Source organism: Amaranthus tricolor, chromosome 2 (genome assembly GCF_026212465.1).
Source record: "Amaranthus tricolor cultivar Red isolate AtriRed21 chromosome 2, ASM2621246v1, whole genome shotgun sequence".
Lineage (NCBI taxonomy): Eukaryota > Viridiplantae > Streptophyta > Magnoliopsida > Caryophyllales > Amaranthaceae > Amaranthus > Amaranthus tricolor.
Window position 1 is genome coordinate 31,530,668 of NC_080048.1, and position 72,089 is coordinate 31,602,756.

The 72,089-nt window shown below is 33.0% G+C and overlaps 5 protein-coding genes and 1 long non-coding RNA gene across 7 annotated transcripts; 3 read left to right on the forward strand and 3 right to left on the reverse strand.

Annotated features, from left to right (window-relative positions):
- Positions 1-2,143: 2,143 nt before the first annotated feature.
- On the reverse strand, positions 2,144-5,948 carry LOC130805181 (uncharacterized). The gene is made up of 3 exons (XR_009040148.1): positions 5,587-5,948; positions 4,448-4,537; positions 2,144-2,875 (listed from the first exon to the last, which is right to left on the reverse strand). It is a non-coding gene; the product is annotated as an uncharacterized LOC130805181 (long non-coding RNA).
- A 4,535-nt stretch (positions 5,949-10,483) lies between these two features.
- Positions 10,484-15,301, forward strand: LOC130805170 (uncharacterized). Its single transcript, XM_057669841.1, has 6 exons — positions 10,484-10,823; positions 11,856-11,935; positions 12,363-12,466; positions 12,568-12,713; positions 12,881-12,962; positions 14,573-15,301. The coding sequence occupies exons 2-6, from the start codon at positions 11,899-11,901 to the stop codon at positions 14,684-14,686; spliced, it is 483 nt and encodes a 160-aa protein (XP_057525824.1). The 5' UTR covers positions 10,484-10,823; positions 11,856-11,898; the 3' UTR covers positions 14,687-15,301.
- Positions 15,302-19,596: 4,295 nt separating this feature from the next.
- On the forward strand, positions 19,597-24,478 carry LOC130805165 (protein CHAPERONE-LIKE PROTEIN OF POR1, chloroplastic-like). Its single transcript, XM_057669834.1, has 3 exons — positions 19,597-20,001; positions 22,565-22,925; positions 24,200-24,478. Exons 1-3 carry the CDS (start codon positions 19,702-19,704, stop codon positions 24,373-24,375), a joined length of 837 nt encoding a protein of 278 aa, XP_057525817.1. The 5' UTR covers positions 19,597-19,701; the 3' UTR covers positions 24,376-24,478.
- Positions 24,479-24,615: 137 nt separating this feature from the next.
- LOC130805167 (uncharacterized) lies at positions 24,616-26,440 on the forward strand. 2 transcript variants are annotated; one of them, XM_057669837.1, is made up of 3 exons: positions 25,160-25,778; positions 25,884-25,941; positions 26,085-26,440. In XM_057669837.1, the coding sequence occupies exons 1-2, from the start codon at positions 25,160-25,162 to the stop codon at positions 25,910-25,912; spliced, it is 648 nt and encodes a 215-aa protein (XP_057525820.1). In that variant the 3' UTR covers positions 25,913-25,941; positions 26,085-26,440. The 2 variants fall into 2 exon arrangements, with proteins under 2 accessions (XP_057525819.1, XP_057525820.1); XM_057669836.1 differs by having other exon boundaries at positions 24,616-25,941.
- Positions 26,441-31,712: 5,272 nt separating this feature from the next.
- Positions 31,713-36,410, reverse strand: LOC130805151 (protein ALTERED PHOSPHATE STARVATION RESPONSE 1-like). Its single transcript, XM_057669816.1, has 4 exons — positions 34,541-36,410; positions 34,000-34,223; positions 33,314-33,537; positions 31,713-33,232 (listed from the first exon to the last, which is right to left on the reverse strand). The coding sequence occupies exons 1-4, from the start codon at positions 35,526-35,528 to the stop codon at positions 32,392-32,394; spliced, it is 2,277 nt and encodes a 758-aa protein (XP_057525799.1). The 5' UTR covers positions 35,529-36,410; the 3' UTR covers positions 31,713-32,391.
- Positions 36,411-61,316: 24,906 nt separating this feature from the next.
- On the reverse strand, positions 61,317-64,174 carry LOC130805169 (uncharacterized). Its single transcript, XM_057669840.1, has 3 exons — positions 63,778-64,174; positions 63,376-63,503; positions 61,317-61,728 (listed from the first exon to the last, which is right to left on the reverse strand). Exons 1-3 carry the CDS (start codon positions 63,982-63,984, stop codon positions 61,566-61,568), a joined length of 498 nt encoding a protein of 165 aa, XP_057525823.1. The 5' UTR covers positions 63,985-64,174; the 3' UTR covers positions 61,317-61,565.
- Positions 64,175-72,089: the final 7,915 nt, after the last annotated feature.

Here is a 72,089-nt window from a genome sequence, read left to right on the forward strand (position 1 = left end):
GTTGATTTTTGAAGTTTTTCCATAGACGGTGGCATCCAATTAGCCACCTCCATCCGTAGGTCCTTTGACGCTTATCAAGATCCTAATGGATGGGCATGGAGGCACCTAGACAGACAAACAATCGAGTTTTATTGCCAACAGTTTCAAGTAAGGATAACTACTTTATCATTTATCTATTTGATTTCATTGTAACTTCTTATAAATATACTAATTGATCTTGTCGTTTCAAAAACAATGGTCTTGGGATCCTTTTATTACTCTCTTTGTGTATAGGGAGTGGGAGAAGAAGGCCAAGATTCGGTACAAGGACATTATTTTTAATCATAGAAAACCTATGAGAAAAATAATGACTACAAGCCAAGCTGGGTGGCAAAGGAGATTTGGGAAAGGTGCGTGAGTTTCTGGAAGTACAAAATTTTTCAATCTCATCAGTCCCGAGGTAGGAGGAACCGCCGCCGGGGGGAAGATTAGGATGCGGCTGAAGTCACCCATACTGACAGTTCGATTTCTGCGAGCAGGACGTTACGCATTTTGGTATAAGTTCTAATTTCTTTAAGTTTGTTTATTTACTTTATATATATATATATATATATATATATATATATATATATATATATATATATATATATATATATATATATATGTATATATATATATATATATATATATATATATATATATATATATATATATATATATATATATATATATATATATATATGTATATATATATATATATGTATATATATATATATATGTATATATATATATATATGTATATATATATATATATATATATATATATATACATAGAGTCAATAACCATTTATAAAATTTATTTCAGGAGCAAGAGCAACAAAGGACGCCTTCTTCTTATGAGTTGTTTCTTCACACTCATAAAGTGCGAACCAAAGATGGTTTGCTATGGGTCAACGAGAAGGCCGAGGCTATAAGTTTATGTTTAATTTCTTATCTACCCTATTTTTTGTTAGCATTTTTAGTTAACATAAAAAAATAGATTAGCTTTTGTAAGTTTGCTATAGTAGATTAATTTATGTATACATATATTTTAGAACATTCTTTAGAATAGCTGATGTTGGATGTTGAGGAAATGCTGGATTTTTAGCTGTTTTCGAATTAGATACATAGTATATCTATATTGGTTTATATTTCAGGGCTACATTGGTTTATATTTCAGGGGTTACTTAAGTTTTGGTTTTTGTTAATTTATAGAGGAAACTTTGCCAAAAATTTTACAAATCCATTGTTTAAATGTTTATAATTTCGATTTGTAGGATGAATACAAGCGCCTTATTGCACCTTTCCCCGTAGATGCGCCTGTCGAGTACGGCCGAAAATTTTACAAATCCAATCAAACAGGTACGGCGGAAGAATATATGGAATGTGATTTGGCCACGGAAAAAGTGAAAATCACGACCTGCTAAACCATCTGAAAAAATAACAGTATATTAATATCATTCAATTCATCTAAAACATATATGATTATAGGAAAGGAAATACGAGTACCAGATAAGTTTAAACTGAAGTCAATTACAACTGATGATTGGCTTGATCGATTGCTAGATCTACCACTAGATCTCCCGCGTGATGAAGATCTGGATCCGCGACCCTTTGAGGATGATGTACTGTACTCGAGCGCACTTTTGTTTCTCCTGAGGGTTCTGTTTGTCGTTGGTCTTTCCTTCCTCGGTGGATTTGCTTGTATCATCAGGGTGTTGTTCATGTTATAAGTACCTAAGATATGTGTCGTACAACTGCAGGGTCGGCTTTTAAAACTTCATCCACCAACGATTGAAAGTACTCTTTATCATCAGCGTTTGTGTGCCGTACTTCTGCATTGGCGTCTTCTTCTGCCTCTAAGTACTTTTTTCCAAAATGGATGTATATCGTCCAAGTACAACGAACCATGAAACCGGATTGACAAGTAACAGTAACACGCGTAGGGTAATCAGTGGGTTCTTTGAAGTACACAACCGCATTTGTCAAAAACATAAATTTCCAAGTTTAACATCCAGTTGTGCTCCATCATCAATTGTTTCAAGACAAATATGAAAACATGACGATACAACGGTCTCAAAAAATTAAGTCGCGACGTCCTTGAAATCGAATTCATAGAATCCTGCAGAACTTGTCTTATCCTCGATTGCTGATTCGTTATCAAATGCGTGTGCCCATTAAAAACGCTGGGTAGCGGTAATAGCTCATTTAATACCCTCTTTAAAAGCGTTTTATAAAAATTTTAAAATTTTTAAGTCTAAGGGCGGTTTTGTTATTTTATTAAATTAATTTAAAATATAAGTAGCAATAAAATGAAAAGGGTGACGAAAAATAAAAATTGAAATTTAAAATTACGGCGATTAAGAAACGAAATGATTTGATACTAGTCCCAATACCTGAAACAACATACATCATTATAACAAACAAAAATAATTGCAACTATGTTGCTATTTGGAGGTCTACTTTTTTAAAGAATAGCAAAATTACAAATTCTTTTAATAATCAAAAGGAAACCAAAATTAAACTTGACTTGCAATGATTTAATAAAAAAAATAGCAAAAAGAAAAATCTAGTCGTGTTTTGTTCCCTTACAAATAACTCAATTGATAGTTGCACCAATTCAAGATATTCATTCAAATAGTATTAAGGACTCAAGAGGAAGTAGTATTGGATACAATGCTTCAATGAAATTATAATTATCATATTGCCAAACATAGCCAGTAGGTTAGTTTGTAACTACTAAAGATTGGCAATGAAATTCACAATTCAACATCCAAGCTAGGCCGATGGAATTCCCAATTCAAGGATGGGCTTTTACGCTCTGGAATTCCCAATTAAAATCATGTCGTATCAAATCCTGAAATACAAACAGGAATACGGGATTAAGGTAATACAACCTAACTATGCATCAATATCAAAATTTGATGCCAAATTATTGAAATTTTATGTAAATTTAGTAACTTTTTCAATCAAGTTAGACAATAAAATCAACAACCCAACTCAATATTCACCGCAAATTCCTTCAGATTCAGTCATTAATCAATGCTAAAAGTTAAAAATCAAAGATGAAAATATAAACTCAAGAAATCATCCATGTAAAACCTTCATAAGTAAATTCCACAAAAGCAAAGTGAAGGGTTAATTTAGATAACCAAACATGATAATCAACAAACTAAACTCAAAAATAAAAATACCCAGATTTAGATCTAAACAATCAAACACAAAATCAAAACAAGAGCTAATGAAGCTCATTTACCGGTCAACAATTGATGAAAAGTTTTGTAAGTTGCTCTTTAGTAACTTGTAACAAACATGAAATGTATGATCCCTCAAATGCTCTTCAGTTGACTAATTTCAGCAAAAATTGAATATGAAAATTGAAAATACACAATTTTCAATGCCTATTTATAATAATGACAAGAAAAATTGAGATTTGCAGAGTTCATGACAACCTCTTGCTTGATCAAATAAAGATTGCGACGAAAATCAACCCTAATTCATCCATACTGTTGTGATTGGTGTGACTTGAGTGCACATTTGATGAGGTGTATTCATGTGTGACCTTTGGGATGGAATCCCATGAATGTGTTAATGTGGGTGTATTAAGTTAAGTTTTGATGATTGATTTATGATGGTGTTAAGTATGGATTAATAAGGTAATGAAGTGTGAGAGTTATGAGACTTAACGAAGAAGTGGAAAGGTTGATTCAAGATGCTCTACTATTCAAGTCGAGCAAATACTGTCAGAAGCCTCTGAAGAGCCGCTCGACCAGCTCGCTCGACCGAGCGAGCTCCAGGTTGGATCGAGCGAGCAGAAAGAATGCAACCAGAAGCTTATTGAAGTCCGCTCGACCAAGACGCTCGACCGAGCAAACCCCTGTTTTGGTCGAGCGAAGTCTCTGATACTCTAGAATGTTGTTTTATGACTCTTCATGTACTTAGGGATGTTTCATTATCATTTAATCATAGCTTTAATGTACTTAATGTAACTCAGTGTGATCTCTCCTATAAATAGAGAGCTCTCAATCACATTGTAATCATCCACAAATACACCCCAAGCCAAACACTAGCCTATATCTCTTCTCTATTGTAATTCTCCATATTTGAGAGTTCTTTGAACTCCTTTTGATAATATAAGAGATACTACTCACCGGAGGACGTAGCCTTAGTTGGGTGAACCTCGTTAAATCTTTGTGTCGTTTTAATGCTTTATTTTCTCCTACAAACATCGATATTATTGATAGCGTAATTTGTTTGTCACAAAACCTCATACACTCGATCTTGGTAATATTGGAATTTGAAACACATTGTTCAAACTCTAATACATTGTCGTTTTCACATACAACCCACTTTAATCACCAAGTAAGCAAAACGTTAAGCATAAAAATCATGTAATACTCACAAAAAATCCTTTAGTTAAAGTAGTTACCAGGCTTGATGTTGGAAAGAGTAATGCCTCATGGGAGGCGGCTAGGGCACATTAGTGTCTTCTCTTCTTCCACTTGGGTACCTAAATACCCTAAATTAAACAATTAAAGGGCAAAAAAATGAGTTTGAAGAAGCTTGAAAATCTGAGTAGCAATTCAAAGCTAACTAAACATAATCATCATACTTTACCTCTTAACAAAACCAACTAATTCCACATCAATACTATTATACTATACTTGAAAATCTGCCACTTTTGAGACAATGTATGATAGTGCCATTAAAAACGTAGTGGCCAACATAGCTTCATCGCAAAAACATTAAAAAGAGCAATATTGTTTCTTTGTTAGAAGTAATGAAAGTCATTAGTGCATAAGTTATGAATTGTTATCATAGGCAAAGGCAACATCAATTCGTAATTTTCAATTGAACTCAAATCCACCTTATTCCTGCTCAAAATTCCAAACAATGTAGCTGTTACTGGCCAGGCTATTAGATGCAGAACCATCACCTTAGGTCCTGGTGTTGTCCCGAACCTCTTATCTACTTCATTGTTGTTTGGAACCCGCAACTCTGATGTTGCTGTTGCGAACCCATAGTATAAGCACCAATAGGCAACCCACGAGGCCACGATCCTCGTATCACATTTTTTGCGCATAACATTCTTTAATATAAATTTAAAGGATTGTTTCTCGTTAATTGTAGTATACCTAAGAGAAATTTCGAATAAATTTAAAATGCTTGAAGGAAAATTGGGGAAATGAAGATAAACATAGGAACTCTAATATTAAGGAAAAGTAGGAAAATTAAGGCTAACAGTAACACAGAAACCCCAAGAAACTCTAATATTTAAAAAAAAAAAAAAAGGAGAATTAAGGCTAACACAGAACCCTAACTATTCAACATTTCATCTTCTACTTCAATTGAAGCTCCAAGGGTTTGTCTCAGGTTTTTTCCATATCACCATTTTTCCAAAGTTTCTAAAATTGATACTAATCAAAGACCCAAATCTTACATTTCAGTCAATGGCAAAAATTATACAAGCCAAAATGAGGTTGTTCACCATCAATCCATTCCCAATTTTAAATTAATACCTCACACTCAATTTCAAAATCAACAAACAATTGAAAAACAAAAAATTACCTCACTTTCAATGGCAAAAACCAAATTCAACCCAAAAAGTAATGAAATCAGGAGGAGGACGCCGGTACACTCCATTGTCAAAAGCTTCAAGAGGAGGACACCAGTATACTCCATTGTCGAAAACCTTTTGTCTTTAATCAGTAAAAATATCAGGAGACGGATGTAGCGAGAAAATCAGGTGCAGATGATGGTAAAGGAAAATGGAGAGAAAGGATTGAGAAGATCAGTAAAAGGATGAGGATTTGGCATGTTAGATGGAAACAAGATTAGCAAAAGGAAAAACAGTGTTGAGGGCAGGATAGGGATTTCAAAGGGACCGTTGATTAGTGTTGAATTTGCTTGTTTTTGGCTTTTAAACAATGAGAAATAGTATTGGCGAGTTTAAAAGTTTTTAAGAATAGGATTCACGTGCTTCTTTTTATGCTACAAGTTATTATCCCTCTAAGAAAGCTTTGATTGCCTGGCACAAGTGTTTACTGGTGTTGTGCGACAGCGAAAGTAATTGTTAAACATGTAACTTTATTTATCTAATGCACAATTTAATAAAGATATAACTTTGTAAAAGAAAAACAAATTACATATGACATTTAAGAGCCATGCTTATGTACACCATCGAGATCTCCGAAAAATCGATCTTTAAACCCGAACAAAGTAACATGAAGATTTTGTTTGAACTTGATATTAATTCTAGGCGAGATGCTCTTTCCTAAAACATCATTTCCTCCCATTACGATGCTTGGAAATAAACCAGAAATATGTTTTGAGATACAGAGAATCACACTAAACTCCTAGCACACGGAATCTAAAACGATGTGAGGAAAAAAAACTTAGAAGGATGAAAAATACGAAAATTATAAACGAGGATTGCAAGTTCTCGATGTAAATTGCTCGAGAAGAAAAGAAAACAGAAATTGCATCATATATAAAAACCACACAAGCATTCTATATTTATAGAATAGCTCACACCACTTCACGAAACAACATGTTACTTTACGAAACACGAGATTGGTTCACGAACTAATGTCGCCTTTGAACCAAACCATCCCAATACATATGGTTAATATAACCATAATTAACCGTTGGAAGTTATATTATAACCAACCCAAACGAGAAACTAACTTTCGCAAAGGAAACAGCAAAAACCAGAAAACTTCGCACAGATAGCTCGCGAGCCGCGAGCTGGGTCACGGGCCGCGACCTGTGTGTTCTCCAAAACAGAAACTTTTCCTCCTTCCTCGCGAGCCGCGAGTTGTTTCACGATCCGTGACCACTATATTTTGCTCAAAACACACACTTTGCAACCTTGGGATTTAATCAAATTAATTTATTTTAATTAATTTATTTAATTTAACTTTCGATGACCATTATACGCTCTAAATGACAATAGTAATAATCAACACAATAAAATTACAAAAGAAATTCAAAGCAAACAATAAAGAAAATCACATCAAGAAATTTACGTGATTCACTATTAATGAAATAGCTACATCCACGAGGCACCGAGAATCAAACTTTCACTATAAACTGGAAGATTACAAGATGAATATTAGAAACCCTAAAAACGGCTCACTTTTGCTTTTTCTGTCTATTCAGTTTTCACTTAGTAACCCTAATTCTAAGAAACAAGACTTTAATATAGTGTACCTCATAAACTAAGAAAATTAGGGCAAAAATGAACTAAAACCCATCAACGAACCCACAAAACACTCGTGGCCTATTGCATACTCCTGTCACGGAGTCGACTTCTGAACCTGACTCCTAGAACGTCAACTCAAGTTCATCTTATGGAAAACCAAACGCGAAGTACAGCCTTTACCACCAGCTCGGCGTTGCCTCCATCTCCATCGTGCCGACTCGACGATAGGTTCTAAAAAGCCCCCATTTGTCAGCATAGCAAGATGGCTCGTTTGTCACAAAACCCTTGCCAAGCTAACTCCGCTTTGGCTCTTGGAACACGCCCCTTGATTCATCTTCTTTCATGTTCAAGACTCATTGTTCGAGTTACTAAACATCAACAATTGGAATAAGGTAACTCTTCTCGAGTTCCTTTGGGCCTTTTCTGCTAAATATAATAGATTGTGGATGAATTAAATGGGTCCTCATTTACAATTTAAAGGTGCTTGAATGCAGTTCACTATTCTATCCCCATCACCCTTCAAGTTAAATCTCCTATGAGATGACCACATACTTGCGCTCAGATCCAGCCAAAAACCCAATAAATTTTTCATTTTTCTAAAATAAGGTTTTTTTATATTAAAAAATGGAGTTGTCATTTTAAGGTTTGAAATTGGCAATTTAGACCTTAGAATATGCACTTTAAATCTTTAAATTGACAGATTTAAACTATTAGTGTGAACATTTTAACCATTGGTGAAGAAAAATTAAGACTTAAAGTAAGGGCTTTAAACCTTAAAATAGATACTTTAAGCCTTATAATTGATATTTTAATGATTAGAGTAGGTACGTAAAAGATGTAATTACATCTTTAGATAAGAAAGATTAAGTCTTGAATGGGGGTTTTTAAGAGTTTGAATTGACATTTTAAGTCTTTGAATGAGTGTTTTAAGAGTTAGAGTAAGAGTTAAAAATTAAAATTAAGCCTTTGCAGAAGATATGTATATTAAGACTTGGAGTAAAGGTTTTAAGTGTTGAAGTTGGCATTTTAATTTTTGAAGTGAGCGTTTTAAGCCTTAGATTAAGAGTGTATTTATGATGATTTGAACAATTTTCGGTGCCATTTTAACATTAGTGTAAATTATGTTTATTTGTTTATTATTTGCATTTGAATTATAATATTTATTTACTATTTAATGTTAAAATAATTTTTAATAAAAGAATATTTTTTATTTGTATAAAAAATTAAAATAAAATGGAAATCAGTTGTCTTCCGACTAAAATGGGTAGGCGGAGGGTCGATATCTACAATCTGATCTCTCCCACCTTCCGATATTGTTTTACTGTCGAAAAATATCTATTTTTAAGTGAATTTGAATAAAATAGTTAGAAATTATTTGTTTAATTTTTCTAGAGGTGATCAAACACCGGGCCGGGCCGAGAGGCAAAAATCTGTCCATTGATGCGGGCCGGGCCGGGCCAGGCCAAAGTGCGGACCAAAAAGTTCTTGCCTAAACCCGTACTGTGCGGGCTTGCGGGCTTTTGCTGGCCTATGTTATATATTATTTATATATCTTATGTAAAATTTAAATAACTTTATAATTTTTAAATTTTTATGTAAAATTTATTTATCCAATCTAAAAGGTAATATTATGAAGTATTGAAAATCTAAAGAGATTGAAGCAGCCAATATAAATGACAAACTCATGGTCCCTGCCTCCCTCCTGCTGCTTGCAGTGTTGTACCAAACAATTTCTTCTATTTTTTATTTTAAATTAATTTTAAGATAACCATGATTATTTCACTATAACTTAAAGCACTCATCAATAATGCTTTAAATTAAAAACTCTCATTTTTTTATTTAATAATTTCTAATCAATCACCGTGATTTGTAAATAACCAAAAAAATAAAAATATAAAACTAAAATAAATAAAACCAAAAAAGACAAAGAAATTTACAAAACTACAAATACAATTGTTGCATATTATACATAATTTAAAACACAAATTAAAAATAATTGAAATAATCAAATACAATTGTTACATATTATACATAATATAAAACAAATTTAAAATGCAAATCATGAACACACACTTTTTCGGGCCGGGCCGGGCCAAACACCAAATCCCAAACTCGTCCCAAAAAAATCGGGCCACTTATTTTCTACCCAAACCCGCACATCGGGCCATATTTTGGTACCCAAACCCTCACTTTTTTCGGGTCGGGTCGGGCCGGGCCGGCCATGATCACCTCTAAATTTTTCCAACAGTTTTTCTACAAAAACTTTGTCTGAAATTTTTGACATATATTTTAGTAGGAAATGAATTAGAATTCTGACTAATTTCCTACCACTATTATAGTTAGAAATCCAGTTGAAAGTCCAACTAAAACCCAACTTTTCAGAATTCTGACTAAAAATTCGACTAATTTTTTACCGACTACATTTATTTCGACTAATAAGAATAGTTGAAAATCAGTCGGTATAGAACTAGCCTCCTTTGTCCGTCGAGACCGACAAGGGGTAGTACATGAATATTACATGTTATCCATCGACTACACATTTCAGCTTGATCTTAGGCTCTTACCAATGTTTACGTTACTCAAGTCAACGTTCTCACTTCTGCTTGGTCTGTCATGGCTTGCTCTGGTGCTTCCCCCTAATATAGCAATACTGACTGAATTCACATACCTAAATGCTATCCTAAGGTATTTTTTGCTCGGGGAATTTAGGTTCCTTAGTTCTCATTGCTCATTCTTGCAAATTCTCATTTCCTTTCAATCTCAATAAATCTCGTACCACTATCAAGGTTTCTATAGACAAAAAACCCTTTAAGTACCCAACAACAATATTCAAACATTCTACGTAAATCGGAGAAAGCATGAAGTTATGAAACCTAATCCCTAATTTCATAAGGATAATTGAATAAGAGATAGATAGAAAGAGGAAGAAGTGAATTATGAGCTTGTTAAGTTTCATTAACTGAACTTCATCCCCACTGATTTTGTATTTGTTAATCCCAATTCCATTTTTCTTATATAAATCCAGGAGCATATCTAAATGGGCTCAAACTGACATATAAAATTAAAAAAAAAGGAAATTTTATATAATAATATTTAGTCTTCACTTTTAATTTTTCCACTTAACAGACAAAAAGTTAAAATTTTTATTAATTTTACGGTGTTATTATTAAGACGACTTTTCCCATTTATATAATAATCATCTTCATGCAATGAATACTTAATCTAACAAACAACTTAATTTTTTGTCCAACTATATAGACAAGTTGTAAACTAGGTTACCAAGAACAATTTGTCAGAATCGCCATTACCTAGTATACCCTAACCCACCCACGACCATATCCCTAAAACCCAGATACCCACCCACGACCATATCCCTAAAACCCAGATACCCACCCACGACCGCCAACCGGACGACCCACACCAGTCACCCCTCGCCGGCATCTCTGTTCAGTCGCCACTCGCTAGAGTTCACTCACTGCCTCACTCGCTGTTCGCATTTCGCCACTGCTGCAGTGCTGCCGAGAAGTAAAGCCACTAACGGCCACCGCCCACCGTGAACTTTGAACACCACCATACTAAACCACCTTCAATTCAATTTCAGGTATTATTTTAAATTTTGGAATCCCCAAAAGTTAACTTTTTTTGTTTCAAATTTCAATTCAGTTTCTTCAATTATTAATATATGTTTTTACTTAATATAATAGTATTAATCTTTGGAATTTGAATATGTTATCAAGATCAAATTCATCAGTTGGAACAATTCATCCCTAATTTGCGAATGTTTTCTTCTGAACTGTATTCTGGGAATGCTTTCTTCGTTTGATGTTTAGCAACAAATGCTTTTGGTCCTTGATGAAGCCTTCATTTTGCAAATTGCCAACGATCTGTATCGACCTTACTGAAGCCCTGTTTCATTTAAGGGCAACATCCTAATTGTTATTCACATTTGAAAACTATCCTGAGCAGACAATTTTTAGTTATTTTGCACACATTAAGTCCATAGAAACTCAGCAATCACCACTGATAATATAATCGCCATTCATGATGGAAATTAAGAGGGGAGAGAGGAATGGTGAGTATGATTTTACAATTGCCACGACAAAAGCGTAGGCCTTTAAGCTAAGAAGTAAAGACACATCAGTCACCATGGAGTAACAGCATAAAAGCTTGACTTGAGCAGGCATGGCACAAGCTCATACATAACATGAAACTCACAAACCAAGCACAGAATTAGCAAACAATGATTGAAAAGATCGGCAAGACACACTTATCAAGATTGAGAAAGCACATAATATGGGAGGCTTTTTTCTATTTTAGACGCCTCACTCCATCAGCAGAATAAGTTATTAGTCTTCTTAAAGAACCGAAGCCCACACTCAAATCACATTGACCAAAGCTTTACACAATTAATAATTTCCGCAAAATTTATTCATATGTTGGTGCCTCAGGGTGTTTGAACCCTGGATTTGCCCCTGTATGAACCCTATTACCAATTTCCACAATTCTAGGATATTGTTAAATGAATCAAATTTTTATTGGTAATTTAGACTAATGAAAACACTAGGAAATAAATTGTCTTAAACTTTCAATTGGAAACAGCTAAAAAATTACTCATGCCTTTTCCACTTTCCAGGATATCCAGAAACTTCAATTAATTTGGTTTTTTGCTGATATAAATGGCTACTATGTCCGGGCTGCTGTCAAATTGTTCAGGTTTCCCACCTCAAATTTGTTATTTTTTGGGAAATTCCATGTAGTAATCCTAAATTTTCGGCTTTTCCATGTGGTAGACAAAAGGAAAGCTTTTTTGTTAACTTTACGCTATTTTACTCAACATAATGACATTTTTTTTAAAAAGCAAACATTGTGACCACCCTAATTGACCACATATTTCAAAATTCAGTCGAAATAAATACTTAATTTAACCAAAAATTGAAAATTTTGTCTACCATATAGAAAAGTTGGAAGCTCAAGGTTACCACGCGGATTTTAAAAAAACATTTGTGAAAAAGTCAAAAACTCAGGATCACTATGTAGAATTTCCCTTATTTTTTTAATTTCAGAATGCTTGAGTGTTTCATTGAGTTGATGACTTCAATAGATCAAAACAATTTTCTTATATTTTTTTTTATTTATGTAGTTTTGAGTCATATTAATGGCAAGGCAATGGTTTCTTTTGGATATTCAATGTCTACGGAAGCCAAAAATAGGGACTTGATTACTTGTAATTTTGTAACTAAAAAGGTATAATTTTCTCTTATTGTTCTACTTGTTTTTTTAAAGTTTTCTTCTCTAAACCTTAAATTATGTTGTACAAGTAAATTTTCCATCTGTTATTGTGGTAGATTTCATGGGTAAAAGTTGATTCTTTTGATTTGGAGCGGATTCGGCCTCGATTTTCAATGTCTATAGGAGGAAATTATGGGATAAAGATTGATGATGAGTATGATGAGGATCCATTTTGGCTATGTTTGTTAAAAGATACTATCAGGTATTAAGATAAGAAGCATGTGTATATATTTATTGAGATTGGAGAAGTAGTACTTTATTCGTGTTTTATTAATTGCCCCAATTGAACAAAAAATTCGTGTTTTTTTGGTGACAGTGGATTGGCATGTAATTTTGATGTAGTAATTTGTTACTCTATGTTCTTTTCAGGGGTTTGAAGTCATTGCTTGCTTTCCTTGTTGAACAACCTGGGCAATTGAAATACATTGAATGGCCGAGTTTCCAAGACACGGTATTATTTTTCGCTGTTTTTGGATGGATCATTGTTATGTAGTTACATAATGCAAGTTTCAATCTGCAGTGCAATGATTATAGCCTGGCTAACTTATAGTAGTATTGTAGTAGTATTTGCTGAAACAAAATCGAATGTTTGTTTGGGTTATTGAGTACTTGGTAGAAGATTTTTGGGTTTTGATTGTCTAATTGACTCGTCACCCCAACCAGAGGAGCATTGATGGAGTTCTGGAGATCAATAGAATGAGGGATGTTCTTCCTCCCTAATTAAATATCATATAATACACTTGAAGTTCAATTAAAAAGCATGATGTTGGTGCTACGTTTATCAGCTAGAATAATATAGTTTATGCTTAATTTTTCTTCCATGCAAAACATATATCAATATATATTTATTTCTTTTTGAGCAATGGGAGCAACATCTATGTTAGTGCGAGTGCTTATATTTCTTAATATTAGTGTATGTAAGCTCAATATTAAAGTTTACATATGACACACATAATGCTTTTGAGCAGAACTTCTATTAGTATGTGGAAGTGCATGTGTGACGTGGTCTCTAGACCACTGTTTGTTTCTGCACCTTCAGCTAATTCGACTAGTTTTTGTTAGTTATGCTGCATTCTTCCTGATTCAGAAGAATGTGTTAGGATTTGTTTGGATGAACATAAGTTTTTGCAAACCTTGTGTTTGTAACTGTTTCTGTTGTATGCTGTAGAATAGATGAGAACAAAAATTTCCCCCAACCTAGTCAAGTATTTTCATGAATTTTTACCCTTTGGTAAATGTTTTGGATACCAAGTTAGGGAGGCAGGGCGGGTAAGGGTGTTGGACAGATTTTTCTTTATTTAAATTAGATAGAAGATGAAGGAAAGGTTGGAAGTGTACCTCCTGTTTCTAACTATATGCTGATGTGGACCAATTTTAATTCGAAAGGTTTGTGTTTATTTGCTCAACAACAAAATCCAACAACCTCGCAAACTTTGAAGCACAAGATCTCTGATTTTATTTCCTGCAGAATCTTGTATCTTGGTTATTTTTTCAACCGGTCAATGAAATTTTTTCCCTCGTTTGCCAACTTTATTTCACCCACATCCATGATTTACTTCCAAGTACGAGGAAATACATTCCTTCCTTTGTCTTTTTTTCCTTTCAAGTCCCTTTCTGCAAACGAGCAACTGTTTTTGATGTACTTTCCCCGGTTGTTCGGTATTCACCAAGCACCTCATTTCATAGTGCCAATACAAAATGCACTTGAATAAAACACATTGGAATGTTTTGAGAATGTCAATCAAGTACAACTATTTTTTTGATTTGGTTACTGATGCAAGGTGACAGTCTTGGGTATTTCTCTACTTACCTCTTCCCCCTGATTAAAGATGTTCGTTTGTGGCTCGGGCGAAAGAATAAAGGAGCCTTCAGCAAATGATAGTAGAAATATTCTGTATTCCTGTGACTCAATCTTGATATACCACTAATACATAATGCATGATATAAAATGCTATTTGTGATTGGCATACAAGTATGTTCATTTTTTTCTAATCTAACCATTTTTTACAATGTATGGGCGTAATCTAACCAATTTCCATGCCATTTGTTTTTCTTTTTCAGTTGCGAACAGCCACTCTCACCCTTATACTAGTTGCAGCTCTTATTGTTGCTTTGTCTTCAATTGATTCTGCTCTTTCCTATGTATTGGTGTTGATTCTGAGAAAACCTGCATGATGCAAGCTGTTATGATCGACTCGACTCCGGCCTCATATTTACTGCACATTTGTAACAGCGAAGGAGATTCCCTGCATGGTCACAGAGTTTAGTCTTCCTTAACGTTACAAGGCACAAGAAGATATGTATCAAGATCAGCGTACAGTGTAGATAGGTCAAGGGGCCCTTGTTTAATACTCTCGAAAGTTGCTAAGAGAAGTTTCCTTTCATCACATTAATTAGTCTCTTTAACGATACAATTTTATTAGATCACTGTTTTTTTCGGCTATATAGCGCCGTAAGGACACTAATGTATGTGTGTAATTGATCATGGAGACGACTGTTGGCAATTTTGGCCCTCAATTTGTATAATGAATATGGTGATTGTCATGGAGATAAGTGGCACCCTAATTCAAGGTCGCAACTCGCAAGTAGAAGTGTCTTATTATCATTGATATTGATAGGAGTACTAAACAAAGAAGTTACTATAACAAATTTCAATTATGGGATTGTGATTTGTATGCTGCAAAGTTACACATTTTGCAATATTAGAGGAACACTAAATTGTAAAATCGTGCTATATTGATTTTGATTTCTCGTAATCGAGGAAATTTAGATTTGGATCTACTTAAACAATGACTATGGCTATTCAAATTGTAGAACACATAACATAGAAAAAACTAACAAGCAAATTACATTTGCATACATGTAAAGTTGAGTGTTCGATCTTCCTTATTTTAGTATTTTAACTTGTTCGGTTCAAAAATTAATATAATTAACGTAACATCCAAACTAGCACTAGTCTTATCTAATGGATTACACTATTATAACTTCAATAGCCTCAATGTTGAGCATGCTCTAAAGGAAATTTGGTTTGAAGATTTTTGAAAGAACTTTACACTCTCTTGTGGGTAATTTTTTCTAAATTATATCATAATATTCGAGTCCAATTTGCTTTTATATTTTTTATCATATACTCCCTTCAATTCTTTTTAATTGTCTCACTTGGGTTGGACACGAATATTAAGAAAGTTGAGGGATTACCTTGAATAGCATACCCATGTGATGTAGTGGGCATTGGGGGGTTTAAATAGTGTAGTTTAGTAAAAAAATAAGGGTGTTCTGGTAATTACATAAATGTATAAGGACAATTTGATCCAAAAATTATGTTCTAAAATAGAAATGAGACAATTAAAGTAGATTGCCCAAATAAGAAAATGGGATAATTGAAAAAATTGATGGGAGTAACATTTAATAAATCGATTGATTAAATATGAGATAATTAGATAAAAAAAGTTAATGAATGAGTAATACAATTGCTAATGATATAGAGAAGCCTTCACTTCAAAGCAACTCTTGTTTCATTTTAGAAACTTGGTTTTTATTTTTTTTCGTTTTCCATCCTTGATTTTAAAGAGATATGAATATGAGAAAATTTGAAAAAAATAAGATCTTTTATTAACTTTAGTCAACTTGATTTTAAAGAGATATGAATATGAGAAAATTTGAAAAAAATAAGATCTTTTATTAACTTTAGTCAAAAAATAAAATTCGTTTAAACTTTATTCCCAAAATAAGCGTCTTTGGCCCTAAAGCTAGGCTTGGTACATAATCGCTGTTACTAACAGCGAGTTTAAAGTTGCTGAAATTTTTAAGTCAATATGTAGTCGTTGTTATTAACAGCGAAATAAGGAAAGGGGAAGTCGCTGTTAGTAACAGTGAGTTATTGCGGCCCTAAATACGACAGTCTTCTTCCTCCTTCATATTACCCACAATTCAAATCGGTGCCCTAAAGACACGAAACTCTCCCTCTTCTTTCCACCATTAAAATCAACTTCAATCCTTTAATTAATCTCATCAAATTCCAAGTTCCTACTAGTAATTAGTTCAGTCATTTTATCACATTCACTTCAGGTAATAATTTTTTTTTCTTTTTTCAAAAATATAGTGTTTATATTTCTTCATCAACTTTCACATAAATGCAGGTTCATATACTTGCAAATTACTACTTCTTGGTGATCTATAGCTTATTAAGGTACCTTTTTATTATAAATTTTTTAGTTGTTTTTGTTTTTAAAAAGTGTGTCATTTGTAGTGGTCATTTATACTTAAAATCTATGAATATGTCAAATGTAGTTGTTATTTGCCATAATCTTCATAATGAAGTTGTTTGTTCATGAATTTAATGTAGAGAATGTTTGAATGCAAACCCTAATTTTGTAAATTATACATATATTTACGCAGTCAATAATTAATGTGCCTTGTTTTTAAATGTTGTTATGAATGTTGTGAACTCTAGTTATGAGGGTTGTTGAACAATGTACTTGCTTTCTTATGAACTTGATGGTGATGTTGATTTTGTACGTATTATTGTAGAAATGGATTTATTTCGTGTGACTGTTGTATGTTTTTGGAATGGTTCAATTCGATCAAGTAGTAGCAATGTTAAGTATGTTAGGGGAAGACGTAAAACGTTTGCATGCAACTCAAACATGGATTTGAATGAATTTAAACATCTTAAATGTTCTAAGATTGGGATTGACACTACAAGAAGTACTGTTAATGTAAGTTTTAAATACAATATGAGTGGACAATTGTTAGCTTTTCCGGTTGAGGATGAGGAGGTTATAGATGCAATGTGGGAGTATTCAAGGTCTTCCTCTATTCCTTTGTTAGAGTTATACGTAGAAGAGGTACCCTTAGAGAATTAAAATGTCAATGTTGTAGCAACAAATGCAGTCTTGAATGTAACTTCTTCTACTCCTTCTCCTATGCCTTTCTCTAGCCAAGAAACCCAAAATCCCATTTTGCCATCCTCTTCTTCTCCTTCAAATGAATCCAATCAACTTGAACTTCAATGGGAAACCGATGAGGACTGTGGGACATGGTGGATTTGCGCCACCAATTCTTCCACCACCAGATGTGCCGTATGGATCGCGGTGGTCTTTTGATTGACGTACAAGGACTCACACAGGATCTACTTCGAGCGGACCAGGTAAAAGCTTCACTTACTAGTCTTGTAACTATCATATTGCGTAATTTATTAATTACATTTTCACGTGTAGTTTCGATGGGACCCTTACCCCGCTGAGGCATACGCTGCATTGCCTCAGCACTCAGGGATATTGTCGGGGGCATGGAGAGCATCTGTACCTTTGATATGCTTCGAAATAGTCGAAATGCATCTCCCTGAGCACGTACTGCGCCAATTTGGGATGGTACAAGGCATCCCGCCACCTTGTGACATAGAGGCGGAGCTCCATCACAGCTCATGCAAGGGTCGGGAACCCAAGAATTGGTTGGAGATCAACTGGCGCCATATCGCTCGTTGGGATCACAGGCTAAAGCTGCTGGCCCAAGGTGCGCCGATCAATGCTGTAGGCGCACCTACTTCGGCGGATTACATGTTGTGGTTCCTCTCTATCACTCGTCGATGGATGACACCACGAGGTATCATCGCAGTCGCCCTGTATGCTTCCGTAGCACCGACGATGACACAGTTTGTAAGTATTCTTCCATGTTGATTATTATCCATAGAACTTACATATTATAGATTTCATTAACTCCAAATTGAATGCAGGCACAAGGCATTGCAGCTGTCATCAGCTCCAACCAGGAAGAGCCTGTACGGGAGATTGCCCAAGGCATACTCCTACGGACACAGTTTCAGCACTTCATTCCAGAAGTCGCTGTGCCTGACACCACTATGGACGCTCAGGGGTCATCTCATCATCTTGCTGACGTTCATCTTGAGGAGGTAGACTTAACGTGCCCCGACTATGGTGCCGGGTCCTCACAAGGTGCTGGATCATCCCAGTATCAATCACCTCCCCTACCCAAGCGTCATGCGACCATCACTTACTATCGTAGGAGGCGTCATAGACCGTCACAGTTAGAGAAGGTACAGGAGGAGGATTAGCATTAGTATACTGTTTTTATATATTAAACATTAGTAACGTTTTGTATATATTGAATATTTGTAACATATGGTTGTGTATATTTTGTAATATATATGTAGATGTGTATATGTTTATCGTATTATCACATGTTTATTATGAATGAAATGATGTTAATTACTCGGAGTTTTCGGCGATGAATCATTCCGCCAAAAATTAAGTATGAATTAAATCAAAATCAAACAGACAATCATATTCAAATAGGAAAAATGCTCTCAAAAATTCAACACAATTTCATTCATGTTCGACGAATCCATATCAAATTACATAGTTCATTCGTTAAGTTAAACCATATTACAACGGCTAGATTAAATCATACACAAAAGTCAAACCATTTGATCGCTGTTACTAACAGCGACTTCCCCTTTGACCAGTCAAACCTTATTTCGCTGTTAGTAACAACGACTACATGTTGACTTAAAAATTCCAGCAACTTTAAACTCGCTGTTAGTAACAGCGATTATGTACTAAGTCTAGCTTTGAGGCCAAAAACGCTTATTTTGAAAATAAAGTTTAAACGAAATTTTTTTTTTTTGACTAAAGTTAATAAAATGTCTTATTTTTTAAAAATTTTAACTAAAACATGCAAACCCAAATATCCATCTTTTTTCATTTATTGGTCCACAATCTCAAATCATACCCATTAGTCACTCACTCACTATAGACTGCCACAATTTCATCACAACACTTAACCAATTACCGATAATTCAAATACCCTCTCAGCGGCATGTTAAATACTCCCTTTGTTCTAATAGATTTAAAATTTAAGAAATTAATAATAAATAAAAAGAAAAAATAAATTATATAAATGAAATTAAAAGAAAATGAAAATATATATATAAGATTTAAAGAAAATAGTTAGCTATATTAAAAATAAAACTGATTAGAAAATAAATGGATAGGATGAAAATATAAATTAGATATATAAATGAAAATAAAGAATAAGGTACGTGTCATGGCAAAAATTGAAAATGACAAATTTGATGAGGGAGGGATGGATCAATCAAAATTTACTACCCTTTTGATATTTTTCACCAAGATTTTCAATCATTAATAAATAAATTTGTTCTTGACCAAAAAATGTCATCCTCTCTATCTCTCAGGCCCACAAGCCCGAGTTTTCATCGGGTATCAGCTCAACCCATTTGGCCTAAACGTTGTTGGACCGTCACTATACCTTCCCGGCGTACTTTAACATCAACCATAGTGGTTGGGGCCGGGTCACGGCCACGGGCCGATGATTCAGCGCCGATTGGTATGTCCGTGGAAGATGCTTTGAAGCTTTTGGGTGTTTCAGAAGAAGCCTCTTTCGATGATATTTTGAGGGCAAAAAACAAAGTTTTAGCCACTTGTAAAGATGACCCTCAAGCTGTCGCTCAGGTTTAATTGTAAAATTATTTAGCTCCTTTACTATTCTTTTCGTTTTTGTCAATAATTATTCAGATTTTTTGGATTGTTTCTATCATGGTTGATTGTCTTTAAGTGGTGAATTGATGATGGGATTATGAGAAAAAGGTTTTTGCTTTTGGATTTTGCGTGAATTACTTTGCATGTTCATGTATACATGACAAAAGTTTGATTCTTTTGATGAAAATTTATGTGTGATTGTGAATTTGAATTAGAATTTTCTGCGGCTGGTTGCCTAATATAGACTTAATTTTTGTGAATTTAGTATTTATTGTGTAAGTAACTTTTTTGGTCATTGATTGTGTTGTTGAATTTGAGGTATGTCTAGATTGATGTGGAAAATACTAAGTGTGTCTTTGGAGGGAAAGAAATGGACGGAAGCAAAGGAGAGGGATTTCGAGGGATAAAGGATTCCTTGTTGTATAAGGGAAGGGATTTCGAGGGGAGTGATTTGGAGAGATTAGATGAATAATTTTTGTTAAGGTGCCGGTATCTCTAAAGTTGGACTTCCTTCCCCTTCCATTCCCTACTAATTAAACAAAGCTACTTTTCTTCCCTTCCTTTCCTTTCCCTCCCCCTTTCCTTTCTTTTCATTTCAAAATTGTAGTCTAAACATGGTGTAAATGGGATTGGATAGATTTTGATCCCTTCTCTTTAGAATTTGAAGGCAGTGTAGTGATTATTGTTGTCATTTTGTGATGAGTTTCTATGGAGCTTTCAATAATCAAACTTGAAGTCATGGCTGAAGTGATTATGATGTCGAATGGATAGTAGCATGGTCATTGGTGGAAATGTATTAATCTTAAAACTTGATTTTTGTTTTCCATATTTAATGGAAGATTCAATTAGATAATAGAGTACTTACATGACCTCAATTAGTAATGGAAGTTAATGTTTCAGGGTAGTCGAGTAATTAGGATTAACACAATGTTGATTTGCCATGAAGCATTTCTTTGGGGGAGGGTGTCGATGCGAAATAGTTGAACTCGAGGGTACCAATTTCTCGCATGTGCAATGATGAGACGCCAGATATGGATATTTTTTCTTGGAAAATTTGCTCAAAATAATCCCAACTATCACCCGTTAGCTGGAAATAATCCCAACTATCGACTATTTTTAAATAATCCCAACTTTGATCTGAATTTGTTCATGGCATACGCTACAACTTTGTAACCTGGGATAGCAGGTTACCTCCATTAAAAAAAAGAAAAATAAAAAAAACCAAATAAGGAAAAAAAAAAAAAGAAAAAACACTTCACACCCCACCACCAGCCAACCAACAACACCGGCCACCTTGCTCAAACCTCAATCGATCACCATCATTGACCCTCCTCTCCCACCAATCGAACACCATCATTGCTCACCACCTGTACAATGCGTCCCACCCCATCACCACCACAATCGCACATCAACGAAACAACCACCACCGCAATCGCCACCATCGCAACCACACACCACGATAACCACTACAATCGAACATGGGTGTGGGTTTGATTTATCAATTTCAATCGATTTTGGGGTTGAGGTGGTGCTTGAGGTGGCTAATCAATTGGGACTATGTTGGTGCAGTCGGAGGTGGGTGCCAGAAATTGGTGGTGATGCAATTCGAAGGATGTTCGACGAAGATGGTGGTCGAATGGGGTACTGTTGTGGTTGCAGGCCGATGAAGATGGTGGTCGCCTGGGTGGCGAGTGTTTTTTCTTTTTTTTTTTTCCTTTGTTGGTGTTCGATTGGTGGGAGAGGAGGGTCAATGATGGTGGCCGTGTTGTTGGCAGCTGTTTCTGGCGTGGCTGGTGGTGGGGTGGCCGGTTGGTGGTGGGAGGGTTGGGGTGTGAAGTGTTTTTTCTTTTTTTTTTTCCTTTATTTATTTATTTTTTCTTTTTTTTAAATGGAGGTAACCTGCTATCCCAGGTTACTAAGTTATAGTGTATGCTATGAACAAATTCAGGTCAAAGTTGGGATTATTTAAAAATAATCGATAGTTGGGATTATTTCCAGCTAACAGGTGATAGATGGGATTATTTTGAGCAAATTTTCCTTTTTTCTTTTAAGGAAATATATGAATTGTTGATGTTTTCGCTGTTAGAGTATATAACATATCTTGGGGCTTCAACCAAAAGCTTAATTTAATAGAGAGCCCATTGGGCTAGAGGTGTGGATGCGCACAGGCGCTGAATATTCCACTTTTAAATGAAAGGTAGTTGAGAATCGAACCCGTGACCTCTTGTCACGTTGGCTTCTGATACCATGGCTTCAACTAATGGTTGAGGCCCCAAAATAAGCTATATACTCTAACATTCCCCTCATTGCGTAGGTTTGATTATCATTAATTCATAATGTCGAATTGAAGCATCCGTTTTTCATTTTAAGTCCTCGTGGATGAGTGATGCGTAGTGAATATAATGATGTAATCTCCTCTATTGCTGTAAAATGAATTTGATCGCCCCACAGTATAATGATGATCTAGCTTCTACTCTCTATCGCAACTCTAATGACTATCATCTTTCATTGAGATTATTCATTGGTGTATTTTCAGATAGAAGCTGCATACGATATTTTGCTCATGCAAAGTTTAACACGACGTCAAGCTGGGAAAGTTGTGAACAAGAGCATTCGCTTTGCTGATGTCAAACCTGGCAAATATCCGGGTACAGGAACTATGCCTCAGTGGATGCAATCTGCAATGAAGAGTTCTCCTGTTGTGGTTGAAAAGCCACCTGTGTCAGACCTCGGAGTACAAGCTGGTGTTTACGGTGTAATGATGGTTTTGACTTATATTAACGGAGCGTCGTCATCCTCTGCAGGAGCCGTGACTAGTGCAGATGTTCCTGGTGTTATTCTAGCTACCAGTTTTGGAGCATCCTTATACTTTATGACTAAAAAGAAAGTGAAGTTAGGTATGCCACTATGACTTTGAAACCTATGCTTCTTTTAGTGCATTTACCATCTGCATCGCATGTAGCTAAGTTTCAGATTTTTATGGATTTAAAGTTTGAGTGAAGATGATTATGGGTCGCCATGTTCGCCGATCTGGTACACGTTCCATGGTGTTCCGGTACGCCAACGTCCCATGTTTGGGGTCGACCGTCCCAGATCGGAAAACGGCCTGTCGTCCCGTAGGTTTAGATATAATAGTTTCATACATTCATCTGCACTTGGACTTGATAACGTAGAGTAATCTCTTTCTGGACTATTGAAAGGGTTCTTTATTATTCCTTTCGTTTCTTAAAGTTGTTTACAGAAGGAATGTTCACAATAATCAAGTAAAATGGAATCTTTTAGATGGTGGATATACTATTTTATTAAATAGTAAATTTGATGGAAGAAAAGTAGAGATCATAAATATGGGAACCACAACTATTATAAAAATGTTTTAATAGAGTAAGTGGGAAACATGTGAGGACTATAAATAATATAAAAATGTTAAAATAAATTTAGTGAAAATATATAGAAACCATAAGCATTATTACATTATTAAAATGAGGATTAACAAGGTTAATTATGCCTAAAATTTGAGATATAAATCGAAAGAATTTTAATAAGAATAATAAATGGAACATCCTAAAATGACAAATAAGAACAACTTGGAACGGAGGAAGTATTAATGTTTCTCATGGAGATGGTCCTATGTAGAATGTGACATGTAACTTAATCCAGAAACTGTATAAAGCGAAATATTGTGTTGATCTCGCTTTACCTCCACTCCATCCCTCTAAAAAGACTAAAATTAGGAATTTGAAATTGCAAATGATGTTTGCTATCTAGGGTCAATTAGAAATAACCTCTTTGTTTTTTTACAAGGGTAAGGTTGCATACATCAGACCCTTCAAAACCCCACCTAGGTTGGAGCCACTAGATGGAAATAAGATGATAAATTTATCTTACCCTGCATTTCTTCGAGAGACAACTTCTAGGACTCAAACACGTTAGCCCTCAGTCACACAGCAACACACAGCAACTCTGATGACAAGGCTCATTATACCCATGTCCTAACGACTGGAAATGCATCGACCACCTTGCTACATACTAATTTTATTATCTCGTCTTCTCACATCGACCACATTGCTACATACTATTATTATTATTATGTAATCGCGTCCTCTCATCACTCTCGTCTCTCGTTATATGTTTATCGCATAGCTGAGTGTGATTCGGTGATTGCACTTTGTAGGGAAAGCAATTTCGATCACGGCTGGAGGACTTCTTGCTGGGGCTGTAGTCGGCTCAGTTGTCGAAAGCTGGCTTCAAGTAGACATTGTTCCATTCCTTGGTCTGCATTCTCCTGCAGCTGTTATTAGTGAATTTATCATCCTGTCTCAGTTATTGGTCTCTCTTTATCTTAGGTAGCCTCTAACATTTACAAAGTTGTATATATTGCCATCACAATTAAAGAGTATGTACAAATGATATATACAGCAGAAATTATTTAATGTAAATACTGTTTGTTTTCTTTCTCTTTTAATTAGTTAGGGTAGTAGCTGTGCTTCTTCCTCTGTATATATACTTCTCTTTGAATAAAGTAGCAAGACAGTTTTCCAAATCAGTAGATTGCTTCTTTCATAAAGCTGTCATGGTATTAGAGCCATTTCTGATCCTTTACCATTCTTTCTGATTTCTAGCTTCTTTTTTTCTTTTCTTGCATCCATGGCTGAAATATCTTCTGGAAACTCATCTCAATCTCAACCAATATCTACATCTGATCCTACACAAAATCCAGGAGTGTATATTACCTCCATCCTTCAGATCATGCAAGCACCAAACTAGTTTCGAACCTCTTTGACGGTTCTGGTTATGGAGATTGGAAACGTTCAGTCATCATTGGCTTAACAGCTAAAAACAAAATGATTTTCGTTGATAATACTCTTCCTAAACCTACAAATAATGCAGTTCGACAAAAGGCATGGGAACGTTGCAACAATATGGTCATAGGTTGGTTAATTGCATCTCTTGACCAAAATCTTGCTAAAAGCATTATGTAATACTGCACAGCAAGTGAAATCTGGAAAGATTTGGAAGATCGTTTTGGTCAATCTTATTCTCAACTGTCTGCTTTACAGGAAGAATTAGCTACTCTAAATCAAGCAAATGGAATGATCATTGCTGAATATTTCACTAAGGCCAAGTCTATGGGATGAGAGATAATTTTAGTCCTATTCCTACTTGCACTTGTGATGGTTGTTCATGCAATTTAACTAAACAAATGCTTAGGTTGCAAAAAAATCATAGAATCATGCAGTTTCTTATGAAACTTGATCCTAAATACAACCAAGTGCTTACTAACATATTAATGATGAATGAATTACCTAATGCTTCTATCATATATCGCCTCCTACAACAAGAAGAGAGACACAAAGAGGTTAGCAAACTCGCAACTACTTCTACTGATTCAATGGTATTTGCTGTTGATAGAAGGAAGCATTATCACAATAGTCATGAACACAGCACTCAAGAGAGACTCATGTCTGGCACAAAACGTAATGCACATTATTTTTGTGATCATTGCAAGATCCCTGGCCACTCCATTGAAAGGTGTTTCAAAATTCATGGCTATCCCTCTAATTCAAGGCGTAATTTCAACACGAAAGTTGCTGCAATTACTCAGAGTGACACTCATGACTCATCCATTGATCTTAAAGAAACTGGTCTTTCTAGAGAGCAATTTACTCATCTTCTTATCATTATTAGCAAGAAAGATACTGAGAAACCTCCTGATGCAGATCATTCCATCACCACCACTGGTAAAATAGCAGGTATATCTTGCTTCGTTTCTCAATCTTTTCCTTCACATTGGATTATTGACACCGGTGCAACGGACCATATGTGTAATACTTTCATTTCTCTCATCTACATTACAGATATTTCTCACACTAATCACTCTTCTTGATGGAAGTCTTCTTACTGTTGTCAAGCAAGGTGATATTGTTATTCATGATAATTTTGTTTTGAGAAATGTGCTATATGTGCCACAACTCCACTTCAATTTGATATCAGCTTCTAAATTATGTATTGATAATGACTGTTCCCTTGTTTTTAACTCCACATTTTGCTTTATTCAGGACTATATAACGAGGAAAAATTTACCTCTTGGTAAATACTCCAAAGGTCTCTATTATCTTCTGGACAAAAGCAATTCTACTACTCCATGTGTAGTCAATATCAGTACTCTAAATAAGACTAAACTAGCCTGTACACAATTTATGTTGCAACAAGCTAAGCTATTACATCTAAGGCTAGGCCATGCTCTATTTGAGAAGCTCAAAATGATGTATCCAGATATTCACATTAATGCAATTAAGAATTCATTTTTTTGCTCTATTTGTCCTTATGCTAGACAATCTAGACTAGCTTTCAAACCTAGCTCATTTAATGCTACATTTGCTTTTGAGTTGTTGCACATCCATACTCAGGGTCCCTACAATACCCCTACTATCATTGGTTGTCACTCATTTCTTACCATAGTAAATGATTTTACTCGAGCAACATGGACATTTTTATTAAAATCCAAGGTTGAATCTGTCCAGCTCCTTTCTATATTTCTCAATCTTATGGCCACACAGTTTAATGCTCAAGTTAAATGTATTCGTTCTGACAATGCCAAGGAATTTTGTGAGGGGGCTATACTACGCTTATATTCAGACAAAGGTGTTATTCATCAAACTAGTTGTGTTGAAACGCCCCATCAAAATGGTAGAGTGGAGCGTAAACACAAACATCTCCTTGAAGTTGCTCGAGCCTTACATTTTCAATCCAACCTTCATTTAAAATTTTGGGGGTGTGCTACTTATCTCATCAATTGTTTGCCTCTCACATCCATTGGTAATGTTTCTCCTTATGAGAAACTCTCTGGTGTTCCACCTAAAAACACTCATCTACGTTTTTTCGGTTGCCTTTGCTTTGCTTCCACTCTTAAACAAGGCCGGACCAAGTTCCATGCTAGAGCTATCCCTTGTGTCTTTGTTGGCTATCCTTATAGTCAAAAAGGCTATAAACTCTATGATATAACATCCAAGAAACTCTTTGTTTCTCGTAATGTTCGTTTTCATGAGCACCACTTTCCCTATCACATCAAATCCCTTCCTGATTCTCCTTCCTTTCAATTCTACTGACCCACTACTACTGATCATCCTCTTTTATATGATGACCCTACCTTTCCACCCCTTCCTATTTCTGATTCTTCCTCTTCTCTTCTATCTCCTCCTCCTGAACCTCTCCATACTCCTAGCCCATCTATCCCTATTGTTCCTACTGAACCTCTCCATACTCCTAGCCGATCTATCCCTGTTGTTCCTACTGCACCTCTGCCTCCTCGAAAATCAGGGCGAGTATCCAAACAGCCTATTTACCTTTCTCATTAAGTGTGCAATATTTTCTCCTCTCATGCTTGTTCTTCCGTTTCTTTACCTCCTCCTGCCACCACTCTTATTGAACCCTCTACTTATAAACAAGCAGCCACTAATCCTAATTGGTTTCATGCTACGCATCAAGAACTTACAACTCTTGAACAAAATTATACTTGGAAAATGGTCCCCTTACCTCCTGGAAAACGGTTAGTTGGTTGCAAATGGGTCTATAAACTCAAACTCAAGGCTGATGAGTCTCTTGAAAGACACAAAGCACGCTTAGTGGCCAAAGGGTATACCCAAGAATATAGCATTGATTTTTATGAGACTTTCTAAACTGTTGTTAAGATGAAAACAATTCGATGTATCGAATTGTTGTCATCTTCATAGAGTTTTCAGCATTAAAGATTTGGGTACTTTAAGCTATTTTCTTGGTCTGAAAGTTTCTTACCTTGACCAAGGTATTGCTATTACTCAACATAAATTCACTAAAGACCTTCTTCGTGATTCTGGTCTTTCTTCCTTCAAAAAGGCTGCCACACCATTGCCTGTCAATATTAAACTTCATGCCACTGATTCTCCTCTATACTCTAATCCTACTCATTATCGAAGTTTGGTCGGTAAACTAAATTTTTTAACTCTTAACAGGCCGGATCTTGCCTTCACAGTTCAAACTCTTGGCCAATTCATGCAGAACCCTACCGAAGCACACTATCAAGCTCTCACTCATACTCTCAATTATGTTTCTTCCACCATAAGCACGACATATTGTTGAAAGCTTCTGGTCATCTTCACCTCAAGGCTTATTCTGACTCCGACTGGGGTGCGTGCCTCGACACTAGACGTTCAGTCACAGGCTATCTTCTTCATTTTGGAAACTCTCCCATCAGTTGGAAGTCTAAGAAACAATCTACGGTCTCTAAGTCCTCATCTGAAGCCGAATATCGTGCTATGTCCTGCGCTGCTTCTGAGGTCACTTGGGTTGTTCATCTTCTTGAAGATCTTGGTGTTAATAGCCTTAAGCCTATCACTCTTCACTCTGAATGTCGTTTTACACGCGCGAAAACCTTGGAAGGCCTACTTCAATTACGATACTTACCTACACTTCAACAACTTGCTGACATTTTGACAAAGATATTTCCTTCTACTCAATTACAACCATTATTGTCCAAGCTTGGTATGTACTTCCCCACCCCAAGCTTGCGGGGGATGTTAATATATCAAATACAAAGCCTCAGTGCAACAATATTCAAGCTGGACCTTCTAGAAAAGAAGTTTGTTAGAGATTCTATTTTTGTTATATTTTCCTTTTGCACAGTTTGTTTTCTTTCTCTTGTAATTAGTTAGGGCAGTAGGTTCTAGGTGCTTCTTCCTCTGTATATATACTTCTCTCAATGAATGAAGTAGCAAGACAAGTTTTCCAAATCAATAGATTGTTTCTTTCATAATGTTGTCACTTTTTAAGTCGATGAATCCATTAAACATAATAACTTTGTTGTAAAGGGTGGTTATGGATACATGCAAGGTGTACGACCTCAAAAAAATAAGGGGTCTCAACTAGTTTACATTGGTTTTTCTTAGGTTAATAATTGGCTAATTGCTTTTAGACCCTAAAGTTTCAAAAAAAAAACCGTAATATTATTATGTATTTTCACTCCGTCAAGACCATAGGGGAGAAGTTGGCTTGACATTAGATGGAGTCAGTTCAAATCCCATGTCTAATATTTTACCCCTATCCTGGTAGTAATTAGGGTCAAGTTAGATCGAACTAGTCAACACCGAAGGTGATCCAAATATGGATCATGAAGTCAACACACAAGTTAAGACAAGCCAAGACACAAAAATTGACCAAGAAGAGACTAGCCAAGAAGGATACATGACTGATTCCTTGGCCATCGACTTGAAAGCTGCATATTCTGACTTGGGCTTGACAACCATTAATAACCAACTCCAATCCAGATCAATCATGAGCATCAAAGAAGAACAAAGGCAAGAGGAAGCTATGATGAACCATACAGCAACTCGCAAGCAAACCAGAAACCAACATTCTGACCAAATGATAACAGAATGGTCAACTGCCTGGCAGCCCACCTTGCGAGCGTTGAAACGTTTATCGTGTTGTGTGTATGAGCGTGAGACTTCGAGGAATGGCATCTTTGGACAAGAAGGAAGAAGCCAAGACTTAGAGCTAGCACGGAGAATACTCACAGAACCCACAAGACCAGCCCCAAGGTCACTTGTTCGCCAACTGTTCGATAATGGCTGAGTCAGAACACTTAGGCTATTTTTGTTCTGTTTTATTTGCTTTATTTTGCACGTGTTTGTAATAATAGGCACGGGGTAGTTTAGTTTGTTAAAACCCCCAACTAGCCGTTAGACATGGCTCTATATAAAGGCCATAATCATTGTAACAAAGATTCAGTTTTGGTTTTTAATGAAAAGTTCATTCCAGTAATTGTTGTTCAATTACTTGTTCTGAGAGGTGACTTTGTGAGTGAAGCAAAGTGATCTTTTCAGGTTAATTCCACAAAGATTGAGAGAGAGTCTTTCAATTGGAGTGTGAGGAAGAGGCCAAGCAACCCAGTGTGGGTGATTTGTCTCTATCCACAGTTCACAGGCCACTCTTTAGAGTTGTCTTGGCCAACCTTCTTGTTTGTTATCAAACATAAGGAATATCGCTGTGTGTGACATTGTGATCAAATCAGTCTTGGCATGGTTTCTTGGTCGAGTTTATCATCTTCTTGAAGTATTCAAGCCCATACACGCATCAGAAAGGGAGAAGTTGAGCAAAGTGCAAGATGTCCAATCACATAGAGCCTCCTAAATTAAGACGCTTTAATTATTTATTTATATTATTTCAACTAAATCATAGGTCCCCAATTATCAAAAATGTAAAGTAAACCGGGCCTAAAAGGGGATTGCTTATGTACTTACATCACTTTAAAATTAAATTTATATATATCTCCACACATAGGTGCATTTCACGGGTATATATACTAATATACTAATAAATGTATTAGTTGGGCTATTCAACTCATGTATGAGAAGCATCCCACGGTGAGACCATCTCACACAAAAATTTGTGATTGTCAAAATGCATTCGAGCTTAGCTAGTTCCCGTCCATTGGTCGGGACAAAGCTTTTATCGGAAGAAAAAACACTCATTGCCCGCGCCTGCACGGAATTTTGTTCAAACATGAATCAGATTGGTTGTGGGTAGAGGTGTTCAACAGGTCATGGGACGGGTTGCATTTTAACGGGTTATATGCGGGTCGGGTCAATAACGGGTCAGGTCATTAAAGGGCATTTACGTAAAGGTTGGGCCAGGCCGGATCGGATAATTATAGGAATTGGTAGTAAAAAATATTTTACCACTTTTTTAATATTTTTATATGATATTATTATATACATAGTTGAATTGATTCAACAGGCCATAAAGTACGACAAAAAAACTATTTTATAAGCTCTTAAAAACTAGGTCAAAGTGGATCGTATTTAAACAAGCTTTCACCCGCCCCGCCTTGGCCCGTTTAACATTTGGCATGACCCGACCCATTTAAATTTTAACCCGACCCGCCACGGCCCTGCACATTAAACACCTCTAGTTGTGGGTCGTTATTGTAGATTTGTAGTCATTGATGCTTTCTCAGCTTTGGGATAGCTGATTTGTTGCAAATGCTGTTTGTATGTAATTATCTTATGATGAAAGACATTTCTTGGTTACCCAACTTAGTCATGTGAACTTTGACCCTCCCCTCCCTAGAAAAACCCAATTCCTGACCAACTTCAAACCCCTTCAGTTTTCCACAAATTCTAAAGCTTTTGAGTCATTGGGTGAATCAAAAGTTTTGACAGCTTAATTTTGCCTTAACTTTGTTATCTTGCTGTTCTAGGTCTTTTCATTCCCAACGCAGTCTTGTTATTGGAATACTTCCTCAATAATTTCAGATGTTATTTAACCAAATGCTTCTTGAGAGGAAATATCAGCTTTTCCTTTTGGATCCTGAGCTTTTATTTTTTAGAATAAGATTGTAAACAACCTTTACTCTAGTTTCCATTAGAGTAAAGGTCTCAAATAGACCAACATCTTTGTTGCTTGACATTGTTTAAGCTTTTAGTATACCTTAAACCGAAATCCAGATACTGCATGTCGACCAGAGAAGGAAACGGTAAAATATGTGCAAATGTTGTGCGTGTGTTTAACAAAATAACTTATTAAGCAATTTTAGCTTATTTTGATACAAATAGAAGGTAGGATTAGTTAAACTAGCCAGTGCTAATGTTTGATAAATTAAGTGAATGAAACAGCTTATTGTTATGAATTATAATCAAGTTGTTTTTGAATAAGTTGCTCATAGCAACGAGTTCAAAATCAGTTGTTTAAACCAATAAATAAAATTAGCTAACCAAATCAGTCACCAGAATCAGCTATTAACTACCAGTTACCAACCGTTTGTCAAACACCCTCATAGCCTAGTCGATATCCATGGACAAAATTGCCCATGGTACTCTCCAACCCATCCTCGACACTAGAAAGATATACGATTGTTCCGGTGATGTCGTGTGCATGACATGGATTTCATGCTCCTGGTTATAAACATGTTGATAGAAATCTAGTCACTAGAGTAAACTAATGGATGCATTGTTTGAGTTGCTCATGGTGACAATTTGAACTAAAACGCCAAGATTTAATACATATAACATCCAAAGAATTGCCCACCGGACCATTACTGGCACACAACCTAAGACTTCCTAGCCAAAGAGAGATGAGAAGCATCAGGAATTCTTTGGTCTTACAACAAAATTGAGGGCAATCATCAAGCTTATAATCTAAAATAAAACTATTCTACCATAAATAACTAAAAATCACTCTAAACCTGCGTCTCAGCGAGCTGCTTCAGCGCAGATCTAATGTACAAACCTGACTCAAGAATCCTTGATTGTTAAAATACTCAAGGCCCTTTCAACCCAATTAGCACCTTAGCTCATTTTTACTTTAGGTGTTCATTGACATGGAACCTTCTTATATGCTTGTTTGTGTTACACCCTTCTCTAAATTTTGTCTGTCACTTACCAAGTCATTGTACATTTTCAGTGACACCGAAGAAAACTGCACCATAGCATCAAAAATCGAAGAAAATCCCGTTTGAAATCCATTCAACGTTGTTCTTTGAGTTCCTTCCATGCAACGTTGATGTTTCTCCTTCTCAAACTCCAATCTCTGCTTGAAATTGTCTAAAGCATCTTTCTTTTCGGATAAGTAATCGGCTTGGTGTTGTTGGTTATCGTCCTGACTTTGTGCGTCCGTTTCTGAAGGTTGTTTATACTCTAAAAGCTTAGTAGTCTCCTGAAATTTTCCCTCTACTTTCTGGTATGCTACCATCTTCTTCTCTAGTTCTTTCGACATTTTGTCAACTTTCCTCTTTTGCTCTTGCTCCTCGCCTTGCTGAATCCATAAAGCCCTAACATCCCTCACAAAACTTTTCATTGCCACAACAACCACCTTATCAGGCAAGTTTTCCATGGAAGTTAACCAATCGCTGCATATTGTGTACAACGGAGGTCCTTTGGCTCGGTATGGAGGTGGGTTAAAACTCTTAGATTTAAACCCGAATTCTACTTCCGGGACGATGAACTTGGATAACCATCCATGAAGAACACCAACATAAGATTTTTGTGCAGCAACATACTCTATGAAGCAATCTCGCCAGTTTTGAATCTCAGCCTCTAGTTGCAGCGTAGCAAGCCGGTGCGAGTCATTGCAGAACTTTCCATATGTTGGACAATCGAAAGTTTTAACTTCGAATATTATGTGGTTCTGGGTTTCATGGGATTCCTTCATTATTTTCCAGGATCGAGTCAAACTGCGGTGCAAAAACAAAGAAGTGTGAATCTCAGCAGAATTCAATGTTTTTAGGGGAATTTAGAGGCAATGTTATCCTTACCCTTGCAGCAGTTCAATAATTTGAGGTTGTAGTTCTTCATCAGCAAGTTTCTGAATTTGCTCAGAGATTGATTCAGCCTGCCGGATGGCAACCAAAATTCTGGAGTAGAGATCTTTCACTGAGGCTCTGGTCTTGTCAACAGATAATGTATCATCTCCTTTAACATTCTTATTTCTCAAATGTGCACACTTTCTTTCATACAACTTTCTGATGTTGTCACCAGCCTATTTTTCACACACCCAAATAAAAACAACCCAAGTAAGACTTTGAATTTGCATCTTATGATTATATAAGGATGCTTGAAACTTTTCACAAATTCTTATATGAGACGGTCTCACACTGAGACATGCCTCATATTTGCTTCTTGTTTTAGGATCGTCTCACCGTGAGATGGTCTCATATAAGACGGTTTGGAAACTTTTTGGTGAAAGTGATCTTGTGGGTGATAGTCTATGAATGAATCACAACAATATCAAAGCCTACATCCCAAAGGATTGGGATCGGCTATGGGTCATGATCATGGGATGCGACTAGAATTTACAGAGCTAGTTGTCATAAACCTACAGCTCACTACTTGGGGCCAGCAATCATAGAAAGAATTTTGGTTAGGAAGAAATGTGCAAGAAATGATCAAGTGTATAGAAGGTACATTTCTAATCTAACACATAAAAAGAATGTTTCCTTACCTTAACCTCTTCATAGAGTTTCTTTTCCCAAGCATAAAGCCTTCCTAGGGTCAGCGAATGGCTTCCGGCTGACATGCCATCGTAATTGTCAAAGAGATCATTCTTATACTCCGTCCATGAGGTCGAGTTCTTGGAGCTAGAAGCCACTAAACTTTTACAAGACGAAGACCGCGATGTATTGGATCGGTGCCATGTAATAGCTTGAATGAGTTTTGTTGAATTTTCTGCAATGTGACAGCAGGAAACAAGTCAGAAATGTATGAAACTCACATATTCTTTATATGCATCAGAGAATCAAAGAGACAATAGTACATAACTTGTTTAAAGTCATGATTCATGCACAATGAACAAGAACAGTGCTTTAACTTCAAATGCTTGTAAAGCAAGAGATAAAGCCATTTCTAGTACAACTATTCAATTATTGTTGTATAAAAAAGGTAAACAAATCTCATATTTTCAAATGATGCAGAGAGAACAAATAACATTCACATAAACCAACTAATTCAAGTAAAATAAACTCAATCTTGGTAGGAAAAATCACCTTTAATTTCTTCAACACCAGATTGCATATGCATTTTGTTAGCTTCAAGCATTCTAGAAACTTCTTTACCAGAATCATAAGCCCTAATAAAATGATCTTCAATATCCTTCAATGCATCTAACAACTCTCTCCCTTTGACTGGTGAATCAATTACAGTCAACCCCTTTTCATCTTCTCTCGAATTACCCTCATCCAATACCTTAACAACATCTTCTCCTCCATTTTCCACATTATTGTTGGCCCCACCATTATCTTCCACAACAGTACTCACATTCTTTTGAACTTCTTTCTTATCCTCTACCACCATTCCTTCCTCTTCCAATTCAGGTATTCCTTCTTCCTCCCTTACTGCCTTCAAATCATCCTCATCATCCATGTTAGGCTGAAACCCAGGCCCAAACCCACCAAAGCTAGGACAAATGGGCTCGGGCCGAACTCCATAAAATGGGTTGAAAAAATCCCACCCACCAAAATCCCTTTGAGGGGATGGCATTGACATTGGCATACTCATATAGTAATACCCATAAGGTTGTTGATGATTTTGTTGTGCATCAACAACATTCTTTTTTCTTTCAATCTCTTGTTCACCTTCATTTTCCTCTGAATGGGTATCAGAAGATGAGGAATAAACAGTAGATTCACAACAAGGATGAACTTCTTGGGTAGTAGTTGTAGGTTGAGATGGGTTATGTTGAAGAAACATTGGATTAGTGATAAGTTTTTCTGGTTCTGGGGTTGGATTTTGACATGAAGGAGAACAATTTGGAGGTGCGAAAGTGATTAAAAATGGTGATGAAGGTGTTGAATGTCTAGCAACAAAGAGTTTAACGGCAGCTGAAACTGCAAATAAAGAATGACAATACCTACAATGAGCATCTGCAAGAACATATCTTTTTTCTACTGCTAATTTCATTAACTTTTTTCTTTCTCTACAAATTGCTACCACTTCTTCTGCTTCTTCTCCTAATCTTGATGCTACACATCCCATTTTTGTTGAAACAAAATGGGTAACTAGTAATAAAGATTGGTTCTTCGAAAAAAAAGATGAAAAAATCTATGGGTTTTGCTTTTAAAAGAGGAAGAACATCAAGAAAGGGAGAAAGTCAGAGAAAGGTAGGATTTTTGAGGAATGTGCAGCATATTTTACTACACTTTTTCTTCTTCTTTACCATGAAAAAAAAGAAGAAGAAAGCTTTAGGATCTTCTATGATTCTCAAAAATTGAAGGTATTTTTCTTCTTTTTGTCTTTTACTCAACTGGGATTTAAGAGAAGCAAACTTATTCTGTAAAAAGTTCCCCAAAACTCCATTTTTAAGTCTAATCAAATGGGGGAAATGGGGTTTTAACAAAATCTATGTTTTTGCTTTATAAAGACTAAAGCATTACACAAAAAAAATGGAAATTTTGGCAAACAGAGGAATTAGAAACTTCAAGTTAGTTTGTTTATATCTTTTTCTTTCTCCTCCACTTTTTGATTATACAGAAATACAGGAGAAGGAGAAGATAGAAATGAGAGAGAAAGAAAGGGAGAGAGAGGAAGAGGGGAAGAAGAGTGACAGAGAAAAAAGGACAGGATGAATCAAAGCAGGGTAATGGTGAATGGTAGCAAGGGGCTCGAGAGAGAGTTTTTCTAGTTGGTGTTATTTGTTGTATTCTACTTGCATTTTCTTGTACTACTATTAATTAATTAATTAATTATAATATATGAGTATTTTAAAACATACATTTATGGAGTATGTATATTTATAAATTATATAAACAAATCCAATTATATCTTGTTTAATACTCACTCTTTTCTTAACATTGGCATTGAACTGAGAGAATGAAAAGAAAGAAAGGAAAGCAATTTCAAGGAATGGGAACTTGTTTGGATGACAAAAAGTGAGTGGAGAAATTTGAAGGGCAGGGGTTAAGCGGAAAACAGATAAATTTTATTAAGAATACAAAATTTACTAAATTGGAAATATTTGGATGAAAAGAAAACTCATTTTGCTTTATTGTTCTTTTATTCTCTTCTAAATAAATAATGTCCGCTTTTCCTCCATACCCTCCCTCTTCTTTTCCCTTCCTTCTCTTTTTGATCCTTATTTCTCTCTCTTAGAAATTGCACCACCTACAATTGCGATCAGTATTAAAAATTGATAGAGACCACTAAATTATGTGCAAAGAAATTATAAGTGAAATAAGTTATGAGTAGCTGTGAAGTCGTGGATAAAAATCTAAAAACTAATCAAAATATTACCTAAAATAGACATTTTAAAAGTTAAAGGGATAAATTGAAATGAAAAGTATATAAGTGTTTATATGTATTTCCACTACCAAGGTTATTTTAATCTTATGTCTCATTTTTCTTATTAGAGGTGTTCAAAATTGAATACCGGGTCGACCCGGATTCGGATATTCGGTTTTTCGGATACCTAAAAAACCTGATTTGGTTCAACCCGGATTAAACAGGATATTCAGATTCCCGGTTTTATTAGAATATTTTTTATTATTTTTTTTGTCTTTTTTTCATTCGACCATGCATTTTTTATCTCTACTTTTATTTAGAATATGTTTTCATATAAAATTCAAATACTAACTCTCTAAAAATATTTAGCTTATTTAGTCATAAAAGACAAATTAAGAAAATCAATGAATAACATTATTACACATTGGTTTATGTAAGAACAATTATAAAAAAACTAAAAATAAAAAAAGAATTTGCGAGAGAAAAATTATACTTCTATTAAGATTTAACCCAAGGTTAGCTTAATAGATGTCATCATAATTTTATTTACGAAAAAAGTAAAAAAATATATAATTATAAAACAAGATATCGGATATCCGGTTTCCAAAAATATGTGACTCAGATCTGGTATCTGATTTTAAAACTGAGTACCCGATCCGGATTATCCGATTTGCGAAAAAATATCCGATTTTTAAAATCGGATACCGGATAATCCAGATCGGATATGTTGGATGGGGCTTTTATGCACACCCCTATTCCTTATGATATATTCACATCAAATATTGAGTTAATATTTTGTAATAATTACCCTTATTTATGATTTTATGCTCTAACTATTTACACAATTACCATTATCTCTTAATGTTTTTTCATGAGGAAAAACGAGACAAAATTTGAAGAAGAGAATCTTACTCCCTCCGTTCTCTAATAATCTTTCCATTTGGAATATTCCATTTTAAAAGAAAGAAATTTAATTAATATTTTTAACACATATTTAAAAGATAAAATATATCCATTTGAGATCTCATTAGATTCGTCTTAATGTATACTTTTTATCATGTATTTTTTATAATGATTTATTATATGTATTTAGAGATATTGAGGTTTTAAATGTGTATTGAAAACTGTGCAAAAAGTAAATGGGAAAAACAAAATAAAATGGAGAGAGTATTGATCGGGACTTTACGTCCTTCACTAGTAATACCGCAAATGCATGGCGTAGCTTAGTACGAATGCAAGTACGGGTCGAATCCACGAGGAGTGGGCGTTAAGTCAATAGTTTTTCGATCGATTAGTGTGTTCGAAAACGTATAATAAGATGTTTTGAGATAGAAATAATTAAAGCAAGTAATTAAAAGTGCTCGATGAAAATAAAGTATAAAAGTAAATAAGGATACAATGAACTAAAGCAAGAATAAAATAATCAATGAGCTAAGAGGCATAAGTTAGGGTTTCTCACCAAAGTAGTGTTTACTAAACTTTAACCTAAAGTCATGGATGTTTTGTTATGGGGAAGAACGTATCACAAGTACTAATGTTCTCTCTCGAGCAACAAAAGCTTCCTAAAACATACTCAACTACCTATTCTCATGGAGCTAAGCATAATTTAAGACATAGAGCACACATTCAACATTTCCAAGCATCTACCTATTCTCATGGAGAAGTCTTAACTTTTAAGCATAGATTATCGTTAAAAATCGACTCTCGCCCACAATTCAACAATACTACAACATGATAGCAAAATTCATCTTAAACCATAAACAACACAACCAAGCCAAAAGTAAAGAAAGCAATTCAACATACATACATGGTGATAATGCCTAGCCTAAGCCAAAACAAACTACTCACTCATACTCATATTGAAATTGTAGATTGCAAACAAGCCAAGAACCATAAATGAATAAATTAAACTAAAGTATCCTAAAGAGATGAGTGCAATATAAGTTGAAGAACTACAAGCATGAATATATGAAACTAAAGGCAAACAATCAAAGATAACTAAGTGGCATGAATTGAAAACAATATAAGCAAAGATAGAAGTTACTCTTTTAGGTTCAATCTAAAGATGAACAAGATTGCTCCACCACCCCTAGGTTGTAGGAGGGGGGTGCCACTCCTAATGAATAGGGTAGGGTGGCTGGCAGTCTTGACAGCAGCAATTAGAAACAACAAATGTAATTGGACCTCGAATGATATTTAAAAAGATCGCAAAAGCTGTTGCCGCCCATCCCGCTCGACCAGAGTAGAGCCTGTCGACCAATCGAGCCACCATCAGGTCCAACATCAAAAACTTCAAAAATTGGACAGAATGTGAAAATTAGCTCCGCTCGACCTGAGCCATCTCGCTCGACCAGTCGAGTGGATGTCCTGTACTCCTGAATTGAATCCTGCTAATGATCGGAAGCTACTGGAAGTTTGAATGCACTTCGCTCGACTCGAGCCAACTTGCTCGACCAGTCAAGCGACCTTCAGGAATATGATACTCAGCTTTTGATCTCAAGTACATGCTCCTGGACTGCTCAGGCTACCTTGGCTCGAGCTCATTCTGGTCAAGTGGGTCTACTTTGGCTTCTTTTGGCTTGTTCTTATGGCTTGGCTCATGATGTTTCACTTCTTTGAGCCCTCGGCGTTTAGGCGAGCTATGTATGCAACAAAAGGGGCTAGTTTGTGCTCGGTGCTGATGATTAGATCCTGAAATGAAATAAAACACCAAAGCAACAAAACAAGCGTAAAATCCAATAAACAAATGCAATAACATATAGTTTCCTCACGCTAAACAAGTCACTTATAAGGGTAAATATAAAGATAAAATGTAGCTAACGAGTATATTATAATAAGAAACCTTTATTATAGGAAGTATATCAATTATAAATATAGAGGAAATGAAAGTTTCAAGACCCTTTTTAAAAAGGGTGAGAATATTTAATAAACTCAAAATCAAGTAAAAATAATGACTTTTATAAGAATTAATACAGGATAAATTCATGATTTTGTTATATAACCAAAGACATTTTAGTAAAATAGATTTTCTTGAAATGATAAATATTATATAGACAAACAAATTAAAACTATTTGTTATGATAAAATGGACAAACTTTTAGGGTGTTGTTTGGATGGAAGGAAGGAAATGGAGGGAAAGAAATTAGAGCGATTTGGAGGGATGAAAGATTTTTATTTGGATAACAAAATGAAAGGCAACGGATTTGGAGGGGATGAATTTGGAGAGATTGGATAAATAATTTTTTGTTAAGAAGTCAATCTTTTCAAAGTTGGAAAGATTTGAAGGGAAAGCATTTCCCTTTCTTTCGCTCCTAAACAAACAAGTGTTACTTTTCTTCTATTTCTCTTTCCGTTCTTTTTTTCCATTTTTACTCCATCTCATTCATATATTAGTATTTTTAGTTTTTGTCTTCTCCTTTAAACCATAGCAGACTAAACATTTTCAAACAATAACACTTTATTGTTTTGTACTTTATCATTTTAATTTTATCCATAAATTTAGTTTCATCTATATACCTTTTTAAAATCACTTATTTGATGTCTTATTTTTTTCATGATGAATTAAAATTTTTTATTATTTTGTAACAAAATCAAAAAACTAAAGTATTCTAAAGATAAATAAAGCTATGAACTTCATATGTCAGTTCATATTGATCATATTGCACTCTTATATTTTTAGATTTATCTCAAAAATATATATGTTTTTATAGATAATATATGCAAATTAATACTCTAGAAACTTTTAACCCAATAATTAAAGAAGAGAAAAATAACAAAAGTAATAGTATCTTCATTTCTCTATATTAGACTTTTTAATAGGCGGGCCACTTGTCAGTTTCGACCCACATAGCTCGAAAAACGAGTAAGTTTGGACAATAATATTGAAAAATTTTAATATTTGGACGGATAATACCCACTTGCTAAGTTAATCTAACGGGTTGTGGCACAAAAATAATTCTATTACCCAAGTTGTATGCTTATTTTATAAATATATAATTTTTCTAATTTTTTATTTTAAAATTATATGAGAAGATATAATATTCTTATAGTCCAAACTCTAAGTCTATAATCTATTTACTTTGATAGTCCAATAGTGTGAACATTTAGAGTTTTAACTTCACTTTCGTATATATTCCTCCTGCATTGTAAAATGTCTCGTCTTTTTTAAAAAATTTAATGTTTGTAGGATTTTGAACATTGCGTTGTATGATTTTTAAGATTGTACTTTAAATGTTTTACATTGGTCAAGTCCATTTATCCGCGGTTTCCGCCTGCTAAGAAAGAAGGTGAGTAGCAGCAAAAAATTAAGGTCTGCAATTACGGACGAGCTTTTGAAAATTCAAGCTCATGGGCTAATTTCTATAAGTATGTCGGCTCTGCTACCTGTCCAAACTCGTCCATAAAGACCCTTATTCTATAAATTAAGGGTAAGTCAAGTAAAATTTTATTTTATTTCTCTCAAAAAAAATTTTAGTTATATGATTAAATTAGTTATTAAGTGTCATCCAAAACCAAGTGTGATACATATAGAAAAATGGAGGGACTATCAAATATAGCTTGCAAAAACAATTTAATAGAAGTACTTCATAAGGGATTTGACTGATTAATACTATAATTTAGTAGTTTGATATTTGATTAAAAAAATATATATATATTTACTGTTGGTTCTTTACTCATGAAAAAATGGGATAAAACGCCAAAATTCAATAAACGAAGCTAATGATAGTAGTTTGATGGTTTTAGCCTAAAGGCTGTGTTTTTGACAAGCCGAAAAATATTGGTTGTTTTTGTTGGCTTTTAAATTAGTTAAAAAATTAAACTGTTTATGAAAATATTTGGTAATTTTAAGTATTGATTATTGGTTCTTTATAGCAAAAAAGTGGATTAATAGATTAAAAGTCAACTAAAAAAGCTAACTAAAGTAACTTTTTTATTTTAGCTTAAAAATCAGCTTTTCAGCTGGCTTAAAAGTCATTTACTAAAAACTTTTTTGGTTGTTTGACCAACCAATAAACCAAAAGCTAAAATCAAACCAAAAAGACCACGCAAAAAGTCATGAACCAAACACCCCTAAAAGCCTTTACAGCTAGCATAAAAAAGTCATTTATCAAATATATTATTTTGTTTGTTTTTTTAACAAATATATTATTTTGTTTGTTGGCTATATATGATTTTTGTACTTTCAAAGCATTTTTTAAGGTTTAAAATCTATAAATACATGTTTCTTAAAAAATTATAGTCTTTTTATCTTTCTTGATTACCACTATTTTGAGAGTAATAATGGTACTAATCTGCTTTTTTAAAAAACGTCCATAGACTTATTATTTTTTTTCTCTATGTCAACCACTTGTGTTTATCATCTAATTATTTTTGTCCTCTAATCAAATTCTTATTTTTACTAACTTTCACCAAAAACAATTGGTGTTTATTAAAAGTAACAAAAAATAGAAAAAATATATATTAAATTTTATACAATAAAATATCACATTTATTTATTTTAACGTTTAAAATAATGTAACAAAAAAATTGTTCACTTGAGTAGTGTACTTAAACAAATACTCCTAAGTAGGCGACTAGGAGTGTATACTTTCGTACAAGGAGTAGATTAGTAGTAAACGGAGTATCTAAATGACTAAATCTATATAAGATCACAAATTTGGACTGGTCACTCAATGAAGGTTGAGAGAAAAGAGGAGTCAAAACACTGACAAAAAGTTGTCATATGCATAACTAAAGAGAGAGAGAGAGAGAGAGAGAGAGAGAGAGACAGTCAGATTGTTTGAGGGGGAGAGCCTTTAGATTTTGGCTCATGGTGTCATGCTCGTAATTAAATAGCTATTACGTTATAGATATTGATATTTTCTTTGTTTTAAAATACATGCACTGAATATATTTTTAGCAGTTTAATATGTTTGTGGAATTATTTATATTTATAGTTATACAAAATTAAAAATTATAAAAATTTAATATTATAAAAATATGCAACGAGATGAATAAAACACGAACCTACATGGCCATGTTTTTTTCTCGTATAAGAGCTGAAATATGTAAATTACCATAGAATGATGAATAGTGAAAAAAATTAGTTTAGTGCAAGTAATATGAAATGGAGAAAGTACTATTAATCGTTCAAGCGTATTTTATATATTGCGGTTAATGTGTAAAATATATAGTTAAGCGGGATCTTGTTTGAGTAATCTAATCGAATACTATCATAATATTAATTTTTTTTTATAAGTTTTAGATGTTAATAGTTCAATGTATAAATGATCAAAATAACATATTCGATTACGTAAAAAGTCAAACATAGTAAGTATAGTGGAACATAAAAAGTACTATTCTACAGTAACACCCCGATCCCTCGGACCGTCATCCATCCTAAGATTACTCTGCACCAAGCACGCTTAACTTTGGAGTTCTTAGCAAATAAACTCCTAAAAAAAAATACACCTTATTAATATGATTATATGAGTAGTCTATAAATCTCTTTAAAGCTAAATTCAGAATATCATTCATTATACAAATTTAATATTAAAAATGACATATTAGCCTCAGTGCCGATTTCAATGTGAAGTACTTTACGTGCTAAAGGACAATTAGTCCTACTTGTAGAATTTTTCTAGCATCTTTTTCTTAAATTCTTTTTAATAAATCCTAAATTGAATCAATCTGCTTTTAATGTGGAAAAATTTGTAAAAACCCTATTCTATATTTAACGTTTATAGTCCTATAGGGTTTTTAAATGGGTCTTAAATTTGATCTAGTTCATATGGACCCATGTATTAAAGCTTTTTAAGACTTAAACTCCTACAAATTTAATTTTTAGATTTAAACCTTTTTTATTATGTTTGATTTTCATAGTCTTGTAGGGTTTTAAAAATGTGTTTCAAATTTATTGTTCTTTCTAGAAATGATAATTCAGTTTAAATATGATTTTAGTTTGACTAAATTTAAGAAAAATACTCTTATTCAAATATGAAGACCTAGTGTATGACTCCCTATCAGATTTTATGATCTGATTGTGTATTGGTCGGTATAGATTTACAATTGAGTCACATACAAAACTGACAATCATACTCGACTTGTAACTCTAATTCATTAGACATTCGACTTTGGCTTTTTCCAAATAATTAAATTTTTAGGTTATTGTAGACAATTTTTTTTCGAAGATTGATATAGATATAAAAGTGATCTTTGTTTTTGTGTTTTATCATTATTTGTTGAATTATAGGACCCATCATTAAAAGAAAATTTAAGACTCCAGTATAATCTTATATATTTGATGTGTCTATTAAAAAACATAATTGTTAAATGTTCCTGAGTTGTTGTCAAGTTAAATTATGGCAAATAGTAGTCTGATCTAGTCGAGTTATTAAGTTGGGTATTATTGTATTATTTTTCCTTGTTAAGTAGAATACAAATTATAGTCTATTCGAAAGAAATTATTGTTATTACTTGATTTATTGTTAAGCGAACTAATTCTAAAAAGTTGTTATTTCAATTCTATTGGAGATTCAAGAGTTTAAATCGATGCAAAGTCAGATTGCATAAATTTTAGCTCGAGTCTGAGCCAAAGTTAAAAAGAAGTATGAATTTTTTTTAGAGCAAAGTTGAAATATGTAAAATCTGATTTGAGTTTGACTTTATTGTCATCTCTAGTACATACTCCTAACATGTTTACAATTATAATAAGATCTAAATAAAGGATGACAAAATACTTATACCCAGAACCACCTAAAATTTTCATACCCGCCAAGCCACCAACTGCACACTACCAATGGCGGGTGGAATTGTCTACCCATGCAATTCCATTACGGTTATATCCATACTCTCCTTATATGCACGCAAAGTTCATGTTATATGCGCCTTATACCGTCATCATTCCTTAAAAAATTATTTTATTTCTAATTTTATCTAAAACACAAAAAGTCACAAAGATAAAGTGAACATTTACGGTGAATCATTCATCATATAATTTATTAAATTAAAATTTAAACTTTAGATTGTAGAAAAGATTTTATCTATAGGCAAAACATAAATTATCTAATCATTTAACTATAAATTATCTGAAATTTATCTGATTACTCGAATAAACATCTCTACTTCTATCCCACAGGTTTTGATACTTTTTAAATTTTGATATGTCCCATGACATTTGATACCTTTTTAGATTTGACCAAAATCCACGTACTGTTTTAATTCTCATTTACACATTTAATTTATTTTTTTTCTATTTTTTCATAAATTATGTATTTTTTTATCCACTTTTATCATTTTTCTAAATTGATTCAAATTTAAATGTTAGTAAATAATAGTATGGTACTTACTACTTAGGGAGTGGTAATAGTAATACTCCTAGTACGCTAGTGTCACCCACTCCCAAGAGGACTAAACAAGGAGGGAATATTAATGTTTCAATGCATGGACATTAATATGGTACTCAATTTAGTTTGTAATAAGTGTCTCTGTCTAGAGAGTTAAAGACATTATACTATTTCTACCCAACTATTTAAGGAGCTTTTATTATATTGGAAAATTTGCACTTTGCTGTGTTTACTAACTACTCATCTAACTATCTTTATCATTAAGTTACCATCACTACACCTCAAAATATTGAGGAAAATATCAACATCTTATTCTTTTTATTTTACTATATTAAATTACTAAATAATGCGCGTGGCATATATGGGTTTATTAAATTCTTTGATATATTTGTGTGAAAAAAAAATAGGGCTTTGTGTTTTAATCATCTTAAAATATCTAAAACTCATTTAATAAATAAAATTAAAAAGATTTTATAAAAACAATTCAAAATAATTTATATGATTTTCTAATACATTAAATGAACATCAAAAATATATAATTTACCAATATATATAATATATAGTCATAGTTTGTAATAAATTTAAAGATATAAATAGTAATCATAATATCAATGACATCATCATTGAGTGTTGGAGGAAAATTTGTGATTGAGGTTGTGACACGTAAGCAATTTTAAAAGGTAAGAATGTCAGGAGTGTTTTGTTTAAATATAGTTATAAAATATAGATACTTAATTTTCGATAAATTATACAATTAATTAAATTGAACCGAGTAAAAACTTGTAATTTCTCATTTCGTATTACTCTTCTTTTTTGTTATTAGTGATCTTATTACTTACTTTACTAGCACAGTAGCGAATTCAAAGTTTAATGTCCTAGGGGGCTATATCGGAACAAAATTTTAAGAAAATTTTGCGGCAATGTTGACAGAGCTTTTTTTGTAAAATAAACAATTAATTTTGTTTTTACTCTAGTAATATAACATGTAGAAGCATAATATAATATCAAGCTCAAGCCAAAATAATATCAAAGCAATCAATTAACATACGTCATTCTTATTTTAAATGGTGGCAGCCAAAAAGATTAATGAAGTTTAATTAACGTTATTCTCACATAATGAAAGCAAAATCTAACAAACACATTCTTTACTCAAACCTTTTGCATACAAAAAAATTATTTTTTTACTCATTATTTTAAATATTTCTAACAACAACATTAACAAACACATTTAAGAATAAAAATAAAAATATTAAAAAAAATGACAAACTAGAAAAATTCAAAGAACATTTTAACAAACGGTTACACTTTTTGATTACGATATAGATAAGTGGAGGATCACTTACCATAGGTGATGCTTTTATCTATTATCTAAAAAAGATTCTGGACGACATACGTAATATGATCAATCATATAATCTATTCTCAGAGGATTGAAATTAAATATTAACTTGTATTATTTTATATGTTAATTTTGTTATTATAGTTAAAAACTTATATATAGAGAAATTTTAATAAATTATTGTGAATTCCTACCTTGTGAAACATATGACGTTAATAGAGTTGGAGTTCCCCTCTTGACAGCAAAGTGACTGATATGTACCGAATTGGTAAGCAGCATTCATAAGAGAAGATCTTAGTAAATAACGGTTATTTATGAAGTTAACAAATTACCTTTATGTGGTAATGTTTGATAGGGTGAGAAATTTATCTTTTTTAATTTTATTTATTTTATTATTATTTTTTTGTCTTTTTATAATGATTTACAAATTACGGTTATTGATTAAGAATTTTTGGCATTCACAAAGCTATTAAAAATTAAAATAATGTGCAACTCTGGCACTCCATTAGAGCGGTAGAAAATACTTCTATGTAAAGCATATTTCCTTCGTTCCACTTTACTTATTATATTTGATTTTTTACGCAATTTAATGTGTTATTTTAATTATTTATATATTGAATTATACACATCTAAAAGTTATGAAAAGTTAAAATTATGATAGTATGCGCTTAAACGATTCAAACAAGATCCCACTTGACTATATTTTTTCTTACACATTAACCGCAATAGATAATGTAAGCTTAAATAATAAATAGCGTCAATAAAGTGTTGCAATGACTTTTAAACTTTAGGTTCAACGAATCTCTAGTGATGAACAAACAATAATTTTTTATTTTTTTTTCATATTGGTGCAATTCATTGCTGAGTGAAGTGACTGAAGTCTTTGAAACATGTTCAAACAAGCCCTATGCCTCGATCAAGAAAACAAGAAATTTAGAGACAAAATACGAAACACTGGTTTAGAAAAAGGATGTAGCGAAGTTAATGAACTTTATTAATTTTGGTGTTATTCTTTGTCATGTATTTTCTTGAAGGTGAAAGAAAAATCAAATGGGAAAATGTAATTTGAAGAAATAATGCATCATATTTATTTGCTCTAAAAATAAGATTTTGAAAATATATGGAGAGATTGAAGGGGATTTGATGGAATTACTCTTTATGACAAAAGAGTGTCTCCATTTTTATTTCCTCTTCGAGTGTTTATTGTTGTTGATAACTTTTGAAACCCCATCTTTCACAATTCATAGTTATGGATTTGTTTTCTAAAAGGTTTCATTTTGAAGAGGATATTTTATTATTTTGATTAAACTATTGTGTTGTTCTTTTCTGTTTTATTACGCGTTTTTGTTTAAGAATATCTTTGCAATTTAGTTGACATGTCTTGTGTAGCGAGATTTTTTGTAAGCCTTGGTTTAAGATGTTTGTTTTTCTTCACCAACACACAAGTTCTTTAATAGGTGCTGGCTAAGGTCTGCTTGTAATGTCAAAAAACCAACTTAACTAAAAGTTTAAGTTGATGGTTGAAGCCCCAGGATCTGTTATTACTCTAACACGCCCTCTCACACGAGAGCCCATTGGGCTAGAAGTGTGGATGCGCATAGGCACTGAATATTCCACTTTAAACGAGAGGTGGTTGAGATTCGAACCCGTGACCTCTTGTCACGTTGGCTCTGATACCATGTCAAAAAACCAACTCAACCAAAAGTTTAAGCTGATGGTTGAGGCTCCAGGATATGTTATATACTCTCATATGTAAGAGGTAAGACTAATGAAATAAAATCTTTTCCGGTTCAAATGTGACAAGAGTTGTAGTTATTTGTTTAGCCTAATGAAATAAAAGATAATGTCATTCTCATGTTAATTTTAAGTAGGAAGGATTCAAATTTTCTAAAGATGTGATAATTGATGTTTATTTAATTTTCTGTTCGATGCAAATAGTTCAACATGATTGTTAGCTCTATATGAGTTATTTGATCTATTAGAAAAACTAAATACTAATCCATCTTATTTATTTTGCTATTTTCTTTTATGTTGTAAAATTTTCTCATTACAGACGCGTTAAATTTTTGCTATGCTCTTCATATTGTGAATTTTTCTATTAACAAACACGTAAATAGCTCAGTACAACACAAAACAAGGCCGGCTTTTGAGCAGTATGAGCAACGGCTCAGGGCCCTGTTATTTTTTAGGGGCCTAAATTTTTTTGATATAGTTAATTTTTATTTATATATTAAAAAAGAGCTAGAATATTTTTTACATAGATGAAAAAGTATAATATAATAAGTGACGATGATTTTCTATAATTAATGGTCATTCTTATACTTGTTAATGATTAGTTATTTGTTTTTAAGTTATGGATAGGTGAATATAATTTGGTATCTTTTCACCGATAAATAAAGTGTTTAATTAACTAAATAATGATATTTTAAATTTATTATATTTTCTAACTTAATTGATAAAATTAGTAGTTTATCAATTATCAATTAAAAAATATAATATTCTGATTTTAAAAACTCATTGTTTTATTTCATTCAGACCCCAAAAAAGTCTAGGGCGGCCCTAAAAACAAGATTTAACCATCAACTCAGAGAATTTGTTTAAATAATGTAAACTCATTGAATCTTGAAAGAGAACAGTGACTTACTACAAAGAAGTTGGTACGAGTGTGCAAATAAACCATTAATTAAATAAATAACAGTTAAATATTCAAATAACCTTGATTAGCTGGAACAAATGTTTTTACTTTTTATGGGGGGTTGAGAATATGCCCTGACAAATCTGACAGAATTAAGGCCCAAAGAAGAGTCAAGCACTCACCTCGTAATTCTCCACATAAACCTTTTATTTGGGTCATAGGGTATTACTAAATATCGATATCTTTTTTATTTTATCATCACCCTATATATAATGAATTTTTAAGATTATCTTTGTATAATTTTCAAACTCAAAAACTGTAACATCTCTTTAAAACTCTCCTAAAAACACTATGTTAACTTAAACAAGCTAAAAGTGTATATCGAATAACAATGGCGAACCAAAACGAGCATTATAACGATTCGGTAAGTAATTAATCAATTCAAAATTTTTCAAAAAAAACAACAACCAAAACCCCCAATCGCACAAAATGTGCGACCACTCCAAGGTCAAGTCGCACTTTTTATGCGACTGGGGGGTTCTGAAATTTTTTTTTTTAATTTGTTTTTTGAAAAATTAATTTTTTTTATTTATTATAATTATTTTTTAAGTTATTATTATTTATTAAATATTATAGTAAATTATTTTATTTACTCATATATTTATATATATTTTTGTGTTTACTTAAATTATTTATTTATGTTATTTTAATTTATTTTATTTTATATATGTATTTTATTCAGTAAAATTTTTATTTCATATTTTTGTATTGATATTGTTAATATATTGAAATTTGAATTATTAAACTAATTGATATTGTTAATATATTAAATAGTTTAATCTTTTAATTATTATTAATAAATTTATATTTGTAGGACTTTGAAAACTTGGGGGATAATGTAGATTACTCTGATAGATTTGTTACCGATAGGAAATTTGATTCTGTAGATGATTTACATGCTTGGGCTGATGAGATAGCACTAAGTATTGGTTTTCAATTTACACGTGCTTTATATAAACAAAAGGAAGGACGTTCTAGAGTGAGTTTGTACTTAAGATGTCACCGCTATGGTAATATAAAGGGTGATTTGCATAACTTAGATAATGCTGCCCGACCTGGTTCCAAAAGTAGGGCTTGTGGGTGTAAATTTATGATTTTAGGAAGTAGTCGTAAACCAGGGGGAAAGACCTTGGACGGTAAGATTATTTCTTGGTGAAAAAGGAAGATATAACCACCCCTTCTTGGTGTACAGAGATGGTCAAATTAGAGTAAATAGGTTGACTGTTGATATTAGGCAACACATACGAGATCTCAGTGCAACTGGCATGCAACCAGCATTTATAATGACTTCAATTAGAAGGAGTTTTCCTGGTTTTTTTGCTAGTATGAATCAAATTTATAATGTAAGACAGTCAATAAGGAGAGAAGAGATAGATGGTAGGACTCCTCTTCAACATTGTCTTTATATGGTCACAGAGCATAATTATGTAGTTTGGACTGACTTGAATAGTGAGGGGCAGTTGAGTAGATTATTGATTGCAAATCCTACATCTATGCAGATGATATGTTCATGGCCCCATGTAGTGTTAATAGACACAACGTACAAAACTAATAAGCAAAAGTGGCCCGTTTGCGAAATAATTGGAATGACGCCAACCGATCACAACTTCTTGGTTGCGTTCTATTTGATGCGAGATGAGGCGGCTGTGTCTTATTCTTGGGTGTTGGAGAGGTTGAGGGATATTTACGGCAGAGTTCAGACGCCTAACGTAATCGTAACGGATCGAGAAGAGGGTTTGTCTGCAGCTTTTCATGTTGTCTTTCCAGGTTTTAATGATTAATTATTGTCGATCTATATACTATATATATATATATATATATATATATATATATATATATATATATATATATATATATATATATATATATATATATATATATATATATATATATATATATATATATATCTCAATTAATTTTAAATTTCTGTTTAATGCAGATGTACGACGTTTATTATGCGTATGACATATTGGCATTAACGTGGAGAACATGGTCGACAAATTGTGCGGGGGCAAGAGAAATCAACAGCGGCAGATATTCAGGCAAACAAAAATGGAACCCCTTGGTTAACAGTCTGACGATCTCTGAATTTGAAAACAGGTGGGAAGGGTTTGTGTCTACTTGGTCGACTAGGAACAGGAGGGTCGTGCGATATTTGGCTAGAACATGGATTCCTCACAAAGAGAAATTTGTGCGTGCGTGGACGAATGACTGTTTGCACTTGGGTGACCAGACTACCAGTAGAGTTGAAAGCCAACACTCTTCCTTCAAGTACTATCTGGGTAGCGGTAATAGCTCATTTGATACCATCTTTAAAAGGGCACACGCACAGATAACGAATCAGCAATCGAGGATAAGACAAGCTCTGCAGAAATCTATGAATTCGATTTCAAGGACGTCGCGACTTAATTTTTTGAGACCGTTGTATCGTCATGTTTTCATATTTGCCTTGGAACAATTGATGATGGAGCACAACCGGATGTTAAACTTGGGGATTTATGTTTTTGACAAATGCGGTTGTGTACTTCAAAGAACCCACGGATTACCCTGCGCGTGTTACTATTACTTGTCAATCAGGTCTCATGGTTCGTTGTACTTAGACGATATACATCCATTTTGGAAAACGTTAAAGTACTTAGAGGCAAAAGAAGTACGGAACACAAACGCCGATGATAAAGAGTACTTTCAATCGTTGGTGGATGAAGTTTTAAAAGTCGACCCCGCAGTTGTACGACGCATGTCTCAGGTACTTGAACATAAACTACACCCTGATGATACCGATATACCTGAGCCACAAGCAAGTCCACTGAGGAAGGGAAGACCAACGACAAGCAGAACCCTCAGGAGAAATAAAAGTGCGTTCGAGTACAGTAGATCATCCTCAAGGGGTCGCGGATCCAGATCTTCATCACGCGGGAGATCTAGTTGTAGATCTAGCAACTGATCAAACCAATCGTTAGTTGGAATTAACTTCAGTTTCAACTTATCTGGTACCCGTATTTCCTTTCCTATAATCATATATGTTTTAGATCAATTGAATGATATTAATATATTGTTATTTTTTCAGATGGTTCAGCAGGTCGTGATTTTTCACTTTTTCCGTGGCCAAATCACATTCCGTATATTATTTCGCCGTACCTGTTTGATTAGATTATAGGTGACGAAAACTGTGGATTTCGAGCTATTGCCGTCACAGAGTTAGAGGGTAAGGAGGCATGGCCTCTTTTACGACGTGCAATGAGTTTGAAAATGGAAACCCATAGAGATCAATATGCACACATGTATCTATCAGCAGAGTTGGTGGAGAATGTTATATACAGAATTGGTGCCCATAGCAAAGGACCTGCCCCATACAGTCACTGGATGGAAATGACAGCATTGTATTCTGTAGCAACGTTTCTCAACATTGCACTTGCGTATTATGGCCCTGCCGATGGTAATCCAATGTATAATTGTTTAGTGCTTTCGGTAAGAAGAACAGGGGGAATGCATGACGTTAATAAACTTGTACATATTCTTTGGGTGAACGGGAATCATTATGTTCAGCTTTTAATGAACGATGATTCATCTCCACTGCCGCCAGTCCAGCAAAATTGGAGAGTAGTAGTTAACAATTCATGTAGAGAATTAGAGAGACAGTATCGCAACAGGATATCACTTTGGAATAGACTGTGCGGCGTATAACGACCACAACATAATAACACCGCCTAAGATGCAGTTAATTTAGATACTCCATAGTACAATGTTGTGTAGTCTGCGCGTTGATTGTATTTATTGTACTAATTGTACTTAGTGTTTTCATTTTATTAATTGTAGTAATTGTACTTATAGTATTCATTCCATAATTAAGTTCGTGAATAAACATGTTAGTGAATCAAACGCAATGCGTAATAAGACAAATTCTTCATCAATACAAACATAAATGTTTATAAAGGGCTGTGCCCTCTAAACTCTTGCCATTCGGCAAACAAATCTCTAAGTTCATCCAAATACAAATCAGCAGCCTGTCTTTCCTGGGGCGTCATATTAACAACAGTTGGCATCCTAAGCAATGGCGCGAGTCGAGTTGGAAATTCAGCTGCAAACTGTACAAAAAAAATAATTGTATTACCAAAAAATTAGACAACAATTTCGGTAATGACACATAAAAATAAAACATATAAATAGAAACACTAACGTATTCAACTCTGTTATCCGCTGCACCAAACGCAGCAGTAGGTCCTTCACCGGGGATGAGAAATGTGTGGGAAGACACTCTAAACCAGTCGATATACTCAGGGATAGCCTCTGATGGAACAGATGCTCGACGCAGTGCCTGATCACCAACACGGGCACAATACGGGAACCTACTCTACATCTCCGTGTGCATAGACGGAGAAGCGAATGTCACTGAATAGGAACCCTGTGCTGGTCGGAGAGCTTGGTAGGTTTCAACGGAGGGGGGGGGGGGGGGGGGGAATAGCCTGTACAAAACCAAGCTGTCTGACTGTCCTCTCAGGCAAATACACCTCCACGATATCAAAACAGGTGATACCACTGATATAGGCGGTGCGTGGGTGCTCGTTCAATAAAGCCCTAGGAGAAGTCATGTACGGAGTCCATTCCACCTGCTTACAAAGAAAATTAACATAAACAACATAATATAAAATTAAAATAATTAGTATAACGATGTGTGAGGTCATGTACAAAACCTGTGTCTCTGTCATGGAGTCTAGTATACTCCTACAGTCTCTCAGTCTGCTCAGCTCACGAATTGGCTTCTGCGGGGACCACATCTCCGCCCTAGTCTTGTTAGGCATATCAGCTTGACGAGGATGGGGGCGAAAGGATGGGAAGTACTCGTAAATCCATGTCTGCAATAGTGTCAGACAACCAGCAATAGTCTTGCACCTAGTCCTTGTCGCCATACTTAGTTGGCGATACATGTTAGCTAGCGTCACTTCATCCCAAGCAATCTCATCCTGATCAGCAGTCATAGCAAGTATAGGGTGAGGCCGCATCCCGACTCTAGTCTTATCCACCAGCAGCGTGGAACCCACTATAGCCATGTAATACGCAGTAGTCTGAGTCTCCAAAGACTGAGAACGGTGGCATAGCTGCAACATTTTACCAACGTTAATGCTCCCGGTGGTGAAGTACCCCTTCTTACGCAGCTTCGAAATTGGCTACCTAAATAGACCGGCTAGGCCTAGCTTCCAGTCACCATCAGCAGGTTCGGGGGGAAGTGAACCGTCAATGCCAACTCCTAAAATGCGTTGCACGTCGTGCAACATTATGGTCATCTCCCCCCATGGCATGTGGAAGGTGTTGGTATCAGGCTGCCACCTCTCCACAAAGGCCGTAACAAGAGCACTATCAATGTGATGGTGCATTATTTACGGCAGACGACCTAGAGGAATGACAGGTAACACCCTGTACAGCTCATCAGACATGTCCTGCAGTCTGATGATCGCCTCCAACGTCCTCTTCCTAGGGCGACAATCCAAAATCGGAGGCATGCGCTCCGATCCCTCAAATATAACCTTCGCTACGTGCCCAGCATTGCTGGGTATTAAACTGGTGTCAACAGGGCCCTCGGGCTGGGGTGATGTGATCAACCAGTCCATATCCACGGACTGTGAGCGCCTCCTCCCCCGTGGAGCCGCATCCTCAACCTGGCTGACTCCTGCGTGATCAGAGTTGCCAGCCGTGCCATGCCCTCTAATCTTAAATTGACCGGCATGCCCTCTGACGAGCGTCTAATCAACAGGATGCCCCACAGACTCATCCTGACCGACAGGCTCTTCCCGGTTGACAGACTCGTCGTAATTAGTATCTTCATCACCTGAGCCGACTGTATTACTACACAGGCTAGTCCGGCGCTCAAAGCGACTACGCACATGGTCTAGGGTACTCGAACGTTGGGCTTGACTATGTCTGCCGTCTGTTCCTGCCTGGCTCGCCTTGCAGAACCCGTAACCCCCCTTTCATGGGATCCCCTCTCAGTAAACTCGGCCTAGAACTATTCCCGCTCAATAACCCTCTAAAAAAGCCTTTTCTTTTTCCCTGATTTTTAGCCATTTACTACAATTTTCATATTTTAATAAACTATTAATAAAAAATTAAAAGCATAAAAAAATACATTAAGTTATATTCATTTTAATTACACTTACAATATTAATTTAATAAAAATTTAAGTAAATTTAATAAACACTTACAATCATATAAATTATTCACAACTAAAATAATTCACACATATAAACAAATAAACAATTATTATATTAATAAATAATTAAACAACTAAAATTTAATTAACAACTAAAATAAAATTTTATTAACAATTATTATATTAAAAAATAATTAACAACTAAATTTTAATTAATATATTATTATTATATTAAAAAATAATTAAATATTTAAATAAATTATTTAAATTCAAAACTAATTATTATAATAATATTATCATAATATGATAATATTAAAATAAAATAATTTATTACAACATTTATTAAATAATAATAACTTAAAAAATAAATTAAATAAGCAAAAGGAATTTCAAAATTCAAAAAACAAAAAAAAAATTTTACGAGTCGCACAACGACTGAACCTAGGTGGAGTCGCACAAAAAGTGCGACTGTTCCTAGGTTCAGTCGCACTTTTTGTGCGACTCCACCTAGGTTCAGTAGTAGCACTTTTTGTGCGACTCGTCCTCGGTTCAGTCGCACTTTTTTGTGCGACTCGTAATTTTTTTTTTAAAATTTTGAATTACATTAAAATAGAAATTACCTCGAGTTTTTATTAATGACTCCTCCTAGGTTCAATTGCATTTTTGCTAATTTTGTGTTTTTTGAAGTGATAAAAGTGTTGATAAAAGTGTTATTGAGTGAGTTTGAAGTGTTTTATAGAAATTTTAAAATTTTTAAGTCTAAGGGCATTTTTGTCATTTATTAAATTAATTTAATATAGGGGTGGGGATAAAATGAAAAGGGTGGCGAAAAATAAAAATTGGGTTCTAATATGGACATGATCATCTGGTTGGCTGATTTTTAATTGGAATTCTCTCTTCACATTAATTAACTTGATAGAATGTGAACACAAACAATCATGAATATGAGAAGGTCCATAATTGATCTTGACAAAATTGTTAGACATTTCAAATCTCATCCATCCTACATCATTTTAAGTGGATAATTAAAAATTATTTTTAAAATTTTTAGAATTAAATTTTTATATTATACTATTTTTTTATAATACTTTTAAATTGATAAAAGCTAAAAATTAAAAAATCAATTTTTAGGTTTATATTGAGTTGTTGTAAAAATGTTAATGAAAAAAAAAACAAATCATATATCATAGATTATGATTACTATATTGATAATGTTTTTTTCTTGTACTTTTACTACTTCCTCCCTTTCAAATTACTTGCAATATTAGTAGTATTTGTACTATTTACTTATTATTTTTAATTTGTAATTAATTCTTAATCTATAAGTTAAAACATAATCAAGTGAAATCTTGTTTAATTTATTTTGAAATAAAGAATATTAATATCAAATTTTTATAATTTTTTTATTATGCATAATTAAAAATATTAAATATTAAATAAATATATTAGATTAGGTGAAAAAATAAATGTAGTAAGTATGAACATTTTGTGATCACATTGACAAATGGAGTAGTGTGGTAATGAATATTTAAATCAATATAATTAATAAAAGAGTTTTTCTAGAATATTTGTTGAAAATTCTATCTTAATTGCTTTGATAGACCTTTAATAAAAAATTACAAGGTTAAAAAATATAATTAGATGATGGACATTAAGTTATTGAGGTACGTGCAAAAAAGTGTCAAATTTCTTAATACCCATAAATTAAAAAAGGTTTTTAGTTTTTTACTTTTTTCATGAGATTAGGATTTAGGAGTATATATTTCATTTATTATGTTTACAAAATTCATTTATTTTTTCTCACTATTCACTTAATTTATATTTTATACTTAATTAATAAGATAAACATAGTCAGGTGAATGTTGTTTAATTAATCTCATTGCAATGAATATTAATATCAACTGTCCATAATTTTAATTGTCAACAATTAGAGATATTATAATTAAAATATTATCATGTAAAAAAATATATGAGACTAATAGACGGAATAAAAGATTATTATAAAGTTAAAAATGATAAAAATAAATTACTATAGTAATATTATAACATATCTTTTACTTTACTAACCAACAATTTCTATATTAAAATTTACTTTATCAATTTACTAAACTTTATCAATTTATTATTACTATTTTAGGTATGTTAACTTTATCAATTTACTTGACTAATAGACTAAATGTCTCATTTTTATTTTAGGTATGTTAACTTTATTAATTTACTGTTACTAAACTTTACTTTTTCACATCTTTATACTTACTAGCCCCACTTTACCTATATTAAAATTTAAAAATACTACACTTTTATCTTTTATATGTGGTCTTATTCAACCACCTAAAAAATGGTAAAAAGTTAAATGTGACACGTTGGGTAAATAGGAGGGAATATTATATATATACCTTTGTGAACCCCTCGCATCTTTAATTAAAGAGTTCACTGGAAACTTTCTACTAATTCTACATACACGTATTCTATTTTTTTCTCCCTACCATGAAGTCGCCGGGAAACTACCCTTCATCGGAAACAAACCACCTGAAAACAACCATTGATGGCGGCGACATATTCTCTAACAATAACAAAGAGAATATTCCGGTGACATACACAAGTTTATTGGATGTTTTACCGCTGATGAATCATCGGAAAAGCATTGAAGAAGAGGTTAAGTTAATCAAGAACCCTCTGGTTAGACAAGCTGCTTTGGCTTATGTTTCTCTGATGAGTGATGACGCCGTCATCACAGAATTCTAACTTCTAAAGTTCTAATAGTAGCTTTTGGAGGAGTAAGGCATTTTATATTAATTAGATTTAATTTTTAATTATTTAAATAAAGAGTTCCAACATGTTTGAAGATATGTAAAAAGTGTTTAGAAGGGGACTTTTGGTTGAGTAGAAGAAGTTAAGCAAAAAAGAGAAGCAAGAGGATATAAAGTATTCATAATATAAAGTTTTGAGATGCATTTTTTATATATGTTTACTCTTTTAATTATACATTTTTTTGCTGAGAACGTTTGGTTAAAATGCTTATTGGATTGAAATCTAGACTTCAGGAGCTTTTCAATGTTACATTAGATGTCCAGTTTTGATAACCGAGTAAAAAATAAAAATCATTTTATATTGTGTTGTCTGTCAAAATGTCGTGGTATCGACAACCTATCGAGGTCTTAAGGATAGTTCATCAACAGAGTTGTGTTTGTAGTACGACCACTTTACAATTGCGTAACATATTGATCAACTTACTTCTCATAAGAAAGAACTTGTTGCTTATTTATTTATGTGAAAAGGACCCTCTTCTTACATATAGGATGTCGCTAATGAACTTTGGCAGCAAGCCATAAGAACTTAATTACAAACATTGCATCATAACAACAAATGGGATTTATTCCTTTTACCTCCTAGAAAGCAATCACTTGTAAATGGGTCTATAAGGCAGAATTAGTAGCTATGAAATACAACAAACAACATGACATTGATTTCTAAAAAAAAAACTTTTTCTCCAGTTATCAAGATGACGACTATCATTCGTTGTAGTGTTTCTTTTAGCTAATAGTGGCCTTTTTTTCAAATGGACATAAATATTGCTTTCCTTCATGCAGATTTCCATGAAGAGGTGTATACAAAGGTTTCTGATGGTTGACACAACCCTTGCAATATTGTTTGCAAACTTAAAAAGTCATTGCATGGGTTAAAGCGAGATTCTTGTCAATGGTTTGCTAAGCTTACTAATGTACTCTTTCACAAAGGCTTTCTTTAATCCAAAAATGATTACTTCCTCTTCATCGAACATACCACTTATTCTTTCATCAACACACCTATATTATGTAGACAACATTATACCTACTGGATATTGTTGAAAAAAATGTCACTATGACACACAATCTCTTTCTTTATGTTGTTAGATAAGAACAATAACCAATCCAATCAACAAAATAATAAAAATCCCACAATCTAGCATACAAAGTAAAAATGCATAAAGTAAATCACACGCGATATTTTTACATGGACACCCAATGAGGGAAAAAACCACAGGATCATAAGCGGTACCAAACTCTTCCGCTAATTACTAAAACACTAATCGATACAACCAAAATCCTTTCTAGCCAATACCAATTACCCACTTACAATGCACAAGACAACTAGACAGGAACACTGTATCAAAATTTGACAAGAAAAGGAGTACAAATGGCCTTCGACCGAGATGGTTAAATGAGAACCACAAATCCTTCGTGCCCCCTTTTACAATCTCTGCCTCACTCTCTCCCTCTTTTCTATACTTTAAAAATCGAAAGACATAATAATTACGGGTGAAGCCAGGATTTTCAGTTAGGGGGAAAGTTGTCGATATACTAGCAAGTTATTTACTTCTATTATACAAAAACTAGTTAAAATATGAAAATTTGAAAATCATATAGATTGAAGTTAACTTGAAGCATAGCAAAAATTACATTTGACAAATCGGCCTCTCTCTTGAGAGACCGTCTTTTCTAAAGACGGTTCTAAAAGCCCAGCCCATTATGTTAATTTAAAAAAAAAAACTGACGCGCGTGTGTAATTGTAATGTGAAAAGTCACATAATATATTTGGAGTTATATCAACATTTATTTGGGGTTATAACATAATATATTTGGTGTTATACCAACATATATTTGAGTATTATAACATAATTTATTTGACGTTATAACATAATATATTTGAAGCTATAACAATATATATATTTGAGGTTATAACATAATATATATGAGGTTATAACAACATATATTTGTGGTTATAACATATTATATTTGGGGTTATAACATAATATGTAGTTCGATATATAATGGTTTGTGTTTGAGAGTATAGTATTTTTTATAACATCAAATATGTTATGTTATAACCCCAAATGTATGTTGTTATAATTTCATATATATTATATTATTACTTCAAATATGCATTGTTACAACTCTAAATATACTATGTTATAACCCTAAATATATTATGTTAGAACCCCAAATATATTATGTTATAACCACAATATATGTTGTTATAACCCCATATATATTATGTTATAACCTCAAATATATATATTGTTATAACTTCAAATATATTATGTTATAATCCAAAATAAATTATGTTATAAACCTCAAATATATGCTGGGATAACACCAAATATATTATGTTATAAGCCCAAATAAATGTTGTTATAACTCCAAATATATTATGTGACTTTTCACATTACATTTACACACGCGCGTCAATATTTGGGCTGGGCTTTTGAGAACCGTCTTTAGAAAAGACAGTCTCAAGTAAGAATTGTTGTTGACAAATAGAGTTGAAACTTTTCTATAATTACCTCTTTTGAAAAAAAACTAAGTGTTTTTGACAATATATATTTTCCTTCGAACTCTCTAAAAAAACACTATTAAATTAAGATAACAAATATAAAGACACACACTAAAAAGGATGAATGAGAATTATAAAAGATATATAGTAATGACATTATAGTATAAGTTAAATTTATTAGTCTACTAAAAAATAATAGTTCAAATTTGTGTTTGATCCATTATTTTAAATTACAAATATGTTATCCTAATCATTTTTAGTGTTTTGTTTTTTTAACTTCATTTTATGTTTAAATTTGATAAGTAACAACTCTACAAATATTTATAACTAGTTAGCCCATCGACTAATCCAATTCTCAAAAATATTTTAAAAATATACAAAACATACATGATAAGAAATCAAGATAAATACCAAGTTTTGAAAGTACATCCAAATAAGTCATTAATGGGCATTTATCTATGCGAAATTAGAGAAGATCGGATAATTCAATCTTACGCACAAAAAAAAGTTTAAGTTGTTTTCAACTTATCCTTGATAAAAACATATACAAATATTATAATAAATCATTTACTATATTTCATCATAATTGGATTTCCTAAACCAAAGAATTGACTTAGTTTAATAATTTATTGTTAATAGACGCATAAATTAACATAAAAATATATAAAATGTTGAAATTTAACTTAAGCTTATATATTTGTAGAATATTACCAAGCTGAAAACCTGATAAATACGATCATAATAAGCACACACCAAATTTCATAATGCTTTAGTTCTTTCCTTCTATTATTACTTCAAAGAAAGCGTAAGAATTCGAATTAATAATTAATCTTTCGTTCTTTTAAAATTACAACCGATGGTAATATGTTGTGAAGAGAAGTATCTCTGTTACTGACAATCTCAAAGGGATCGACCGACTACCGAGTAGTATAAGGAGGAATAGTATTGGTGCATTAGAAATTGAAGGTTAATGCTGCAATTCAGCAAACCCCAAAATAAAAAGATTTAGGTAATCCATTAGAGATTGAAGAAGGCTTGTTGTAGAACCAAATGCTTTCAGGCTTATTGTTTGATCTTCTGATTGGACAACTTGCGCTTGGAACCGATGGTTGGTTCAAGTATGCGTATTTGCTCTTTGTCCACCTATGTATCAACAATCGTTTTATAAAAAGGATTAAATTGTTGATTATAAGAAAACTTAAATTCGCCTATACTCATAAGATTTAAACTTTGTCATCTACGATATATATATATATATATATATATATATATATATATATATATATATATATATATATATATATATATATATATATATATATATATATATATATATATATATATATATATATATATATATATATATATATATATATATATATATATATATATATATATATATATATATATATATATATATATATATATATATATATATATATATATATATATATATATATATATATATATATATATATATATATATATATATATATATATATATATATATATATATATATATATATATATATATATATATATATATTTTAGTTGATCCAGACTTCAAGTTCAGTGAGAGTACAAACTAGTATAGAAATAATTCATTAAAAATATTTCAACACACTTAGATTAAAGATTTATCAAAAATAATAATATTTTAGATTCAAAATCATATACTTTTATAATAAATTTATTGTGTTTCGAATGTATATATAGACCAATCAAAGTATGGTATATATTAATTAACTATAATTCGCGTCTCACTAGTCTTATTAATCCAGCATGTGTTTGCATTATAGATATAACTAATTAGGACAAAGATAATCAATAATAATGTTTAGCTCAATTGCTAAGATGCACATGTCAACAATCTTTGACAAAGCTAAGTTGTGGGATCAACAATCTTTTTAAATTAGGTGAGTGTCCTCAAGTGCGGGCGAGTGAGCCCCTTGGCTCTGTGCATATATATATATATGTATAACTTTTTAAGGTGGAATATTTTTTTGACACTTGAATCTAATGGCTATTAGTTACAACCGTAGAAGTCATCTTTTCTCTACTAATCCAAACAAGTCCTTGTTATGAAGAATGCTTTTAAAGTGAAGTTATTCATTTATTTGATGAGCATACAAAAAATTGATTTTTTTTTACTAAAATAATTAACGACCATGCCTATACCTTCGAGCCAAAGTCGGTAAATGGTCAGTATATACCATTCTTTACCAGCTTGTAGTGTTCTCACACCTCCACCCAATTTTATCATCATACCCTTACATAATAAAAAGTTGACTTTTTGTCAAAGGGATTGGTGTTCCGGGTTCCCAACGAATATGTCGAATTAACTTAATCTTTGCTTTAGATATTATTAATGCCTAATTGCTATATAATCCATAACTACTTATTCTGTCTCTTAATAATCTTAATATATTCTTTTTATTATTTAAAATAAATTTTTTGCCGTTAGATGGTAGACTGAAAGAAAAAAGATATAGTTAAAATATAGTTAAAAAAGTTATACTTGCTCCAATTGGAAAGAAATAGTGAAAAAATAATACTTGTTTATATTGAAATAAGATCCGATTTTTTATTATTTATGTCTTTGTTCATGTCGATTATTATATAATTCTAAATTTATTTTTAAATCAGATCACGAAGAGTTTAGTTATTTATAAGATTGGATATAAATATTAAATCGTTAAGACTATTTTGCATATATATGATTGCAACAAAATTTAACCAAAATAATGAGTATTTTACAAAATTTTATAAAGAGAAAATGAAAAGACTTACCAATCCTTGATTCCCACACGAATCTCTTCATTGTTTCCACAATTCTTCTTGAGACAAATAGAGTGAACTTCCTCTTCTTTGGTTTTAATTTCCTCCAAGCTTTGTAAAAATATCATATAGTCCTCATCCTGCAAAAAACATAAACACATTTCATCTCATCAAATGTTCCATGAATCCATCTCTTGAGAAGGGCGTATGAGATTCGAATAACTTTAATAAATTAAAGATGTTCGCTTTATAAGTCATTGAAACCTTCAGCTTTAACCCATTGTGATATAAGGATGACTAGAATGACTTATAAAGTGTGCACACCATCTTTAATTATATTTATATATAAAATATGTTTTTAATTGATCCTAAACATAGATTAAAAAAGTGATCAAAGGATAGAAATATAATTACAGAGAAATGACTAGTAGCTCTAAGACGAGCAGCAGCTTTGATAGCCGCAAGAAAATGTTCTTCTTCTTCAAATCTCTTCTTCCTCCAAAACCTCTCAATCTCTCTCTTTGTATAGCTACTCCACCTTCTCCGAGGCGGCGGTGGCGGCGCAGTTGGTGGGCATCTTGGTAATTTCATAAGTAACTGATCTCCCTTTGGTAATCCCATGGTTGGTAATGCTCTTTTTTTCAATGATCTTTCACTATGTAAGCTGATTTGTATGTATCATTGATAAGATAAGAAATAGTGGTGGCCTCTAGTGGAAGTTTGCTGTATATTATAGTTTTTCTCTTTAATCTAACTACCTTTCTTAAATTCTAAAGAGGTGTGAATATCAGAACATATGTTATAATTTATAAGAAAAATATATTACATCCGTCCTTAAATAACTAATTAAAATTGGTTGTGACATATTATATCTAAAAATATAACTATCAGTTATAATTTGCAACTGTAATGAAACAGAGTGAGTACATTAGAGCTGTTCAAATGTGATTCAACCTGAAAACTTGAATTGAAACCAAAAGTTAACCAACTCGAAAATAGGTTCCTTTTTCAGGTTTATCAAACTGAAATTATCCGAACCGAAGTTGAACACGAACCGATTTACTACCGAAAATCATAAAATCAAACCTGAACTGCAACCGATCTTCTATAACCGACATATAACCGTTAACCAAGATTACCCCAACCTAATAGTGATCGACCCGAGTCATATCCGACCCGAATCATGCTCAAAACCGGACTCTATTCGGCAAAAACCAACTTAATCAGAACAAATTTTTAATTGAAATGCTGCAAAAACTGAACCAATTTTTAACATAGAAGTTTGATGGACACATATTAGTTAATCTTATAATGTAATAGAAATTTTAATAAATTAAATTTTATAAATTCATGGTTTCATATATTTAGAGTTAATAATCAATGGTCAATATTTATTTAACTATTTTTAATCAAATTAGATGAAAAATGATAAAACTTTAATTTTAATTTACACTCAAATAAGTAAAAGTAATAAAGTAATAATCGCTAACTGATTTGCATTTTAACTATTTTTCTTTAAGTAAAGGGAATCTTATCATCAATTAAAAAATGACTAACAACTTAATCTGATATTGACTCGATCTATAGTAATTAGTAATTCATAGCCGAATTCTACTGAAAAAAATACCCGAACACGATCTGTACCCGGTAAAAACCGAACTAATTATTAACCGATGACAACTCGAGACCGATTGACTACTCGACAGGAACTTCAATCGACACCGAACCGATACTAACACGATAGCTCAAATAACTGATCTTCAACCGAATTGTGACTAACCGACCAGAACCGAGTGTGACCCGCCGTAACACGCATCCGAAAAATAACCGATCCGAAATACAACATAATCGAATGACACCCGTCCAAAACCGACCCGATCACCCGAATGAACATCTCCAGAGTATATTATATTCCCTCCAATGCAGCACTAACGTCCCATTGCTTTTTGGATACTATTAATCTCTTACTCTTAATTTGTATTTTATTATTAATCTATAAGTTAAAACATAGTCAAGTGAGATCTTATTTAATTCGTTTCATTGCAACAATTATTCATATCAACTTTCAATAATCTTTAATTATGCATAATTATAGATATTAAGGATTAAATAAGTGCATTGGATAGAGTTTATAAAGCAAATGAGACATTAGTAATAAATTGGAGGGAGCATGAGATTTTAAATTTTAATTTACATCATTTTCAATAGTAATGTGAAATGATGTCATTTATGACAAGTGTGGCCCCCCTGAATTTTATAAAAATATTCTTTAAGTGTTAGGTAGCTTTTGTAGTTACTTGTAATTTGACAACTTTTGTATTGCTCAACTTTTATAATAGCATTAAAAATTACTCCATTTAGTGTCTGTTTTGTGGATATAATAGACTCTAGTAATGAGAATAAAAAATTAGTGTAATTTTGGTTAAAAAATTTCAAGGCTATCTTAATGTTCATGTTTCTCCAATTTCAATTATCTCATTTTCTTCATAAAATTCATTCTAATGTATTACCATTGGGAGATATGGTATTAGGTGGTAATAGAAATTTGTAAATAAATAACTTTTTTGTGATCAAAGTTTCAATACCATAAGAATGATATGGAACTTTTGATGAAATTTTACGCTTTAAATTATTGTCATTACCGCCATTTACTATCACTAACCAAACGGGCAGTTAATTCACTAGTAATGTCTCATTTACCTTATACACTCTATCCAATGCACTTATTCAATTTTTAATAACTCTAATTATGCAAAATAAAAAATTATGGAAAGTAGATATAAATAACCTATGCATTGAGACAAATCAAACAAGATCTCACTTGACTATGTTTTAACTTATACTTCCTCTATTCTGAAATACTCGCTACAGTGTGGTTATGTGCACTATTTATCTTTAAGCTTATTTTATACATTACGGCAAATGTGTAAGTAAAAATATAGTCAAGTGAGATCTTGTTTGAATCATCTAATTGCATACTTTCATAATATTAACTTTTTATAATTTTTGGATTTGTATAATTCAACATATAAATAAACAAAATAACACATTGGAATGTGTAAAAAGTAAAATGTAACAAGTATAATGGAACGGAGGAAGTAGATTAATAATAAAATACAAATTAAAAGTAAGAGATAAATAATATCCAAAAAGCAAATGAGACATTACTAATAAATTGGAGGGAGTATATTACTTCCTTGGTTCATTGAAGTTATTTTAATTCTTTCATTTATTATTGTTATAAATATTTTTATTTATTTCATAAATTTAGGATAAAATTAGAGGTGTTCATTCGGGTTATTGGGTCGGTTTTGGACGAGTGTCATTTGATTCGGTTGTATTTCGGATCGGTTGTATTTCGGATCGGTTATATTTCGGATGCGTGTTGTGACGGGTCATACTCGGGTCAGGTGGATTAGTTACGGTTCGGTTGAAGATCGGTTATTCGAACTATCGGGTTAGTATCAGGTCGGTGTCGGTTAAAGCTCGTGTCGAGTTTCAATCGGTCTCGGGTTGTCATCGGTTAATAATTGGTTCGGTTTTACCAGGTACAGATCGGGTTCGGGTATTTTTCAAGTAGAATTCGGCTGCGAATTGCGAATTACTAATTACTATTGATCGAATCAGTACCAGAATAAGTTGTTCGTCATTTTTTAATTCATGATAAGGTTCCTTTACTTAAAGCAATATAGTGAAAATGCAAATCAATTAGTGATCATTATTACATTGTTACTTTTACTTGTTTGACCGAAAATTAAAATTATAAAGTTCTATCAATTTTCATCTAATTCTATTAAAAGTAGTTAAATAAACATTGACCATTGATTATTAACTATAAATATATGAAATCAAGTATTTATAAAATTTATTTTATTAAAATATTTATGACTTTATTAGAATAACTAATGGATGATTGAATATGAGTCAATCATACTTCTATGTAAAAAATTGGTTCGAGTTTATAGTAGTTCGATCTAAACTTCGTTCGGGTTAAGTCGGTTTTAGCTGGATCGAGTTTGGTTTTGAACATGATTCGGGTCGGATATGACTTGGGTCGGTTATTATTAGGTTCGGGTAATCACGGTTAACGGTTATGTGTCGGTTAGAAAAATCGGTTACAGCTCGGGTTCAGTTTTCCCATTTTCGGTTGTCAACCGGTTCGTATATAGCTTCGAGTCGGGTAATGTCGGCTCGATAAACCTAAAAAAGGAACACATTTTCAGGTCGGTTTACTTTCGATTTCGAAATGAATTTTCGGGTCGGGTCACTTTTTAACAGCTCTAGATAAAATTAATATTATTTATTTTCTTATTTTAATACTCCCTCCAATTCACTACTAATGTTCCATTTGCTTTTTAGAAACTATTCATCTCTTACTTTCAATTTGTATTTTATTATTAATCTATAAGTTAAAACATAGTGAAGTGGAATCTTGTTTGATTCGTCGCAATGCAATAATTATTAATATCAACTTTCCATAATTTTTAGTTATACACAATTAGAGATATTAGGAATTGAATAAGTACATTGGATAGAGTACATAAAGCAAATGGGATATTAGTAGTGAATTGGATGGAGTATATGAATAATGTTTATAATCTTCATATATCTTGCACTAACTGTTTTTTAAAACTTTTATATTTTAATGGTCTCCAAATGTTTCCCTCTAGTTTTATAAAAAAAATTAATAGTTGTGGTCCTCCTATTTTTTCAAGAACTCACTTTTGATATGTTTTGTGAAAAATTCTATATGGTTACCCTGAGGTTTTTTCATGTGGTAGATAAACATTTTTTAATCTACGTAGTGACCTTGACCTTCCAACTTTTTCACGTGGTATACAAAAAAGAATTTTTTCTTGTTAACTTTACGCTTTTTTTTACCCAATGTAATGACATTATTATCAAAACAAAAACATCGTAATCACCCTAATTGACCACGTATTTTGAAATTTAGTCGAAATAAGTACATAATTTATATAAAAAAAAACATTTGTGAAAAATCCAAAGACTCTGGGTCAACACATGGAGTTTTCCACATTTTTAATGTTTATGGTCCCCATTTTTCCTCCATAAATTTTATTATTCAATAAAATATTATATGCATCATGTAAAAGATTACGTTTTTCTTAATTTCGGTGAACTTTCATTGTGGCAACTTCTTTATTATACGGGGAGAGTATTATATATATCTAATGTAAAAGCAAGTCTTGTATATGTTCATTTCACCATGAGACGAGTTTATACTATTAACCAAATTCTCTAATAGATTTTTTAAGATTATACGTGGTCACTTTAAAACTATAAAAGACAAACAATGTAGAATTATAAGTGATCACTTAAAGATTATAACTAGTCAATTTAAGATTATAAATAATATTTTAATACTTTAAAAAGTGATCACTTTGATACTGTTTAAAGTGATCAATTAATTTAAAACTTTAAGTGATCACTTTTACGTTATATATATAATCACTTTGAGACTGTAAATATATACTTCCGACGTTCCAAATTAGTTGCAACATTTGCTTTTTCATGCTGTTCAATGCACTAATTTAATCTTTAAATATCTTAAATTATGTACAATAAAAAATTATAAAAATTAGATATTATTGTTTTTTGCATTGAGACGAATCAAACAAGATCCTACTTGACTATATTTTAACTTATAAGTTATTAAATAATCGCAAATTAAAGATGGTGAATGAATAGTGTAACAATCCTAATATTGCAAGTAAATTAGAACGAAGGAAATCTTAAGTTAGTCTAATTGGAAGTATTACATGAAACCATTTATTTGAAAATTTATAAGAAAATTTATATCGTAGTCAGAATTTTAGGAAAGATGAGAACAAATACTTCTCTCGTTTCAATTTATTTGCAACATTTGCTTTTTCATGCAGTTCAATGTACTAATTCAATCCTTAATATCTATAATTATGTATTATAAAATTATAAAAATTTGATATTAATAATATTTGCAATGAGACGAATTAAAGATCTTACTTGACTATCTTTTAACTTATAAATTAAAAACTAATCACAAACTAATAGTGATGAATGAATAGTGCCAATTTTTTTAATGTTACAACTAGGGATGCAAACGGGGTGGGGTAGGGCGGGTATTGGCGTTACCATCCCCATCCCCATCTGGTAAATCAATCCCCATCCCCGCGGCGGGTATAATTTTTTTCCCCGTCCCCGCCCCAATGGGTTTGTACCTAATACCATCCCCGCCCCGCCACCCATCTGGGTATCCATCCCCGTCTAATACCCATTTTACCCGCCCCACCACCCGTCAAATCCCCGCTTAATACCCATCTGTGTCACATATATATATTCAATTATTTGGGCCTTAAAACCCATAAAACATATCCAAACTCCAAAGTCTCAAACAAAAACACATATCCAAAGTCTCAATTCAAACAAACATATATCTGAAGTCTCAAACAAATACATAACCAAAGTCTCAAACAAATATACATATCTAAAACAAAAGTATTTCAAGTTTCAACATCAACTCAAAATCATCTAAAGTAAATCAATCCAGAATAATTTCATCACTATCAAATTTCATTTCGCATTCTTCTTCTAACTCTCCAACAATTTTAGCAAAATCCTTGTCCTTAAATTCTCCACAATCTGCAAACACAAATGTTTTTATAACCAAAATTTATCAATGCATAAAAATTACACAATATTGATAGGATTAATGCTTACTTTTGAGGGCAGCCCAAATCCAATTTTGAGAATACATTAAAGCTTCAACGGCTTGAGGTAGTAGTCGACTACGATAAGGATCAAGAACTCTACCACTTGTGCTAAAAGATGATTCGGATGGAACCGTAGAAATAGGAATACTCAAAATATCCCGTGCTACTTGTTGAAGAACGGGATATGTGCTTCCATTTGTTTTCCACCAATTTAAAATATCAAAATTATCTTCAAGTGGTATGTTAGCATTTTCCAAATACTTGTTCAAATCAGATTTTTCATAAGTTTGATTTTTGTCTCGCTCTAGAAATTGTGCAAACTCTTCCATATCAACATCATCACAAGAACTCCCACCACTTGCTAAATTGGAAGGTAGTTGCCTCTTACTTTGAGTATTCTCACTCCTAGACTCATATTCATCAACTAATCTCCTTAATAGATTGCTAATTCTACTAACCTCTCTATCATACTCATATTTATCAAATAACTTTGCAAAATAAAATCGAATAAGAGCCATTTTATACCTAGGATCAAGTATAGTTGCAACTCCCATCAAACCATTCATACTATCCCAATATTTCTTATATTTCTCTAACATTACTTTCGCCATCTTCACAACATAATCATATGGAGATGAAAGCCAAGTAGATAGAGTAATTTTAAGTTTGCAAATTTTAGAAAAGTAAATATTAGCCGTAGGAGTTTTTAAGGCAGAGAAATCAAGGGTAAGTTTAGCAAACACTTCCAATAACTCATATTTTCCCAACTTTTTCCCAATCTTCAGGAGTTGGTGGGTTTTTGTATAGTTTATCTCGACCACTTAAAACAGCAAACACTTCCTTATAATTAATAGCAACACAAAGCATTTCATATGTTGAATTCCAACGAATTTTACAATCAATTGTTAATTTCCTTTTGTAACCGGAGGCTAATTGATTAGCTACACCTTCAAACTTTTGCACTCTCTTATCAGAACCAGTCCAGAACACAACACTTTCCCTTATTCGATTAACTCCATCATACACTACAGCATTTAATCCATCTTGAACAATTAGATTAAGTATATGTGCACAACAACGCATATGTAAGAACTCAGCATCCAAAAGTAGAGAACCATATGGGAAAGAGTCCTTTATGATGTCCATCATAGCATCATTAGTCGTACAATTATCTACTGTGATAGATGCCAATCTCAAATCCAAGTTCCATGATTGAATGCATTGTTTTAATGCATCGGCAAGAACCTCGGCATTATGTGGGGCAGGGACATAAAGAAACCTAGTCAAAAAAAATAATTGCATCAGAAGTAAATAGGTAGTAAAGTCTCTGCACAACTATTAAGGAAAGCAATCAATGAACTATCTGCTCGTGACAATTATGTAAGTCTCTGCATCTATAAACTTTGAATTTAAATAACACTAGCTTTTCATTGAAACTGATGAAACTGAAAATACCCAGATACAAACTGATGAAAATACCCAGATGAAATTGAAACAAAATCAACAGATGAAACTGACGACCCTTTGCAAACGGAATATAAAACAGATGAAGAATACCCAGATACAAACTGAAAATACCCATAGGATTGTTAAACAGGGCATAAAACAAAATCAAAAAAAATACCCAGAAAATATTGAAACTAACGACCCTTTGCAAACTGAAAATGAAGTGAAACAAACTGAAGAATTGATATTCATACATACCAACAGATACCAAGAGATAAAATAAACAGAAAGCAAGGAAATGACGCAAAAATATATGGGGAGAAAAAAAGCTTTATATTTTCTTCAACCCGAGATGATATTATGTTCTTTGATGCTTACCTGTTGATGAAGATGGGGGTCTGTTTCAAGAAGAAGATGATTGAAGAAGAATGGCAGTGAAGATTGAAGAAAGAGGAAATGAGTAATGACGGCCAGCACAGCACAGTGAAAGAAAAAGGGTTTTGAAATTTAGGGTTTTGAAAATTTTTTTTTAAACAATATAAACCGGGATTTTTAAAAACTTTTAAAAAA

Coding starts and splice junctions, on each gene's coding strand:
- LOC130805170 (XM_057669841.1), top strand. CDS start 11,899: ATGGCTACTATGTCCGGGCTGCTGTCAAATTGTTCAG. Junction 11,936..12,362: donor GCTGCTGTCAAATTGTTCAG/GTTTCCCACCTC, acceptor TTATTTATGTAG/TTTTGAGTCATATTAATGGC. Junction 12,963..14,572: donor GGCCGAGTTTCCAAGACACG/GTATTATTTTTC, acceptor TTTCTTTTTCAG/TTGCGAACAGCCACTCTCAC.
- LOC130805165 (XM_057669834.1), top strand. CDS start 19,702: ATGTCATCCTCTCTATCTCTCAGGCCCACAAGCCCGAGTTTTCATCGG. Junction 20,002..22,564: donor ACCCTCAAGCTGTCGCTCAG/GTTTAATTGTAA, acceptor GTGTATTTTCAG/ATAGAAGCTGCATACGATAT. Junction 22,926..24,199: donor TAAAAAGAAAGTGAAGTTAG/GTATGCCACTAT, acceptor TGCACTTTGTAG/GGAAAGCAATTTCGATCACG.
- LOC130805167 (XM_057669836.1), top strand. CDS start 25,160: ATGAGAGATAATTTTAGTCCTATTCCTACTTGCACTTGTGATGGTTGT.
- LOC130805151 (XM_057669816.1), bottom strand. CDS start 35,528: ATGGGATGTGTAGCATCAAGATTAGGAGAAGAAGCAGAAGAAGTGGTA. Junction 34,224..34,540: donor TGGTGTTGAAGAAATTAAAG/GTGATTTTTCCT, acceptor GTCACATTGCAG/AAAATTCAACAAAACTCATT. Junction 33,233..33,313: donor ATTATTGAACTGCTGCAAGG/GTAAGGATAACA, acceptor TTTGCACCGCAG/TTTGACTCGATCCTGGAAAA.
- LOC130805169 (XM_057669840.1), bottom strand. CDS start 63,984: ATGGGATTACCAAAGGGAGATCAGTTACTTATGAAATTACCAAGATGC. Junction 63,504..63,777: donor GAGCTACTAGTCATTTCTCT/GTAATTATATTT, acceptor TGTTTTTTGCAG/GATGAGGACTATATGATATT. Junction 61,729..63,375: donor CGTGTGGGAATCAAGGATTG/GTAAGTCTTTTC, acceptor GTTGATACATAG/GTGGACAAAGAGCAAATACG.